The following is a 69,413-nucleotide window of genomic DNA, read 5'->3' as shown; positions in this document are numbered from 1 at the left end:
CCACCTATGAAACAGTCCCAGTGAGGGGAAAAATTGGTCAAAGTGACTAAACCTTACCAGGTGCAGGAGTAGCCTAACCCCAGGTCTGGCTCTTCCTCCTTACAGAGCATGTGCTTCGAGCTGGAAATATAGCCAGCAAATAATCTACTCCAACCAGTGCTCAGATGCAATTTTCACCTTATAGCATAGATATAATGAGAGTGTTTGGTTTTGATTTTTTTCTAGGCATCTCATCTTCAAATCCTTCAGTAGCCCCAGAAGGATACAGCAAGACTGGGCGGACAGCAGATCCTGAGTTTACCCTCAGGGAAAGTATGTTATCACTGCTCTGCAAAATGCCCCAGCCTGTATTAAAGGGACAAAGTCACAAGGCCAGTTTGTTTAGGTCCTGAAAGCAGGGAGATGGGCAGAGATGGCTTTTGCTTGGGTCAGGAAGATATCAGGCATCCCAGAGGTAACGTCTCCCTCCAATGCAAACATACACTTCTGCTGGGCTACTGGTGAGTGAAAAAGTAGATAGAGTCTTCTGAAAGGACCTCTTGGTTAGTCACAGAAAGCATTCATTGATTAGGCCCATAATTGTTACTAACTTCAGCTGGGGACTGCAAAGCAACTCAGCAAAGCATTTTAGCAACACAAAGGCTGGCAAATACTTGAATTGCTCTGCCACTCATGTTTAGGTTCAGTTCAAGTTTGGGGCAGACATACAGGTTCTAACCTACTTAATCAAGAAAAAACAGGTTGTCTGCTTTCTGACTTTGTTCTGTATCTCACAAATTGGTATTCCTTCTCCACATCCAGGTACAGTTTTCTTGGGGTGTTTCTATACAAGAGAGTTAGCCAGTGAGTTTTGTATTTCCCAAGAAGCAGTGTCAACAGTGTGTGACACCCCTGCCTGCAGCACTGTGATCAAAGTGCACCCCAGAAGGCTGCACAAGCAGGTCATATGCCACAAACCCCACAGTGGAAGGAGAGCAACACATGGAGGAAAGAGGTGGACATGGAGGACTTTGCACAGCTGTGGTGCTAAGGCTGGAGGAAAACAGCTCCTTTGCCATTCTCCAGAATCTCAACTTCATTTTTTCCAAGAAAGAAGCAAAGCTGTGAATTTCCCTGTGCAATTAGAAAAATTGGTGGAAGACAAAGCACAAGTAGCTCCCACCATGGGAGAGTCCACATGTCCAAGGCAGGACAGAAAAATGCTTACACCAGGGAGGTGTCTCATCCCCTGCAGCCTCCCCCCAAGCTCAGAACAAACATTAGGCAAATCCATCAAGGAAGGGCCTTGTCACAGCTACATAACCCCTGAGTAGTTTATTGCAGGATAAATATAGCCTTGGCTCTCTGAACCACAGTAACTGGATGATTTTAAGTATAGTTTCTTTGTAAAGGTATTAAGAACTCTTATCGTCATCTCAGGCATTAAATTCAATGAAAGATTTACTCAAGCACAAACAAAATTCTAAGTAGCTTCAAGGAAAATAGGTAACTTAGAAGGTCTGACCTGCACCACAAAAATTAAAGAGTTTGAGGCATATTTATTAGTGGAACATACACTCCCAAAAGAGCGGCCTAATATTTACTGAACTAGTGTCTAAACAGCTTTATCAATACTGGCTGTATTTAATAGGTATCTTTTATGATTAAATTTCCAGGCAAGGATCCATGGATCCTGTCAGAAAACAATTCTGCACAGCAAGTTGACACATATCAGATGTGCTTATTTCCCTGACATTTGAATTTCAAAGGAAATTCATTTTTTATTCTCCTCATTTTGTTTGTTTCCATATTCCCAAGTTGCAAAGCTCAGTGCTTTTTCTGGCATGGCATCCTGAGCCCAGATCAGGGAGAGTGTCCTTCATGCTGTCTAGAAATGAAAACGCAGACAAGCACACCTGCACAATCTGCAAACACTAACTTCTCTCTCAAAAATACAGCAGGAGACAGCAATTGTAAGGAGATTACTTAAACCTGATTGTTCCTCAGGCTTCATAAACACTGTGCCTGAGCATGAGTGGTTTTGCAAGGAAGCCATCTCACTCACAGTTCCTTGCTGTACTGAGGAAGATGCAAGGACACTGAACCCACTAACTGGGCACCAGCATGAGGAATTCATCCCTGCTGAAATGTGGGCCAAGACTCCCTGTGTGCACAAGTTGTCATTCTGCCACCTGAAACAGTGGTTTCCATGAGTGTTTTCCGTGAGTCATTAGTGGTTTTCATGAATCATTGCTTGCAGAGGCAGCTCCAACCCCAGCTTTTGCCACAGGACAATGCACATGGACCCTACATCATTCTACTAACCCCAAACCAACAGCAGCACTCTGGCCAGGCTGAGCTGTTTGTCTTCTGAGGGCAACGTCTTTACATTCCTTCGTAAAATGCCCTAGGATCTGACGTGTGCAATGGGTGGACAGGCCTCCAGCTAGGATTACAAGACCCAAAACTGCACATTCTACATGTATGCTGAAGAGCTCACAGCATTTTTCACTCAAGGTGCTCTTTGCTGAAAGAGTGCTTAAAAAAAAATCACAGTGAGCAGCTGTGTCAATAGCATCTTGGGATCCTGAGTCCCAGTTTCACAAAGTGACATGCTTCGGTGTGTCTAGGCCACTTAGGTGCTTTAAAATTCTCCATCAAGAGATCTTTTTTTACTTCCAGTTCTAGGAAGAAGCAGAAATTACATGAACATGGGGATGCCTGCACCTGGATAACAAGGGATGATGTGAAAGGGATGCAGGAGTCAACAGTACTTGCAAATGAAGTCCTGAGAACCCTGTGCTGAGAGAGTGCCGGCCTCAAAACTCACATTGCCAGGAAAAAATCAACAAGAGTTAACAGGGTTTGCCTAAGACACCAATCACATGGATCAAACAGACATGCATGGGCAATTCTGTAGAGACCTGAGGAAAGGCATCAGCTTGGAATCAAATGTGAAAGATGCATGAAAATTTACAGGACTGGGGAGAGAAGTGGTAACAGCAGCAGATGAACCTCAGTTCAACATTGCCAGAAAGTTAGGAGGGTTGGTTATAAGAGGAAGTTTAGGCATTTACAGAGTCTAACTATCATCTTGAAACTATCTAGTCCCATTTTTAACCTGTTGTGCTGCTAATACTGATGTTCACCAATTGTTGGTTTACAATTTACAGGCATCTGCCTGTAAGTGCTTTGATCCTGATTTCATTTAAACCATGTGAGCCAAGCAGTTGTTCCCTGCAACACATGAGAAATTTTCCTCGCTGCAGGGGACAACATAAGAGAAGGAACAGGCTTCTGGGTCCAAATCCCAAATCCTTAATCATCTCTGAAAACATGACTCACCCAGCAGTAATTGTCCCCATCATCTGGAAGTTTAGAGCACCATTTCAGTGCTTCATGGAGAGCTTTGTGATGAAAAATGCCATAGAAAAATATTTTATGTTTAACGCTTTGGCAGGTGTGACATTCCATCTCATAATGGATAATCAGAGTGATATACAAGATAACATATTACAACTTTATCTTATGAGTCAACCCCATCAGAATTTAAGTGCTTATCTAGCAAATAGGACAGAGCAAAATCAGAAACAACCTAGAAGATTTGTTCTTAATGTTATATTTGATTCCTTTCAAACCCTTTTTAAAAAATATTTTTTAAGAGCTGAAAGAAGTCAGATTAGATATGTAAATTTGGGTGTCTTTTCAAATGGGAGCAGATAAATCCAGAGCTCAAATTTTAAAACCTACACAAACTTAGGGGTCTCTGGAGCTTCAAGCAAAACCATTTGTGCTCCATTCATTGCAAGACAGATGAAGTCCCAAACCCAAATACGCCTGGATCATACAGACTGCTCTCATTCAGACCTTTGCTGACCTTGTGCAATCAGCTCTTTCTCTGACAGAAACTACTTGGCAGCCTTTTTTAACACACATAAATGACCCAATCCTGAAGTTTTATTCTTGTGAACTTGTGAGTATGGCTGATCTCAAGCCTCAGAACTATGTGTTGAGATTTCTTTTTTCCTTCAAAAGGTTTCTTACTCTCAATATTTTGGGGTGGGGTTTTTTTGTTCATTTTGTTTTTGTTGGGGTGCTTTGGCTGGTTTTGGGATTTTTTCCAGAGGTTTTATAAAACTAACATTAAAAAAAAAAGAAGGAAGATATAAATTTGTACACATGAGGCAGTGTATCCACTGAGTATCCACCAAGATTTGAAACGGGGTGGGAATCAGTAATATTTGCAGGTTTTTCTGTGTAGGAAACTGCAGAAGAAACATGGCTCAAAGCAATGTCTGCAACACAGGGGCAGGGATAAATATTGAGAAAGCACAAGAGTGTCTGGTTTGTCTTCTGAAGCTTCTCTGTGTTCTTCAAGGATGTAACCAGGCCCCAGGTAATGAACTGCAACAAAATTTGTTTATTCCCACGATTTTTTATTAAGCCTATGCCTAAAGCTCTACAGTCTAGGATGCACTTCCATTAAAAGAAATTTTAAAAGTGTCTTTCCAAAAGGCTTCCCTCCAAAATGTGTTCCCTGTACACTGCTGAATGCTACACGTAGTCTATAAAGCAGGATATCAAACCCACCTTTTAGTGATGAACAAAAGGAACAGACCCCCTACTTGTTCACAGATTATGTATGTACACAAATGCTCAACAAATTGCCAAGCCCACTACAGACACAGGGTCATGCCTGACACCTGTCAGCTACTAACAAACTTTCAGGGGCTGCAACGGCCTGTTTTTGAGTAAAATCTACCCAGCAAATCTAGAAAATTCACCCTTATTCTCTTGGTCTGAATATGCAGACCAGGCAGCCACCACTTCTAGCACAAACATGTATTTTCTTCATGGTTTCATAGAGTGTAGATACAAAAATGCTGCTAACAAGGATTTTCTTGCTATTTTCTAAGTCCGTGAGAGACTTTTCTCTCTCACAGAAGAGGTAGCAGTTGTGTAAACAACCAAACCACCTGCAGCCTTGAAAAGTCTTGTTTATGGTACAGTAGAAAATATTTTGACAATGGATGTTTTAGGTTGTTAGCCAATCACCCCAAGGGGTGGCTGATCCTTTGTCCAATTAGACTATGAAGAAAAACGTCTATAAAAGAGTTTGTAAAATAATTAAATAAATCAATCTTGCTGCACAATTCCTGCCTGCTGGATCTGCTCCTCCTTCTCCTCCCTATGGCTGCGGGACACGGTGATATACCCTAGGGCCCAGGCCTGCAGTAATATTTGGTGCTGCCCGACGTGATCTGCACTCTCTGACGTGTCCTGCACGCTGTGAGCCAAGCCAAATTTCTCTAGAGGTACGCTGTTCCCCTTCACCCCTGGGACCAGGAGGTCCGACAGGACTGAGAAATGGCGAACAGCGGCTCACAGAACGACACTGTGGTACTGGTCTGGAAAGGTGTGTTTAGTATAATGCACACATCCATTCCTGAAAACTCAGTTCGGGAATTATTAGATTGGGCTACCATAAAAGGGATTTCCATGGACAGAGATACTGCCCCGGACTTTGCCTTATGGCAGGAACTTGGCTGTGCTGTATGGCATGAGCTCCCGTTTGGCGACCCAGCAGTGTTAGAATTATACCAGACCTGGCATTCGTTATTTATTCTGCTGACCGACCTCGACTGTGGCAGCAGAGCTGGCTCACCTATTTTGGTGATGAGTGATGGAGGAGCATCCGAGGGGGACCCCGCTGACTGGGCTTCCGGGGCAAGTGATGGTGAATCCGAAAAAATCCCCCCGGCTCCACAGGCAGAGCCTGCGCCGCCTCACCCTGCACAATCGCAGGACTCTGCAGCCCTCAGGGACCCCGCACCAGCAGAGGCGGGGGTGTTGGGGCAGTGGGAGGGTGCACAGCCTGCCTTACCGCTCAGCTCAGTGGCGGCCACGGCTTATCCAGGGCCCCAAATTAGCGGCTTAGCAACTTGGACCCCCGTGGCGGCTCCTACCCTGTTTGCGTACGCACCAACAGAGCCAAAATCGCCCAGATGTCCCTTCTTAGCCAGCGTAGTGCCGGGTGTGACTGCACTGACACTGGCTGGGTGTGGTCTGCTGCCCTCCTTGGCGCTGGACTGTTCTGCACTGCTGCAGAACCGAGCCATCGACCTTTTAATACAGTATCTGCCTTTGCTAACAGAGTTACCAAACATATCCCGGCAGCTGGAGGAACTGCTCAGCTTGCAAAAGCAGCTGCCGCGGACGCCAGCCCCGCCCATGCCGCCCGCAGGAGACGCGGCTCCAAACCGGGAAGCGGCACAGCCAGCGGCGAACCTGGAAGTAGCGCTGCCGCGGGAAAACCCAGAAGCGGCCGCGGCTGCAGAGCGGCGGGCAGGGGCAGCGGCACCGAACGTGGCTGGGGAGCGAGAAACAGCAGCAGTTTCGGCAGCGGCGCCAAGCACGGCCACGGAGCAAGGGCCAGTGGTGGCGCCGGGCGCGGCTGCAGCGCAGGGGCCAGCGACAGCGCCAAACGCTGCCACGGAGCAAGAGACGAGCGTGGCACCGGGCACGGCTACAGTCCCAGAGACGGCTGCAGCAGCTGCAGTACCAGTTCGGTCAGGACCAGCTGAGATGGCATCCCGAAAAGAGGCTGCTGTCCAAACTGCAGCGCAGCTGGCTGTAGTCTGTGCTGTCTGTTCTGGCTGTAGCAAACCTAGCCGAAGTGCCCCTCTCCATCCACCTCTGTTCGCTCCCAGTGTCTCAGAGTTGCCTTTGCCTGATGATTCCTCGTCAGGCAGTGAGGCAGATGAGGTTCTGGCCCCAGGTCATAAGGCAGCTGTAGCTGGGCGGCGAAGAAAAAGGCTGTGCCGGTCTCACCCCTGGACCTTTCAGGACTGCACGGTAACAGTGTGTCCAACCCACTACAATCGCTTCTTAGAGTCAGTTAAGATGCGAGCATTGGAGGAGGGTGACTGGAGGTTATTGGAAACACTTGGAATGCCAAATAGATTTGAGGATTCTGGGAGTAATCGGGAAGCTGTTACACTCCATCCACAGGCTGTGCCAGAAGTTCAGGATGGTAGTGACTCCCCAAAAGGGAGGATCCAAGCTTTCCCAGTGTATAAGGCTCTCCCAAATTCAGGCGAGCGTGATAAGCATGAGGTGATTGCTTGGAAGGTTGCCCAGGATCTGCAATCCAAGGTGGCACAACATGGGCTAGGTTATGCAGATAATAAGGGTGATAAATACAGATTTGCTAGCTCCATTTGATATTAGACACTTAGGTCAAATTCTATTTCAACCTATACAATTTACAGTTTTTGAGAAAACCTGGAGAAAGCTGGCCAACAAGGCTGCATTAGCGAATATGCAGCTCCCTGATGCTGATCCTAGACGGACAGCAGGAATGGATGCTTTGATGGGGATTGGTCCCTTCTCTGATCCCAGCCTACAGGGTACTTTGTCCTCTAGCGTCCTGCAGCAAGCTCAACAGGTCGGCATGGCTGCCCTGTTGAAAACCATAGAGTTGTCAGCACCTAGAAAGCGATATACTGAAATAGTTCAAGGCAAATTAGAGTCATTCCTCTCTTTTGTAGAGAAAGTCGCTGCTTCTCTCGAGAAGCAGGTTGAGGATGACGGGTTAAGGCAGATGGTGTTAAGGCAGTTAGTGAGAGATAACGCAAACGAGAAGTGCAGAAAAATCATAGATGCCTTACCAGGGGATCCTGACGTAACAGACATAGTCGAAGCCTGCACTAAGGTGGGATCTGGGAACCAGAAAAGATCTGCTTTAGCTGCGTTTCTGCAGCCTGTTCACGCATCTTCTGGTCGTGAACCAAAGCAACCAAAACAGGTGAAAACACGGAAGCGGCCTAAGCCAAGCCAAAAAGAGAACACAGTGATCCTCCAGTGCAAGAGGTGTGGCAGGCCAGGGCATTGCTCGGGCTACTGTAGATCCCAGACTCATGCCAATGGTTGGCCGTTGTTGGGAAACTTCTGCCGGGGTGCAAGGAGGGGGAATTGCTCTCTGATGCAGTCTCTCCCCCAGAGAGTGGCACAGGTACAGGCACAGGCCTACCCAGCCACCCTAGAGACAGCACCCAGGGATCAGACGGCACCCAGGGATCAGACGGGTTTGATGTCCACACCTCAGCCGCAGTTGTCTTAGACTCTAGCGGTATTTGTAAGGTTCCCTTGGATGCATATGGACCCTTAGCCCAGGGATCCAGTGAGATGCTGGTAGGGAAACCTGACATTACCCATCAAGGAAACTTAGTGCACTCAGGAGTTATTGACGCTGACTTTACAGGTCAGATTCATGCTATGGTCTCCACGCAGAAACCCCCTGTCACTACTCCTGAAAAGACCTGCCTTGCTAAATTAGTGCCTTTTAAGTCTTGTGTCCCCAGGATAGAACAACAAACTCATGAAGATAACGGCAGTGGATCTACTGGACTTTCGCAGGCCTTCTGGACTGCAGACATCTCTGACCAAAGGCCACAGATGACATGCACCCTGATCCTGCCGAACGCCCGTCCACCCCGGACTCAGCTTCGAGGTTTGATTGATAAGGGTGCTGATGTAACCAGCATCTCCTTCTCTGCATGGCCTCCCTCATGGCCTTTAGCCCCGGTGGGATCGGCCATCGCAGGATTAGGAGGAAACCACACAGAGCTATTTAAGCAAACGGCCTGTGGTGGTGAAGGATTCAGAGGGGCACACAGCTACGATCAGGCCTTATGTTACTACCACTTCCCTTAACCTTTGGGGACGGGACGTGTTGGCAGCTTGGGGGGTACGGATTGGGACAAATTTTTAGCAGGGGTCACTGTGCATAAGGGTGCACAGTACCCTGCACTGCCTTTGTGGTGGCTGACTAACACACCAATCTTTGAGCCACAGTGGCCCCTACCAAAAGAGAAGTTAGACACCCTTCATCAGCTGGTTCAGGAACAGTTACAACAGGGGCACCTTGAACCTTCTACTAGCCCCTGGAATACTCCTGTTTTTGTAATTAAGAAGAAATCAGGGAAATGGAGATTATTGCAGAACCTCTGGAAAGTTAATGCAGTAATGGAAGGTATGGGGGCATTGCAGCCTGGCATGCCCTCTCCCACCATGATTCCTATGGGGTGGGACATCCTGATCACTGATTTAAAGGATTGTTTTTCCACAATTCCTTTGCATCCTGATGACAAACCAAAATTTGCCTTTACTGTGCCTGCCATTTACAATGCTGAACCTGCTAAGAGATACCAATGGAAGGTCCTCCCTCAAGGGATGAGGAACAGCCCAATTATCTGTCAGTGGTATGTCACCCAAGCTTTATCCAGAGTTCGCAAGCAGTTTCCTGATGCACGCTGCTACCATTACATGGATGATATCCTGGTGGCAGCGTCCACTCGGGACGAGCTGCTGGGAATACAGCCTCAGCTGCTCGCTGCTCTGCATGCCTATGGATTAGAGGTAGCTCCAGAAAAAGTTCAACAGCATCCTCCTTGGAAATATTTAGGAGTGAAAATTTTGGACCAAACTATCCAACGCCAAGAGGTGTGATTCCCCGATTCAATTAAAACCTTGAATGATGCTCAGAAACTGCTGGGTGTCATCAATTGGTTACGATCTTATTTGGGTCTAATAATACATTAAAAGGGGATCCTGATCTCAATTCACCTCGGGAGTTGACTCCGGAAGCGCGGCAAGCGCTGCAGGAGGTCCAACGGGCTGTTTCCGCTCGTCAGGTTTATCGAGTGGATCCCTCCATTGCTATCACTGTTTACATTACTATTCCAGACCTCCGCCCTACAGGTATCATTGGCCAGTGGAATGCACAATGGCCTGATCCTCTGCATATCCTAGAATGGGTCTTTTTGCCTCACCAGCCAAAAAGGACTGTGACCACAGTGTTTGAATTGGTCGCTTCTCTGATCAAATGCCGTCAATGGTGTTTGCAACTGATGGTTGCGGATCCTGCAGTAATTGTCATTCCAGTCTCGAGGGAATACTTTGAGTGGAGCCTTATCCATAGTGCTCCTTTGCAAAGCATGCTGCAAAACTTTTCAGGGCAGATCACTTACCATCTGCCCAGCCATAAATTACTGCAGTTGGCAAAATTGACCATACTTTCCTTGTGGCTGAGAAGTAGTCGAGTGCCGGTGCAAGGACCCACCGTCTTTACGGATGGTTCAGGGAAAACTGGGAAAGCCATCGTTACCCGGAAGGAGGGATTGGACTGGCAGGTGCTGAAGGAGTCAAGCTCTGCTCAGTTAGTGGAATTAAGGGCTGTTACCGTGGCTTTTCAACAATTCTCACAGGAACCTTGGTTACTGACTCTGCTTATGTAGCAGATATCACCCAACACTTAGATTGTTCACTTCTGAAGGAGGTGAACAATGCGGCTCTGTTTTCGTTGTTGAAAACCTTGTGGTCTGCAATTCAGGCTCGAGTCCATCTGTATTACATTCTGCACATTCGAAGCCACACCAATTTACCAGGGTTTCTAACAGAAGGCAATGCCAGGGCTGACATGCTGGCCAACCCTGCGTGGGTAGGGCCTCAGCCTGACAAAATTGCACAAGCCAAGGCATCGCACAGTTTCTTCCATCAAAGTGCATATACCCTGCAGAAGCAGTTTCATTTAACGCCAACCGAGGCGCACGACATTGTCAGCACTTGTGCTGACTATCATGGACTCGCTGCGCCTTTGCCAGCGGGAGTAAACCCCAGAGGGCTAAAAGCCTTGCAGATTTGGCAAACAGATGTCACTCACATCCCTGAATTTGGTCGGCTGAAATATGTGCACGTGTCTATTGACACTTTCTCCTCGGCTATGTGGGCTACTGCTCACACTGGAGAGAAGGGCCGTGATGTCATTGCCCATTGGAAATTGGCTTTCTCAGTCCTGGGCGTGCCAGCTTCTGTGAAAACCAATAATGGTCCTGCCTACGCCTCGGAGAAGACGCGGCAGTTCTTACACCTATGGGGTGTAGACCATACCTTTGGTATCCCACATTCTCCTACTGGCCAAGCCATTGTCAAACGTGCTCATGGTACCTTGAAGCATGTTTTGGACAAACAGAAAAGGGGAATGCGTGGTAAAACCCCACAGAGCCAACTAGCAAAAGCTTTGTATACAATTAATCACCTTACAGTACCACAAAATTCAAATAATCCTGTTATTCTGAATCATTTTCTCTCACTGCAGTCTGCAGGTGAGACACAACCGCCCTGGGAAAAAGTCTGGGTACGGAATTTACTCACTAACCAGTGGGAAGGCCCTCATGAGCTTATCGTTTGGGGTCGTGGGTATGCTTGCATTTCCACAGATGCTGGGATACGGTGGCTACCTGCAAAATGCGTTCACCCTGACCTACGGCACCAGAGGCAGAACAGGCAACCTCCAAATGATGACCAGAACGCCAACCATCCAAATGGCAACCAGAATGTAGATCATCAGCCTAATGACTCTTCTGATGATGACCAAGATGGCAACCATCAGGCAGATGGTCCTTCCACAAGCAGAGACTGGGATGGTCCTTCCACCAGCAGAGACTGAACTTTAAATTTCTTGTTATGGAGTCAGATAGTTAAAGCCTTAAGGACATATTTAGAATTAATAACTGATGCAAATTTCTATTTAGGATTAATAGTAAAGTTGTTATCAAACAAAAAGGGGGAATTGTAGATACAAAAATGCTGCTAGCAAGGATTTTCTTGCTATTTTCTAAGTCTGTGAGAGACTTTTCTCTCTCACAGAAGAGGTAGCAGTTGTGTAAACAACCAAACCACCTGCAGCCCTGAAAAGTCTTGTTTATGGTACAGTAGAAAATATTTTGACAATGGATGTTTTAGGTTTTTAGCCAATCACCCCAAGGGGTGGCTGATCCTTTGTCCAATTAGACTATGAAGAAAAAATCTATAAAAGAGTTTGTAAAATAATTAAATAAATCAATCTTGCTGCACAATTCCTGCCTGCTGGATCTTCTCTCCTCCTCCTCCCTATGGCTGCAGGACACGGTGATATACCCTAGGGCCTAGGCCTGCTATTTTTCTCCTCGAGATGTGCAAAGCATATTACATTTCATTTGTAATTTTTTCCTTCAAGCTATGCATGTGAACAGCTTCTGCAACTCTTTCAATAGCATCTTCAGAACACAATTTCTTGTTAAAAGTATGTTGTAGACAGGAAATCTATTTTAAAGCAAACTATTTACCAACAATTCAAGTCAGACCATTTAGTGTCCAGGACACACCAAATTAGAGAAATTATGATCCTTTTCAGTATCCGAGTGTCCTTTTACTTATGCCAGTACTACACTGGTGTAATCCCTCACCTGTGCACACCCAGTCTCCCACATCCAGAGGCAGCTATTGATGCCCACCACAGGATTTCTCAGACAATTCCCTGTTTAGAAACCCCAAGATCTTGTGCCTTTTACTAAGAAACAGCCAGCAGTGCCAAGGAAACAGAGCAAATGCTATAGAACTCACACCAGGGAAGAGAAAGCAAAGCTAGCCCAGAGCAAACCTCCTTGCCAGCTCAGTGATCACCTCTGGCAGGGGAAGCAGGTCACCCCCAAGGCCTGGGGCATGAGCACTCCCCAGGGTCAGACAGTGCTCACAGGACTCCGTCCTTCAGGCACTGCCAGCACAAGGGCTCCAACTTCCACCTACAGATGAAAAGAGAAAACATAAAGAAAATTATTTTCCATTTTACTTGGTGCCTTCCCAGAACTTTGTCTCCCCTTGCTTACCCCTTATTTTTGAGACAAGCTTGTTCACAAGAGAGCTATCCATAAGGGGCCTTACAGCCCATGGTCCACCTCAGGTCACAAATTTCTGCCTCTGACTTCTTCATTCTGACATCAGACCCCTTTTGGTGCAGGGTTTCCACCAGAAATGCTGGTGGTTCAGGGTCTTGGGTTCTGCTTTTGGGCACATGCTACAGCTAGCAGCAAAGCACAAGGCAGAGAGGCACAGAAAAAGCAAGCAGCATATTTGGAGCTTTTTTCAACCCAAACCAGCTTCAGCTGCTGCATAGCCAGCAACACTGTCATTTTGGTAGTTCAAGTTTCTGGGAATAAGACAAATATTTAATTTTTTTTTTTCAGTTGCAACTGAACAGTACATTTAACCTCAAGAACTGGAAAGTCTTGATCTACTATAAGGAGAGGGTCTAGTAGATCCCATTACCTATTTCCTTTCCAAGCATGATCAATTCCATTTGATTTTGAAATCCAACTGTTCTAACAGTACGTGTTGCTAAAAGGGATGGTCTATGAAAAAAAAAAAATCATTGTGTACAAAACACATTTTCCCTGTCCCAGTCTGGCACCATTTTATGTATCCAAAACATTTTTTTATAAATAATAATAATCTGCAGAGGGGCTCCCTCAGAGCTGAACTTTATTTAGCAAACTCATTTCTCCCGAGCTTTGGAAGACAACAGGGAGACCTCTTGTGAAAGAAGGACGCACTGCAAGCACATACACCACAACACCTTCTTAGCAACTTCCTTGTCTTCTCCCTCTTTCCATACTAATGGGCTCTTTAAGTGAACAACCCCACCACAGCCTTGTGCTCAAATAACAGAAGGAAACAACCTCAGAGGTCCTACCTCTCCCTATCCTGCCTGTTTGTTAGGACACTCCTAGAGGAAGGTCAGTTTAACCCAAGAAGATGAATGAATTTTCATCCATCATGAAAATTTAGATTTATTTCAACAGGCTTGAAATCAGATTTATGTATGTTTTCAAAGTGCGTTGCACCAAGCCCAGTGATGGCCATTTGTGACACAGACTCAAACCCTGGATTCAAGAGGGCAAGTCCTGCACTCAGTATGGGACAGGGACCTGCAGTCAGTCCCTCAGCACTGCCCTGCAGCGCAGTGGAACGGCTGAAATCCATTACCTGGGTGATCAGGTCTCAAAACTTGGGCAAAAATAACCCAGCAGAATTCCTGATATGGCCCAAAGAATCAGGAACCAGAGGTGGATGCAATTGTTTTACTGGACATTGCAAGGGAAATATAAATATCTGAGGCTCCCCAAACACAGTATGGAAATAAAGAAACAAATTTGTTGTCAGACCCTGGCTGCTCATCAGTTAAGAGCAGTGGTGAGCCATTAAAGGATGGCTGCACACAGACAATCCAGTGTTTCATTCTGGTGTCATTTGGTTTTTTTGGTATCACCTGTTACAACAGTAGTGCCAGTGGTCTTTTTTTTTAATGCAGGGGCAGCTGCTTCCTGCAGTAACTTGGAGAGGCCAGTGCTGTTGCAGCACATGTGCCATGACCAAAATGAAAGGTAGTGACCACATACTGGGCTGCCAGCAGGAAGAGAATTGCTCACCAGCACCTCAAAGGCCTTTGCTCTGCCAGTGCCTCACCTTCTCATGAGGATGCTGGAGGCTGTGAGAAGAAGCTGGGTAACTTGAGAAGAACTTGAAGAAGCAAAGTGCTAGAAAAAAAAAAAAAAATCAGTATTTTCCCCCTAGCAGAAGTAAAACATCAGAAAAAAAAAGCTGAGGTAAGGGAGGTTGCTGAGGTCCCAAGTCCTCCTCTGACACTCTGCCTGGCAACAAGCCCCATTTCAGCTGACGCCTGCCTATCCCAGCAGTTTCAGCTGCTAGGGAATGGCTGGTCCAGGACCAGTGTCCAGGCTCCAGCAGCACAGGTCAGCTTTAGTACAGCATAGGAACAAAGCTCCTCAGCTCTGACTCAGAGGAAAGCAAACACCCCACACTGCTCAGTAAGACAGAGAACAAAACAACACATTTTATCTCCATCTCCATCCACCCTCAATCTATTTATCACTCGGGGACATGACTTACAAGACTGTCCCCTGTCCACCTCTGTTTGGATCCTTCTTTGTATCTGATGGTGTTAGATGGCACATCACTGTTAACCTTTCTACTCATCACAGCAATGGGCACGAATCTTGGATTTCATCTCTAAAACATCTCTAAAAAGCTGAATGGGAGGTGAGGGCAAAATAGTGGCCAAAACAGCTCACTCTTCAAATTGTGAAAAACACAGGGTGCCATTTGCTGCCAAAGGGAGACTGCTACAGGCATGGTTTGCAACAGGAAAATATCCAGAAAAAAAAGGGCTGTAGAGTTTTCCAACAGGGAAGTCTTAAAGGATTCTCAGTAGGAGAAGGAGAGAAGACTACCTTTGCAACCACATTCAAGGTGTCAGCCCAGTTCCCACAAGGCAGCCAAGGGATCTAACTGAGTACTGGCACAGGCTGCTGGGATGGCTGGACTGTCCCTGCTGGGACCTCCCCACCAGGACAAACACTGTGTGAGCTCCCCGGGGCAGACCCTTGGGACCAGAACACTAGAAAGCCTTCCCAGGGAAGCAGGCAGAAGGAAGGCATCTTTACATTTTCCCCTGGGGAGATTTAAAACAAAAAGACCAAATTTCCACACCCACTGCCCACGGCAGCTATGGTACACGTAACAAAAGCTATGCTAGCGCAACTGGTCTCCCAGTCCTCTCTTGTGCACAAGTTGAGGCATCATCAGAGCCCCCCTCAGGACCACCGTCTTTGCTGAGGGAGTGTCAAGAAGATTCCCATTTTAAAACTGGTCTCTTTTTTCCCTTTGGGAGACACTGTAAGAAGATGTCTATATTTAAAATGCTTTTTCTGGACTAATTTCAAAATCAGGAGACTTTTGTGCATCCTGGAGAGGAACAGCTGTTGGCGTCAAAGTTCATTTGTAAATTATTCCTGCAGCCAAGCCCAAACCTTTACACAGAGCTCAATCCCGAGTGCACAGCAGCGGCCTGCAGTGCCCCAGGCCCCATTTCTGTGCCAAGAGCACCACCCGGTGGCCTCCCCGGCCATGGCTCGCTCCGTAATAAAAACCGTAATAAAACTGAAACATTTGAAGGAGAAGAAAAACCAGAAGCCTGTAGCCGGGCACAGAGCTGTATGGATAAGCTAGGCATAAACCCTGGTGTGTTTACTGTATGAAACCCAGCCAGGACATGAGCAATCTAAAAAATCCTTACAGGTGTCTTGCAGAAGAGGGAAGAGTCACAGGGTGGGTTTTGCTAGGACCAGGTGGAAGTGCAGGGCTGCAGAGGCTTTAAGGGAGCAAGTCATAGTCCTACTGTGGCTGGAACTTACTTCCTCCTCCTCCAGCACCTCACCTCCCAGGACGGCAGCTCTGCTGCTCTTGGCAGGGCAGGTACCAGCACCCCAAAGGTGCTGCATTGCACAGCAGCTGTCCCTGCTTCTTGCACAGATCCTTGCACCCTCAGCAAGCCAAGGCAGGTCTGGTACTGCTGGCCTGGGCAGCAATGGGCCACCACCTCCCCTTTTCTACCCTCCCTACACTATCAGTTTACCTCTACCCAGTGTGTTTCACTGCAAGTTTTTCGGAAGCCTTGATGATCCTGAGGCCTAAAAGTGAGGATTTAACAAGTGTTCGTGAGTAGTTTTCCATATATTGCTCACAGACTTTGCCTGGAGTTGTGCATTCATCAGGTTCCCTGGGGCACGCTCACCAGAGAAGACCTCCCTGAGCACTGTGGGATTTCTGTGTGCATCCTCCTGCTGCCTGAAGCAGGAATACATTAAATAATTCAGTCCTGGCAAGGAAGACAGCCTTGTGGGAAACAATTTATACAAGTGTTATTGGCTGTTAATGGAAATCTTTGGGAAGGAAAAGAAAATGTACACTTCTATTAAGATGAAAAAGGAATGTGTCCATATAACAAATAATTCCCAGTAGCTATGCCTCGAGGCCCATGTGCAAAGGGTAAGAAAGGTCCATTGCTTTTAGTACTCTGTTCTGAATGTTTTATGTAAGAGCTGAATAGATCAGAGGGAAAATTGAAGAGGGTTGAAGAAAGTCACACTCTGCCTGGCACTAAAGGCCTTATCAAGCAGGCAAGTGAACTCACCAGTTACCTCAAGTATTAACAAATAAAAAGAGCTCACAACAACATGAGCAGGAAGGAGGCAAGGGCCAGACAGAGCTAATTTGGGAGTGAGCAGCCTGCACCAAATTCCTGTGAACTCAGCCCGGCAGCACAGCACCATCTGATGTGCAGATTTGGGTCACCCAAGGCACCTTTAGCTTATAGGTCACAGGAACCATGGCAAAAGCCTCTGTCAGCTAAGACAGTCCTTCACCTCTCTTCCTCCTCTCATTTCTTTTTGCTTTCTTGTCCTTTCCACTTTCATTTTCCTTATGATTTTAGGAAGAGCACTTTCTCTCATCTGCAGACAGACCAGCTGGCAGGTCACACAGCCATAGCTATGACAAATACTACAAATGTGGCATGAATACATCCAGCATACATTTGTCCTGTTTATCTTCTGGATGTCACTTTGCCTAAATACAGTCGCACCATGAGAGGTGTTTTCTTACTAAAATGTCAAAGCTGCTTTAGTAAAGACAGAATTACCAAAAAAGGCTCTTTACTTCAAGAGACACTTCAAGACACCACAGCACTGTAAACCTTTATCTTTTTGGTTAATAGAAAAATCCTCTCAAGTTTTTTATACTGTGAGCAGTATTGTTTCTGGGACAAGTCAGCATCACGGCAAAAAATGAGATAAGTACACATGCATGAAGATGTTGTGTGACAAAAATGTAGTGTTGCTTTCCTAAATTGCAAAGGCCCAATTTTATTGAGAGACACTGAAAATTGAAGCCCACACTAATTAGAAACCTAGAGTAATATTACCTGTGTACATACTTTCCTCCAGATTTACCTGATGTTTGATGAACATCATCTAAATTATCTGTCTTGTGCTTAAAGCTCTTTGGAAACGTATTCAGGTTTTTTTGTTTTAAACCACCCTTCCATTGTTCATAAGAAACGGGGTGAACAGGAAAGGAACATCTGTGTTTAAAACATAGTAACAGCATTGGATTTTACTTTGACATAATGGTTCTTGATGTTACAGTATGAAAAGCAACATTTTTCACAGGTTAATACAGCTTCCTAAGTCATATCCTTTCATATACATTCTTCTTCAAATTTTCATTTTTTCCCCCTGAAATGAATTTCCTATTGCAATCCTTTTCAGCTTAAAACTACAGCCATGTCTCTTTTTCAAAGCTGTTTGCAGATTGTAGAAAGGGATGCAGGCAAGAAGATGGTTTCTCTGCAGCAACTGCAAAAAAATTACCTGCTGTTTACTTTCACTGTGGATTTCCACAAGGATTGCTTTCAGTAGTGAAATTTTGAAGGATGGCATGGGAGGTTTTTTTTTGTTTGTTTCTAAGCTGCTCTTTAGCCTCTACTTATACCTCCCCTACCACCACAAAGAAGGTCTCTGGATGCTGCTCCGCAGAAGGTATTTTAAACACTCTTTGTAGACCTCCTTCTTAAACCTCATGGGGCTCATCTAAGCAAAGTAGCTAAAATATTCATATAAAGTACCACTAAAACTCAGTTCTCAAAAGCATTTCTCCAGCAGCAATGTCCCAAGCTATAAAGGTTTTCTTCTGCTGAAGCCACACAGAAAGGAATGAGCTTAGTGCGAAGCAGGAGGAAAGACCCAATCTGGAAAATGTTTGTAGCTTACAGCTCTGAAATGAGGTGCAGACAGTGAAGGAAGATGAAACATGCACTCAAGCATAGACAGCAGTCCCAGTGTAGGCTTGATCAACATAAGCCATTGTCAATGAGAGAAGGATAGGATCCTTTTCCTTAAGCTTTTAAAGATCACGCTTGCCAGTGGCCAGAAGGAAGGCTACAGGAACCTTACCTTGGAAGAAGATAGAGGAGTGAGTTCCTAAAACACTTTCTAGTCCCTAGAAGAGTCATGGAAAATGTCTGGAGACCACAGCACAACACCTCTTTGAGCCTGGGGGTTTCCCTTCGCAACACCTGTCAGCTCAGGTCTCCCATTTATAGCTTTTTCCCCTTCTCCACACCCCCATGGCAGACAATCTGAGCCTGCAGCACACTTAGACACTAACTACCATTCAACACCACAGTAAGCGTTGGTAGAATCATAGAATGGTTTGGGTCAGAAGGGAGCTCTAAAAATCATCTAGTTTCAAGATGCCAGCCTCCTGCAAGATGCAAAGGGTAGCTGTCATTCTCTAGACAAAGGGCAGATGAGAGAGTCAGAACTCATGCACAGAGTAGCCTTCCTCAGTCCATTGCTGCTCTCCTTGATGCTACTACTCATTGCTACTACTAGGGATTTTCTCTTTGAATTTCTCCTGTTGAAACCAACCCATTTACAAAGACCAACTGTGCAATTCTAGGTTATTCAAACCTCTTTGAAGATACTTTGCTGCAATGAAAAAATAGCTCCTTGTCTCTCCAGCTGCTTTTAAAACTGCCACTGACAGTTGTCCTTGCCTTTCCTTGGTTGAGAATTTCCTCTTGCAATGTTTTTCTGCTCTCCATTAATTCTCTTCCCCAGGCTAACCTTTCTTAAACAGAACTTACTTGAGGGAATCTACCCAATTAGACATTTAAATCAATTAGGCTGATTGACAGGAGGATTAAGTCTAGCATATTCTTGATTGCAGACACAAACACTCAGCTGGAATAAATAACTGCCTCATAAGGACTTGCTGAGGCTTAACTAGCTAATGTTTGTGAAGAACAATGAACACATGAAGTGCTGTACCTGCACTGTTATTCTCTCTGTTCCTAGTAATGGAGGCTTCAAATTTGGACATGGCAAAAACAAGGAGACCAGAAGGGGACCTTGACCCAAGGCCACTGGAGACCATAGCTGCAGGAGAGGACAGTGATGTCTGGCAGGGCTTTGCTACAACTAAATAGTGGTGCTGCTCTGTGCTCATAAAGCCTCTCATTCTTCTGCAGGATGGCAGCAGCCCCTGACCTCCAGACCTCTACATCAGGACTTTTGCTCACACCAGCATCAGACCAGCAACCAGAGCATGAATGAATCCTGGATGCCAGTTGTTCTGCACCATGTTCCCCAGCATTCTTCCCAGGAACGAATTCAGGTTGTTTGTGCTTTTAAAGAAGTGCCATTCACTAAGGCATCAAGGCACTGATGCCTAATAAATACACAAGAGCTAAAGCTCATGGAGGACTTCGAAGCTGCCCAAAAGCAGCACTTGTATTATTACCAGCTAACACACACCTAGGAAAGCTTCACACTAACAGAAAATGTCCACACACCTCAGCAATACAAAGGATCTCTTTTCAAAGAAGCATACGTAAAGTGTCACCCTGAAAACCTAAATTTCTCTGGTTATATGGGGTTAAATACAGATCTGGTTTTGCAAGTTGTATGCTTCACCAAAGAAGACCACACCTGAAAATCAGTAAAATAACTAAGTACAATTACTAATATACCAATGAAAATAACTAGTTTTTTTCAGCCCACACAGGACTGTCTTATTCAAATTGCAAACACGTACACACACTTGAACTGAAAAAATTAAGTTTGGGACTCACAAAATATAGTTTGCACTGGCACAGAAAAAATTCCTCAGAATCCAAACAATTGTAGCCTGCCAGTAATGAGGTTTCCAACTGAAAAACACAGCTGTCTCATCCTTACCCTTCCTCTGTCAGCCCATTTAACTTTGAAAACAAATCGAACAGTCAGTCCTGGTGATTTACCTTGCCAGAATGAAGCTGCTGAATTCTTTGTCTGTTCTCTTCCCAGAATCCCTTGTACAGGATTTGTCCAAAAGTTCATCCAAAGTACCTCCTGATAAAGGTTTTTGGTACAATTCATAGCAGTCCCATCACTGATTCATTAAAACAATGACCTGATGACACTATTTTCACTAGTGCATTTTGAACAATGTGGGGGATTTTTTCTGCTGTGTAGAGAAGCAGTTATGCTGGCAGATAGCCCCAAGAACCAACAAAACAGAGGGCATGCACAGAATTCAGCATTTATACCATTAAAACGTGTGCACACACAGAGAAGCTGCAAGCCTGAAAAGCCTCAAGCAATAGTTATTTCCAACTAAGGGGGAAAGTCTCCGTCACCAGCTCTAATCCATTGAAACACAGGAATGCCCTCAGAAACACCAGTAGATCTTTTAATTCCCTAACGTACATTTTAGAGGATGCGCATGAAGGAATCTTTGCTACTGGCAAGTACAAGGAACTAAGTTTAGTGTCACAGAAATACAATACTAAATGTTTCTGTTTTCCTTAAAACCTGGATTAACGAGCAGCAGAAAATATTCTAAGCAAGGGTGGATTTTCAAGGCAAAAGCAAGAATTGTACCACTCATTCACAGAAAGCGATAATCTAAAACCCATGTTTGTGTCTTTTAAGATTCCCAACATCAAAGCTTAAAAAAATACTAAAAGATGTATTTCATCATAAAAGCAATACAGGTTCATTTTCCATGACCATCACGTTCAGTGGTCTGTTTTGGGAATTAGAGAACCAGTTCATTTTCCTGGTCATTAAGGGATTCATCTGCACATCCTTGTTTCAATTTTCCTCATATATCCTGCTGCCTTTTCCCAAGTGAACTCTGTACCTGTTGCGGACCGCGTGGCTTGTCGGTGCCAGAGCGTGAGGTGCTGCGATCTTCCCAAAAGTGTCTCCAAGGCGAAGCCGCTCGGCAGGACCACGGCACACTCACACACGCGTACACGCGCACAGTAAATGGGCCGACGGCAAAGAGGCAGGAAGAGTCTCCATACAGAGTTCCAAGGGAGCGGTTTGTTGCAGCCACACTCGTGAAGGGTTCCAGGAACAAAGACTGAGAACAATGGAAGGTCCAGGTTTATATATGGGAGCAGAGGGGCCATCAGGGCATGGGGGCCAGTACACAGGTGGGACTAGGGAATGGGAGCCAGTGGGGAAACTCTGAGGGAGTGGTGATGGGGCAAGAGCCAATGGGGGGAACCTGGAGTGGAGAACCTTCTTGGGCAGGGACATATAAGGTAGCAAGGGGTAGGGAGGCCATGGGCCAACCAGGGAAGCAGAACTGGGGTACATTAGCATGGCAAAGCAAAGCGTCCTGAGGGAAGCCTCTTCTGTTCACCCTAACCTAGGAGGATCTCTAATACTAGGGACTGTCCTACCAGTGGACTTTCTTTGTGTCTTGTTCCGTAGGCTCACCGGCCACCACATGTCCCTAAACACCGCTTTTTGAATATTCTGATTTTATAACCTTACCAGTTATTAGCCAATAATTTATGTAAGGCTTCAGTTGTTAGGAAGAGTTTATTACTGTCACATTCTAACATCCAGCTCTAACTTTTGTCCCTTGAACATCAACTATGTGAGTTATGAAAGCATGTAAAAATAAACTTCCACAAAATTCTTCTGTGGATGAATAATTGTTCAAAGTTACTTACATGGTGGAGCAGTTTTTCTTTTATTTCTTTTAAGGGATTCTTCTGTCCTGTCATTAGAAAATTATGATCCAGGTGAGATAATCTAGTGGTTGCTATAGTATCTGCTTGGAATCAGCTATTCCCAGACACACAGAAGTAACTGGGGAACCACCACGGGAATGTTACATACGAGCAAAGGGAAAGACATTTCACTCATAAATTCTGCTAGATTTGTCTAGAGCATTGATTTAGTTAACAAAATAAAACATTTTGAAAGAAAGTTATGTTTTCCTTCAGCTTTTCCTCCTCTTATTTCCCTCCTTTTTCTTTCAGAATCTTTTTTGTTTGTTTCAAATCACAAGGGGCTATTTAATATGGTGTCTCTCCCTCCTTCTTTATTTGAAGACATAATACCTTACCAGGACACATGCTGGCTTTTAGCCAAACAGCCAACAGGATTCCATTTTCAGGAACACAATTTTATGCTTCCATTGGAAACACTGGTCAGTAATACATTTTTCATCCATCACTCACCACATGAACAGTATTTTGGCCAGTATGTTTTCAGGCAAGCTGAAATTAATAAGATTTATTCAACCCATTTAGTTCTACCCTTACATTAGGCACAAAGGTTTCTTCTGAGCTATTAAATAATAAGTTTTTATGCTGTAGCAGTGCAATGTCATTGAAACTCTCAACATTGCAAGCTGTGTAGTTGCAATTTCTTAGGATCACAAAATTGAACTCTTTTTGAAAATCCAGCAATAAGGTTTTCTTGACAACTTACCATAGTGGTTAACAATCACACACTTCCATTTCTAGGAAAATTATCTTCATTTCTGAAATCCTTTATGTTAAACATTCTCTAAAATGTTTTACGCTGCAATTCTTCATGGGAAGTGCCTTCTTACAGCACAGTGGTTGTCACTGAAATTTAGAAAGCTTTATGAAGAGAGCAATGACAATGCAGGAATAACCTTTTATGATTTAATACATTTTTCCAGTGGTTATAAGGAGCACCCCTTTTTCACAACTACACTCCTTATCCAGTCTAGCAATCTCACACAGCTCCTATTGCAGCACCTGCTCAGTCCTACCAAGGTACTTCATGTTCTCACTGCACCAAATATTCTTATTGCTGGAAATGCTGAAACACTCTGGGAATAATTCCTGTATTTCTCTGGTTTTTGAAATGCTTCCAGCTCTTCATTTTGGTTTCTGAATTCAGAAAACAAAATCTATTTCCAATGACAGTTTAAGGTTATTAGCTTTACTTTTTCTGTTTTTCCAGTTGCTCTTTATGAAAACAGTTCTAATCTAAAAAGGAAAAATTCTGCTAAAATATAACGTCTGACTTTCATGATAATCACACAAATTTATTGCACTGCTGGACTCTGCCTTCAACTTTCTGACACAGGAAACACATGTAAATCCCTCCTAACAGCAAAGCATTAAATCAGATTTAATTAGCTGCCTATACAAATTGTTAAAATGAAGTCCAATAAATTTGTGTGATTGTCATAAAAGCCAGTCATTCCGAAGAGTTTACAGTTATTCTTAGAGTAATGAGGAGGCTGTGATGTCTTTAAGGACCAATATACAATAAACTTTTCTCACTGCCAGCCACTTTATCACACATGCTCACATGCAGAGAAGGTAGCTTCTTAAAAAACACCATCAATATCCCAGACACAATTTTATTTCCACTGCTTCAGATTATACTGCAGGCCTGTGGGAAAATACCATTTTAATAACAGAACTTAAATATACACAGGCTACTAAGAAATTGTCTCCTTTGAAAAAGTCATTTTTTGCGAGCAACTCAATTTCAAATAGAATGCCTGTTTCCACAAAGAAAGCAAATCTTTTTCTAAACAAACTTGAATTTTACAGAAAAAGATTTGATGGGAGAAGTTAGTCCTGTGTGCATAAAGCCTCAATGAAGCTAGGTCTGCTTGTCATCATTGCTCTAGCATCATAGCATATATGACTAATGCAGTACAGAGCCAAAAATGGTGGTAAAAATGAATCTCAGCTCCAGTTCTGCAAAGATTTGTATTGGTTTTAATGGGATTATGTTGTGGTGCAAGTGGCTGTAGCCACCATGGCCCCAGAGAGAACAACAGAATCTAAGGTCTGGTGGTCAGGCACTGATGTTTAAGATAACCTCCGTGGTGAGGGCAAGTCCCTGTAATCCTTAGTTTCCTTAATTTGTGTTCAAGTTGATTGGTTACTGTTCTCCCCTCCTAGTTTTATGTATAAGCCTAATGAATATTTATCGCCTTAGTTGACTATGTATTAGTTCTGGAAAGTTCTATGTTATTCGATGCCTTTGTTCCCTGTTGCCCCTCCTACAAGCACTTCCCATTGGCTAACTCCCCATGGACTCCTCCCACCTCACTCTTCCCTACTGGTTATCGCCTCTGTCCCCACCCCAATTCCTTCGAGTATAAAATCCCTGGAGCCTGCTGTGTTTCTTGTTCTTCGTCCCTGGACGCATCACTGTGCTGGAATAAACTCTGACTTGTGTAGCCCATACTGAGGACCCCTCTGTCTCTTTCATCTCCGCCGACGCGCTTGCCACCTACTCTGGAGCTCGCCCCTTGGAGCTGAGGGGCTCGTCCTTGCCTGCTGATAGTCGCTTGCCAAGGGCTGTCTGCAGTGACGCCTGCCTGCCTCCAGGCTTGTCTCAGGCAGCATCTCAGGATTGCATGCAGCAGCAAAGAAAAACACATCTGTAAGTATTCAAAGGACTGCAGCAGCAGAATGGGTTCTGCTACTCATAAATGAAGGTACAGACAATACTTACTGAAGTTGAAAACCTTTAGAAACAAGTATTTCCCAAATAGATACATTGCCAGAAAACAAACAAACAAACAAAAAACCAAAAAACAAACCAACACCAAGCTCAAAATACTTGGCCACACAGTTGTTTCCCAATTCCTTGGAAAGAACTGAAACATAACATTCACTGTATCATTTGCCTTTATTGAAGGTACAGGGGAAGGAATAACAATTTTTTCTGCTGAAGTCTACAATGTACTTTAATTTAGAAAATTACACCTTCAGCCTAGTTACAAATGAACCATGTTGTAGAACAAACAGTGCCAATATACACTGTCAGCCCAGTTAAAGTGCCCATAATTCCTTTCAGGAGAAAGAATGTCAACAGTAAAGTATTACTAGTGGACTTAGAAAAATGCATGCCCAGAAACAAAAAGCATTTCCCTTACATTGCTTAAATTAAAAGAAATCTAGCTGACAGGAGAAATTATAGGAGAAATATTTCAGTGATACTAGTGTCTTTGGGAAGATCAGTTTATAAGCACAGCAAATTTACTATATTTTCAAACAGTCTGAATACCTCCCCAAACCTGGTACTTGCAGAAAAGCAAGCAGTTGACTTCAGTAAGTTCACTTTAACAAGAGGACCAAAACCCAAGAGGCCTAAGCTCAGGGGATAACATCCCACTATCCCTCCATCACCCTACAGCCAAAAATTGCAGTAACAGAGATACAGGAAATCCACCTATAATGCCAGTCAGAAGGGAGGTGGCAGATTTGATGGTGTTTGAGTGCAACTATTCTACACAGCTGCTACACAAACTTAGATTAAGAAGGTCCCTGAATAAAAGAAGTGTCTGTGTCTCAGAGGAAACAGTCTCTGCTGCACTGCCAAGCTTCAATCACAAGTCTCCTGGGCACACATTTTTAAATATTAGGTGACTAAATATAAGAGCAACAACCAAATTCCCACTGTTCATTTTCAGGCAGTTACGCACGGTGCAATGTGAAACGCCAGTCTTTTGCATGGTTTCAAATGCCTAAATACTTCCAAAAATTTTTGCTCGTTCCCATTTCTAAGGCCAGAATTCCCTGAAGAAAAACATATTAATATGTGCAGATTTCACTACACCTTTCAATAATGGGAGTCATCCAACAGGTTAAGAGGCCAATGACAGTAGGCAGATGACAGGTGATAGAAAATATGTAGGTGAAGTCTAGGACCAATGAAATGTAATAGCATATGGGGAAGCTGAAGAAGTTGACCTTGGTGGCAAATGGAAGGGATATACACGGACCACTTTATCTTCAGACAGTGGAAAGCACGCCACTAGAGAGAGTTACTACTTAGTTTGTCAGTCACAGGCAATCACTAAAAGCCTGGATTAAATGTTAGTAAACTCCAAACAAAGAAAGTTTATGATGCACAAAGCTAGTAACACTGGCTTCTAAGGATACTCAAAATGCTTCACAGTACTCTTTGGCTGACCTGGGGGAACAGCACTTCCTTACCAAAACCCCAACTATCCTTTAGTGGCCCCTTTTGTAACTATTGTAGTTGAAAGCCTTGACTGTGATTTTAAGTGTTGACCCTAAAATAACATAACATCATAATATTGAAAGGTTAAAAAAACCAATTCTGTCTATTAGGCACGTGTTTCACTACAAAATGAAATATTGATGACTCATTCTATATGTTTGGATCTTTGTCCTTGCTTCAAGTCTGAGAAATGTTACCGTTAGGGCATGAAAAAATGCAAGTATGCTTAAAAGCTGCAACCAACTAAAGAAGAGCCAAGTCAATGGTTAAAGGTGATGGAGAACCTCTGGTTTCTAAAAGGAGAATATATTTTGAATAGCCAATACCAGATAGTAAAGAAATAACCCTGGAATAACTAGAACTTGATTAGGATCTCCAGTGTGAGTTAGGAATCAACCAACCTTTTATGAGGCATAAAAGGATTCCTACTCAGCTGATTTGCTAAAGCTTGCAGCAAATAAACAGGTTCTTTCCTTCTATTACCTTAGACCCTATTGCCTTAGACCCAGGAAATCCTCTGGAAGTGGAACTTTCCTGTTGAGGTCTGCAATATTAATTAATACTTTGCACTTAGCTCTTGGATGGGGGAGGGGTGTTTCTTGCTGATATTTTCACTCTCTTCATTGTTAGTATTTAAAGAGATGAGGACACTATCACTTGTTTTATTTTCAGTGGAATATAAAGCCATATGAGAGTCTAATTAACAAAGACTTAAGGAAGGGAAAGGAGGGATATTTCCTCTTCCTAAGAAATCAGCAAGAATTTTCTCTGAGGCTGTATTCTCCCCCAGCTTTGAGCTTTCTCAGACTTACTGTAGACAAAGGAACCAATCAGGAAATGCAAACATTAAGGGGAAGATGACTCCAAAACCCAAGGAGAGAGTATACATTAGAAAAATATCAGGAAACAAAGAACAGTAATAATCCTCAATCATGGAGTGTGAACATGGTTCATATATTAGAAACCACCTTAAAGAGCATAAAGATCAGGTCTGCATTGGAACGTCACACAGTGGGCAGACAAAAGCCTGAGAAAAGGCAGTAGAAGATGACAGAGGATTTTCACCATTTTTTGTCTGAGTCCTGCCTAACATTACTTTCAACATCAGCAGGCAATGTTGAAGCTGAGCTCTCCAAAATCATATGGGTTTTCATTGCTACAAGTAACTTAAACTATAAAGTTTGGGGACCTGGCCTCTTGAGGACAGCACAGAGGCAGAGCAAGAACACTGGAAGCAACAAGAGAAAAGAAGGAATAACAAAGTAGGAGACAGAAAGAAAGAAGTAAAAACCCTGAGAAGCACCTGGAAGCTTTTTCAGCCTCCAGCCTGAAGGAGGAGGGCCTAATGCCACAGGTCTGATAGCAACAGTGACAAACCAGAGCCTCAGCACTGCCACAGTAGCATCTGCACTTAGGGGTGCCGTGCAGTGACTACCTGGCACAGTCCACGTTTAGCCTGTCTGGAACACAGAGAACTTGAAAGAAAAACAAAATCATTGAAAAAATAACTACTTTTATAATCATTACAAGCAATTTCTCCATCTTCTGCACTATGAATAAGGCTGCAGACAGGTTCTTAGAGATGAAAAAGGCAACTTGTAACACAATCTCCAAACTTTCAGATTCATTGCTCATTAAATACTTTTAGTCACTTCAGACTTTATTCCTAAACAACTATATTAAAAATAAGATAATTACAAAATATAATATTGCACATCAGAAGCCATTTTTCCACAGTTTCCTATTCAAAATATACTTAAATTAACAGAGGATACATTATTACTAGTACTCAAATACTATGTAATACTTTTATAATATTAGGTTATATTAGTTTCCCTTAACTCAGGGAAGCACTTAAATTCATTTTTGTTTTCAGGAAAAGTCTTCCTGACTCAGAGACGCCAAAGTAGAAGTATGACATATCATATAGATACTACTTGGGCATACAGTAAAGATTTGATTGGTTTGTTTCACCAATTCTTGAACTCCACAGCAAGTCTTATTCCAGTAAGTATTACAAATAAGCTAATTCAATTTAAAGTGCAATTCTCCTTTAAGAGTAAAGGGATCTCTACTTTTATACATAACTCTTGCAGCAGAACAGTCACAAGATGAAACAGAAATATGATGACAGCACCCTACACTTTTTGGTTATTCAGCAAGTTCACACAAAATATTAGCACTCACCAAAAAATAATATTCTGGTTCATATAGTTGTGAAAATGTTCCACTGATTCTGAAATGCTTCTGACATTTCTCATTATGAAATACACAGGCAGAGCAGCAGCTCTCCAAGTGTAAAATACCCTCCTTTATGTCTACAGGCTGTGTATTCAATGCTAACACCACTGATATTCCAACATCAATATTACTTGATAGCACATGGAACTCAAAGAATTATAAAATGGAAAACTCATGTGCTTTTTGAATTTAATTAGTTAACCAAAAATTCTGAGATTCAAAAGCTGTTCGAGGTCATGGCCCCTCTCTGGACTGTATTTTTTCCTCTCAGGATTTCTTTAAAACTGCATCCAATAAAAATATTAAAAACACATGCAATAGAGCATCTGACACTTCCCCTGGGAGACTTTTCCATAGCCAACAAGCTGTTTCTCCCCAAGTGGGATTTTAGCCTAATTTCATCCTGTTGCCTATTCTCATGGAAGCAAGGAGAAAAAGGCTACAAGGAGGACAAGATATGAAAAAAACCGAACCAAGCAAGCAAAACAATTGCTAAACTACACTGAAAAAGTGTAAAAAAGCAATTCAGCTGGGAAGTGTGTTGATGAAAGGGAAATGGTGAAAGCAAGTATTAACTTTGCTCACAGTTTCCCAGCTTTTTCTTCTCCATCAGCATAGAAAAGTCACAGATGCACATGGATGTCTCCAAGGGGTAAAAAACTCAATATGGAAAAATGCATGAGTTATCATTCCATAATTATGACTTTGGGAAAAGAAGCAAAGTGCCCTTAGAATCGCTTAACTTCCTGCTTCCCAGAATAGGAAGAAAACCTCTCTGAAAGTTGTTATTATTAGAATCTTGAAAAGGTATCAGCCATATCTTCCCCCTTTTCAAGACAAATGAACCCATGCTACACAGCACCATCACCGTGTAACATTGTACCATCTATTACCATCTACTATCCTGAGCAAGCAATGAAATATAGGTTGCCAAGGGAGACATCATAAAACATCAGATTTAGTCAATAAGGGTTTGTATTCCCTCACAACTTGATAAATACAGTATCTGGCTGCTTATTTAATATATCCTACAGCTAAAGAATAGATGTACTTTTTATTCTTCCTTCTCTGTGGCCAGAAGGAATTAGTGAAAAGACAGTTTAAAGAATTAGTGCAGGACGTGTATGCAGACAGCTATTTTGAAAACATTACAAACACAAAACTCCTCGAAGATACCATACAAAAATGATGAGAGAAGACTCACCACTAGTGTCAGTCACAGAAGCAAACATTTGTCATCTTAAACAGATGTAAAAGCCCAAATCAGTACTTAAAGAAAAATAATAGACACCCTCCAGGATTTATCTAGTCCCCACTGCTTTCAACAGAGAGGTGGATGTGAATTTGATTTTTGTCCTTCAGAATCTCAGAATCAAAAAAAGAGGCATGGCAATAGCCACCAACAGCTATACATTAAATTCCCAATTAATTTAGAAAAGAAAACATAGATGATTTATTAATCAATAAAAAGAAGACAAAATGGGCTTGAAAGATTTCATGTGTCCCCATCAGCAACTTCCTTTCGGCGCTGGGCCCGGAAATGGCGTTCAATATTTATTGTCACTTCCCTCTGCAAATTCCTGCTGTTAGTTTTCCCAGCTGTTCTGATCCAGGGGTGCTGAAGTACTTGCCGTGCTGTGTAGCGCTTCTGGGGATCCACTATCAACAGCCTGGTGATGAGGTCTTTCGCTGCTATTATGAAAGAAAGCAAAGGAGAGAGGGGTGAAGGACAGTGGTGTGATGATCCTGTGCAACATGCTCTAGGATGACCCTGCTCGAGCAGGGTGTTTGAAACACATGACCCACCATGGTCACTTCCAGCCTTACCCATTCTGTGATGGTGACAGTTATACCCACAAAAAATGTCCTCCTTATTTTTTTCATTAGTTTTACCATGACTTCTGTGACTATCCCCAGGAGCTATTCTAACAACTGGAGTTAGAATTAGTGACAGGAAGTATTAAATCTCTGTGACTGATGTCATTCTCCCCTTCAGAAAGACGAGAAAGTGAGGGTAATTCAATCTCAAAAGCATGCTGAAGGCATCAGGCTAAGTGTTCACATTCACAGGAATGGACACTGGATATCTCATTCCTTTAAGGAGCATAAATGTTGTAAAATGCTGTGGAATGTGTTCTTTAAAAGACTGTACACAGGGTGTAAAAGAATGTTAGGGTTTCTGATTTTAAAGAGTGCACAAAAGACACTGTACTAGCCTGTAAGAAGTACAAAACTACTACGTGCAGACCCCATTGTTGTCAATAGGAAATCCACACTGTGTTCTGCAGGGCAAGGATCTCATTCTCAGTTTTTGAGATTTTTGATAACATCTTTAAAATCTAACATAACCCTTGAGATTATTTTGGCACCTTTTTCTGCAGAGACATATAAACAAGATGAGGAAAATCCTTGCTTTTGCCTAGAAAGGGAGGAATCAAGGACTCCATTAAAGCATTCAGAACTAATATGCAGAAACACAGCCATCGATATTACCAGAGGACTAAATTTACATTTAAAGCACAGATTCACACAAGAGAGACCTGTAAAACACCCCAAGCTGATCAAGCTCATTCCCCTGAAAAAAAAAAAATTTCCAACTTCAGGGGAGAAGACTGCCATTTCTCAGATCTGCTACAAATGCAGAATCTTACCTGCAGAAATATTGTCCCAGTAAGGGGATAGGAACTCGTAGTGACCCAGCTGTATGATCTGAAACAGCTCCTCTTGATCACGGTCCTGACTGCGAAAAGGGGGAAAACCGCAGAGCAGGATGTAAAGGATCACACCAGCTGCCCACATGTCTACTTCAAGTCCATAGCCTAAGGAAGAAGGGACAAATGGTAAGTCTTGTTTTAGAAAGAAAACTCACAGCTGCAAGAGAACTGCTTCTTGGAAATAGAATGAAAAAGAAACACAGGATCTCTGCTCAGAAAGATGAGGTCAGAAGAAGAATAAGTGGCTGGCACACCACGCTTACAAGCTGCCCGTTATTAGCTACAGCTCTCACAGAGTCTGTCTTTTCCACAGCATGTTTCACAAACACCGTCTCACAAGGCCAGTGTCAACTGGAGACTAATTGAGAAAACAGAGCACATATTTCCAAAATAGTCATCCTCAGATTCCCTTCAAGAAAGAGCTAAGACTGCCAAGTTTCCATTGAAATTGGATATAACTAGAGATGTGCAACCCAGCTCCGCAGAACAAAAACCAGAAATAGATTTGCTTGAGTCACCAACAAAACTGACTTCTTTCCAGGTCTGAATCCTTTTGGAGATGAAATCTTCAAAATTCCTTGTAATGAAAAACATGTTTTGGATAGTTACATAAATTTAACATACATGTTCACAATGATTTTGCAGCATCAGGGGCTTTGGAAAGTTGTTTGGATTACAGTAATGAAATGGGGCTGGCTACTCTTAGGTTGCAACAGAACTTTTGGTCATTTTCCCACTTTAGCAATTATTATCTATGATATTTTATGGCTTATCTGCTTAGAAATCAGTGTTAGCACAGACACTAATAGTGAAAATATAACTGATGTCATGCTTGTATTTGTTAGAAACTAAGAGATTTGCTTTCCCAAATTACAGTGCTAGCCAACCTCCTACCCTGAAAAGATGTATCAGTAGGTTGAAACATTCTGGACTATTCCCATTATTAGAAAGTCCAGCATAATTGTAAGATTTATGACAAATTATAAAGATATACACTCACCCTTCTCAGCAAGTATTTCAGGAGCAACATACGTTGGTGTTCCGCAGACAGTAAATATGGGTTTTGTAACCTGCTTTGCAAGGCCGAAATCTGCCAGTTTCAGTGTAGTAGATTTATCTGCGTTGTGCTGAACCTATACCCAAACAAACAAACAAAAAAAATATATATACATATATGTTTAATCCAGATGCATTTTAAAACAGCAAAATATAAAGGAAGCAGAAAATTAAACAGAAGGGAATTCTAATAATAGTACTAATAATGGAAACAGTCTTCAGAACATGGCTCTTTTCCCCCATATACTAAGAGGGTCTATTTAAGAGGATAAGCAATTATGGAAAAAAGAAAACTTTGCTCTACAAACTCTGGCACACTGCAATTTCCAAGAAATTAATAGAAGGAACACAAAAAATAGCCAAGTGTCAATTAAATATTATTATTTCCTCTTGAGAAAATAAACGGTTCTTTTTCCCTAGGAAAGCAAAGAAGAATGCTGTGGACATCTTTATGCTTAAATGTAAAGGGCCCAGGTAAACCACTGATTTTATAGTTGTTTTTTAGCCCCAGACAGCAACCAAATACCACATAATTGCTCAGTCACTCATCCCCCTTCTGCCCAAAGCAGGATGGGAAGGAGTATCCAAAAAACCTTGGGTTGAGATAAGAACAATTTAATAAATGAAACAGAAGTATAATAATAACAATGGTAGGAATGGTAACAACTGTAATGAGAAGGGGGGCGGGGGGAGAGAGAGCAAGAGAAAGAGAGAGGAATAAAACCCAAGTAAAACAAGTGCTGCACAATACAACTGTTCAGCCCAGCCCATCCCCCAGCAGAGACCAGCAACTCCTGGCCAACTCTCCTCAGTTTATTTACTGAGCATAATGTTCCATGCCGTGGAATATACTTTTGGGTCAGCTGCCCTGGCCCTGCTCCCTCCCAGCATTCGGTACACCTGCTACCTGGGAGAGCATGGGGCACTAAGAACTCCTTCACTTAGGGTAAGCAGTGCTCAGCAGCAACCAAAACATCAGTGTGTTATCAATGTTATTCTCATACTAAATCCAAAGTACAGCACTGTACCAGCTACTAGGAAGAAAAAATAACTCTATCCCAGCTAAAACCAAGACACATGAAAAGTGTATCTCCATCATACTGGTCTAACAACAAAAAACAAACCAACAAAAGCTTTACATTCTTTCCAAATTACTCTGCTACTCTACCTGCTGCTCTGAAACTAGATTAGTAGTGGTCACCACACAGCAAGAGCTGAAGAAATAGGTCCATGTATACTGACCTCCTAAATAGGCCTTTTCAGCAGTTCTCATCTCCTACATCCACCTGGCAAGTAGTCAAAACACTTTTTCCAATTCTAATTTTGTATGCACTGGTCTTTAGCATTACTTTATAATGCAGTTAATGAAGGGTTATTTTAAGAAATGAAATATGTTAATGACATAGCCAGTGGGATCGAGCGCACCCTCAGCAAGCTGGCAGACAACACCAGGCTGAATGATGAGTCTGAAGGATGGAATGTCATCCAGAGGTTGAGCCTCATGAGGTTCAACAAGGACAAGTGCAGGTCCTACACCTGAGCTGGGGCAATCCCTGGTATCAGTATAGACTTGGTTATGGATTGAGAGCAGCCCTGCGGAGAGGGATTTGAAGGTGCTGGTGGATGAAAAACTGGGATGAGCTGCCAATGTACAGCTGCAGTCCAGAACGCCAACCATATCCAAAATAATGTGGTCAGCAAAGCAGGGGAGGGGATTTTGCCCCTCTGCTCCACTCTGGTGAGACCCCACCTACAGTGCTGCATCCAGCTCTGGGGTCCCAGCACAGGAAGGAAAAGGACCTGTTGGAGCAAGTCCAGAGGAGGGCCAGGAAAGAGGGATGGAGCACCTCTCCTGTGAGGAAAGGCTGTTGTGGTTGTTAAGCCTCAAAAAAAGAAGGTTCCAGACAGACCTCATTGTGGCCTTTCGATAATTAAAGAAAGATGGGGACAGGCTTTTTAGTAGGGCCTTCAGCAACAGGGCAAGGGACAATAACTTTAAACTGAAGGACAGTAGATTCAGACTAGATACTAGGAAGAAATGTTTTATGGAGGGTAGTGAAACACCAGAACAGGCTGCCCAGAGAGGTGGTAGATACTCAATGCCTGGGAACATTTAAAGTCAGGTTGGACATGGCCCTGAGCACCCTGATCTAGTTGAGATGTCCCTGGTGATTGCAAGGGTTTGAGCTAGATGACCTTTAAAAGGTCCCTTCTAACCCAAACCATTCCATGATTCTATATTCAAAGGCCAAGTCATAAACAATGCAGTAGTATAATTTTAAAAATCAGTATGTTTTATACTAGTGACTGACACTTAAATATTCTTTGAGAGGTAAAAAATGTCATTAATTTCCTTTAAATGAAAACCTGTTTGTCTCTGGTACTATGGGGAATGGATCAGCAGCTAAAATGTCTACAAAAAAGCCAAGGAAACCTGGACTTGGTTTTGAATGGACAAACTGGAATATAATGTGACAGGTATACTCCATGCTTTAACCTCATACTTTGCCATCAGACACCACTTAAGAAAGCCAAAAATTCAGGATTGTCTCTATCACCTGATAACTAAGGACACAGAAGGGATGAAATTTGCTCTTGTACATTACAGTTGACTAGTCCCCATTTTATCATCTTTATAGAAACTGTAAGTACTCATCCAATTTTGATTAAGCCAAATGAGTTTGGACTTTTTGGTAGAACTTTATTTCTTTTTAAGAAAAAAAAAATATGACAATACAAACTAATACAGTATAACTTACTAATCCCTTTTTACCTTCTTTATAAAAAAAATCACAATACAAAACTGGCAGGAGTGACCGATGTCCCAGAACATGGCCATTCAGAAGGATCTCAACAGACTTGAGAGACAAGCAGGACAGAACCTTTTGATATTCAACAAAAACAAGTGCAGGGTCTAGAACCTGGGCAGGAATAACCCAGGCACCAGTGCAGACTGGGGACTGACCTGCTGGAAAGCAGCTCTGCAGAGAAGGAGGCCCCAGGGGACAACAAGTTGTCCATGAACCAGCAGTGGCTTTGTGCACTCTTCTAGTTTTGATTAAGCAAAACATTTTGGGGTGGTTTTTTTGCTGCTCTTCCATGAAAAAGTATTCCTCAGTGTGAAACCAAAAATAAAGTTTACTGCAACCATGAAGTCAAAACTTCTGCAAGAAGAAGCTAAAATGCCACAGCCATTTTCTCTATTATATTAGGCAACTATGTGACAATCTTCTGCCATCATGCACTGTGGACACAAACTGAAGAAAATGGCAAAAAAAATTATAAAGGTAACACTTGCTTTCTAGAACAACATCTATCTATAGAATTTATATTCTAATAGGGGTAATAGTGGTAAGATGTTACAAAAATTCACAATTGAAATGCTCAATTTTATATGCAATATGAAAATATGAGCATGAATTTATTTTCCTATTATATATATATTTTTTTAAATTATATAACAAAAGTATGTCATATGGAATTTCAACTACCCTGCATGCTACTGTGCTAAGACAAACAATACTAAAACGTTCATATACATTTTTAGAAAACAGCAGGGTGGTGGGAAGGGTGGAGAACACACTGGCCGTAATCCCAGTCCCAAAATCTTCAGGAGACTGTTGTACTTTAGTACTTTTTCTTTTCTGATGCCAGACTCCTAATCTCCCATTACAGCACAAGGTGGCAACACTGCACCATCTGTTCTTTCAGGACAAAACCACCGAGCTTTCATTTTACTTAACAACAGAGCAGGTAGGAACAGCAGGCACGGTGGGTATATTTTCACAGCTTTGTGACAATCTCTTCAGAGACAGCATGTAACCTGTCAGCAAGCCTGAAAACCTCAGCCCAGAACTTCTCAGCAGCTTCACTAATGCTTTTGCTCAGAACAACTCAGAGTCAGCCCAGAGCATTCTCTTCATCCCCTTCCTACCCTCCCATCTATCTTTCCATCACCTGGCATCACCTTGAGCACGCAAATATGCTTCACTGTAGAAACAAAAGCTTCACGTTATTTTCAACCGTTCCTTGGGCCAGACTACTTCCTCACAGCAGTATTACAGAAACGTACAACCTGCTCGAGAGAAATCTAACCTCTGACATCTACAGTATGTATTCCATGCAGTGGTGAGAACAAAGCAAAAATAGTGCTGCCTGCCTATAGACTTCATCGAGGTAAGAAAGACCAGTATTCGATACACTTTCTACAGACAGCAAATTTAGGCCATACAAATACTTATGTCCTTCAATTGCAAAGCACGCCAGCATCTGGTGGTCTTGGACTAAAGGTAGTCAACTGCTCACTATCTTCTCAAATACAGATGATTAGAATATTGTCTGAGGATTTCTAGCTATCCCAGCCATACAACCAGAAGATTACAATATAAGACCAAATTCACCTTCAAAGAACGGAAAAAAAATAATCTTTCACTTTCTCTCCTGTCCGTGGATGACTCCCAGTACTTAATGCTCGTTTGATTTCGTATCTACCTTGTTAAATCCATCAGTGTGTTTAGGATGATGATTTACAACATTAGTATTTCTCTGTATGCACATGCATATGGTAGCACAGATTCTTCATGAAAGCCAGTTAGCCCATGTGACATTTTGTACACTAGAAATAGACAGAGCTTAAGAAAAACTACTGCTTACACATTTGAGTTTCAGACATCCCTTGCTGCTAAGTAGAAGAATCTCTGTGAAAAAGCTTACAAAAAATTCCCTGTGTAGGTTTATCATACTGAAAGTTATGACAGGTAAGTGGTTAACCTGGAGTTTGCCTCACATGAACTCCGAAAACTGGCAGTGTTTTGTATATATGTAAATACTGTTGGAAAATGGACAGTGCTTTGTATATACATAAATAGTGTCACAAAGTTCAAGGGCAGAAAAGCTATACTTGAAGTTCTCATATATACATGAAAACTTGAGAGACAGAAAAAGGGGCAGGGGGGTAATCTCAAATGCATAAAAAGCTATAACATTTATGAAGTTGAGTGTTAAACAATTATCACATTAGCATGTGAGGGAAATGTACAAGGTGGTGAGTACACAACCACAAATACAGCCCCCTTCCTTCCCCCTAAAAAGGGGCGACTTTGTCTCTTTTACAGCTATAACCCGGAAAAACACCACCACACTTTGGGCATTAATTTCTCACTCAAAAGTGAAGAAATGCCAGCAGCTGTAGAGTTAATCTGTCCCTTTCCTAAAAACCTTTCGAGCAAATCCTGCTCCACGAGATAGCATGAAAGAAGTGACTGTCTTCATTTGTGAGACCAAACACACCACATTGCCCATCCTTGGCAGCAAAGGTTTTCTTGCTGAACACCTAGTCCTAAATAAGGTGATTCTGTTAGCAGATGGGAGGGAGTCGTAGCAGCTGTCTTCACACCAGCTGTCAAACAGATTTTGTTTTTGTAGCGCAAGTCACCACCCTTCTGCCTCGCAGCTATGCTGCAAGGAGCCTGATCAATGTGGGAAGACACAGTAGTGAAAGAGGGAGGGGAAAAAGCAGAAAAGATTATGGTGGCCTGGTACAGAAGTTCATAACTAGAGGACAGTTCCATAAGAGAAACTGAAGTGCAGTGAACTAATAATTAAACCAGGTTTCCAACTTTCTCCTGTGTCAATAATTTTACAATGTACTAGACATCAAAGCATATTTCTACCTTTTCTTCTGTGGGGACAGAAACTGTTTTCCTTCTTTCCCCAATTGCTTATTTTCATGAAACTTATGGAAGTATTTTTTCCCAGATTGCTGCTTCTCTGTCATCTTTTATGACAATTAGCCAATATGTTTATAAGTCATTAGGAACAGGGTTAGATTCTGACACAAAGCAGGTTTAGAGTAGACATACACATTTCCTTAGTAAAATAGACCAAGGATCCTTTCCCTTCCATTTCCCATTTGCTTGAAGTAGATAAAGAAATTACAAGGTTCACCTAACCAAAAGAAGACCCACAGTAGGACAAACAAGTCAACAGCCTAAAAGTACATACCTGTATTTTGACCTCTGTGTACAAAGTCTAGGTAGAACAATTCAGATTTAAACATCCTCAGTATAACAAGAGGTATCCCACAGAGACATCTCTGCAGGATGCTAGAACTTGAAGCACTGTGCTTCAACTCCCACCAGCTGCAGATGAACCCACAAAATTTGCTTCAATACTGTTTGTTGCTGTTCAGCACTGGCTGATGGTAAGATTAGTGGCAGCTCTCCTTCCTACTTTTCTGCTCCAGCCACTCTAAAGAGACAGAGGCAGCACACTAAAAAGCAAGAAAACCCAGAATCTTGCTCAAATGGCCTGTATTTGTAGGAATACCTATTAGATAGCAGGTGACCTATCCAATACTACCAAGAGCTTATAAACTCATTTGCATGGTTGAAGAGACTTGCTTTTCAAAAGGATGCTTTGTGCCCATGGTATCTAATACAGGTGTGCACAGAAAATCAACAGCAAGGTGAAACTAGAACAGGTAAAATTTTATTTCCCATAGTGCTTAGGTAACACTGTTCTTGTATGACAAAATACCTACAGTCTGGGAGCTGCTCTGTCCTTGAAAAATGTATTCTGACTTTCAGAATGGGCAACATGATAATTTCAGTGCTACGCAACACTGCCACTGCCCAGCATTCTTTGTTTTGCTGTTCTGTGAAATAAATGTGAAAACAACCAGAACAGACCTTTATCTTGCCCTTGTTTGCTTATCTACATCACTGTGATGATTATGTATTATAGAGGGAAATGAAGCATCAGATCTCAGGTGTTTCACATGCACTAGCTTATTTTCAGCAAATGAGAAGGAGGAGGACCTGGATCATAATGGAAAACCAGCTTCCGGAAAAAGCCATGCAGTTTTAAGTGAAGTTTTGTTCAAACTTTGTGCAAATGAACCACAAAGGCAGGGCCTACAAGCCCACTTCTTCCTGCAAACCAGCCAGTTGCATTCACTACATTCACAGTTGCATTCATTCTTTTGTTTACACAGAGATCACATACCAAAGACTTTCACAAAACTAAGCAAGATTCATAGCAGGACCTAGTATAGATGCTATTGCTTAGTTAAAAGGTTTGGGCTAAACCGTTCCAGCCCAGCCTTGTGCAACCTCTGCATTGGCCTCGAGGCTACACTGCTGCTTTTCTCCAGAAATTCAAACTGATCTCTGTGCAAAATTAATTCTCTTAAAAGCACTGAATGGCCCACAGGACTAAATAATCTATTACTTTGTTTAGCTAACCATGATCTTCCACAAAAGCTGATCAAATCCAATTTGTTAGAGACTGGCAAATACTTGCTATTTATCTGTTTTTCAGGAAATTTGGAACCCTAATACAAGAGAGTAACACACACTTAGCTAACACAACTTAGGGAGAGTTGTTTACTGTTACAGTTCTACAATGGGTATCTTGTGGAGTGTCAATACTACAAACATTTCTATGCATATTCACACGTGAGTAACTCTATTGACTTCAGTGCTGCATGCAAAGAATGCAGCCTCAGAAATGTGATGGAAACAAGAATTTGTCTCTTTGGCATGAAGTTATGATCTGAGCTGACTTTAATGCTGTATTCACCAAAACATTTCACTGTCAGATTATTTCAATCAACTGCATAATAATTCTGCTTCTAAGAAAATTAATTGTCACAAGATAGAAATCACTATACTAGAGGACTAGCACAGCAGTCTGCAAGACACGCAAATGCAGTGGACAAAAAGTCCAACAACTAAATAAGATAAATCAGCAATTTTAATAAATTTCAGTCTGCAAGGAAGATGCTTTTTGATTTATCATTGGACACCTAAAAGTCAGATGCTAAGTAACAGGTCTGATTTCTGAAAAATGCAAATGCTCGCTACCCCTGAAAGACTGATAATTTTTACTTGAATACCTTTCTGCAACCACTGCTATCCGCAATGCACAGCAGATCTATGTAAAGCAAACTGCAATTATAATTTCACTTCAAAATTGTATCCATTTTTCCAAACAGTCCTGCCACGGCACATTATTTCTGCATGGGATTTGCTTAAAACAATTCAGAAAACCGTAACTGAAAGGAAAATAAATTAAATTCCTGCACATATGCAAATGTTAGACAATACTTACCAAAAGATTCTCTGGTTTTAGGTCCCTGTGGACAATGTTCTTGCTGTGAATATAAACCAGTGCTTCACACAGGTCAGTGATCATGACAGCAGCATCATGCTCCGTGAACTTCACACTTTCTATGATTGCATCAAATAAGTCTCCTCCTGGGACATACTCTAGGATTAGGTAGATCTCAGCTTCTGTCTCATACACCTCAATTAAGCTTACTATATTGGGATGAGAGAGACTCCGAATAATCAGAATTTCACTTTCCATCATGTCCTCCTTCCCCTTCAGTTTGGATTTATCAACAATTTTCATAGCATAGATCTGATTGGAATCACAATGGCGACATTCCTTCACCACTGCAAAGTTCCCATCCCCAATAGTTCTGCCAATCTCGTAGTGTTTTTCCACATCAGTTCTGCTTTTAATGGCATACCTCCGGCTTGTGCTTTCCAATCCCTGAGCTTTGTGGTCTTCTTTATTCACTCTGCGCTCCCCTGTTTTTTCTCGTCGAGTCATGTCACTCTCTCTACATGTGACATTCCCCTCTCTTCTGACAGCTTCCTCTTTAGACCTTTGTCCCTCTCTGCCCTCCCTGTGTGTTTTAGACATTTTCTCAGCATCCCTCAGAGTGTCTTTCTTTAGCCAACCGCTTTGGCTCATTACACAGCTACTTCCATTATCTTCCTTCACTTCATGAGATAGCTGGAGCCCTTCTACAGCATTCTTCCTGATTTTTACTACTTCCTTCCCATGGTTTTCATGCTTCTCCACATCCCTTTCTTTCTCAATGCTCCTTTTTTGCTTCTCCAGCCCTTCATTAACAATCCTGTGTAGCGGCTGCCACATCCTCCTACTGCCATTATCTTTCCAGCCAACTTCCTCACCCTCCAGACAATTTTCAGAAGATTTTCGGCAGTTCCTGACTTTTGCATTTCTTTCTACATGGTACCTCTGACATGCACCTGCATTCAAGTCTCTGTTCTCAAACGAGGCCTCAGCCTGCCTTTCCCTCTGTAGCTTTTCTCTGGCCTGCCTTTCCTGTTCGCACTTCTCACACCTCAGCACCTCCTCCGAACTGTCTTCTAAGCCTTCCTCAGAACTCCTCTCATGGTTAAGGTATCTTTCACTTTCTCGTGTTTTTCTAGAAGGCTTCACTCCAGGCTCACCACTCCAGCTCTCTCTAGTCCACTTTTTTTTGGTTCTCATTTTTTCCTCTTGCTTTGTCTTGGCTTGACTTTTTCCTTCATGTCCAGCTACCAGTTGGGAAGACAAGCCATCGCTGCAGTTCTTGGTCATTTCTGTCTCATCAAAGCCACTGTCTACTTTTGAGGCCTTGTCATACAGCCGGCTCTTCAGTTTTTGGGACTGCTCCTCATTCTGCTGAATGGCAGCAGTGCAAGCATAAGGATTTTCAGGATAAAGTTCTTGTAATACCACTTCCAGATCCTTCACAGTGAGGGGCTCCCTTCCCATAGCTATGAACGCATCACCTTCCCTGAAGAACTCAGAAACACTTCGGATTTCTCTGCCTCTCAGATTGTACAGCTTTCTCACACGGTCATTCTTCCAACGAGGAAATCCCAGAGCTTCTGAAATGTCAGCCATCAGCTGCTCAAAGGTCTGGACTGATCTCCTGTTGAGAAGCAAGGTTATCCTCCTGAGCGTGCGGCCTCCAGGTTTCACCACTGTAATTATCCTTGGCTTCACAGGACTGTGCTCTGAATGTATCGTGTGAAAACCATTGTGGGGACTGAAAAATGAGGACCTGTGGCTGCTTTCACCCAAACACGGTTTCCCATAGTTTCCACGACCAACAGGAGGACAAGTCCCGTGTAGTTTCCTCTCTTTTACTTTTGAGCCTGCATCGTGTGGTGAATGGTCCAACAAGCCTTGGCGTCCTAAGGCAAACAAAAAGCAGGCATATTAATTATTTTGCATCATCAGACCTTTTGCAGCAATAGTTTTCTACATGTCAGTGCATGTGACTTCAGAGAGTAGGGGTAGGTGACTTCAAGGCTCATAAAGAACTTTTAACTACCACTAAGGAGTATCTCCACATAGTTGCAACTACAAACATTGCCAAGTTTGTGAGAAAATTGAAATTAATTTTGTGACAGGGGAATGTCATTAAAAAAATAATAATATTGAACACAAACAGATCTTTTTTCTAAACCCTCATATCTTTCAGAAATCCTTGAAGAATAGCAGAATTGCATCCAGATTGTTTAGCATTCTCTTATTAATATATCTCCCATAAACTCACTCAATTCTTTTCTGAACCCAATTGCAATTTTGGCCTCTATAAACCCCATGGCAACAAATTCCACAATTACACTGCATGAAGTAAAATAAACTAATTACTTGTGTTTTAAAATTACTACCAGATGGCACTCTGTGTGCAACCTTACATTTTTATAAATAATTATCTCTTCTTCATTTTCCCTGGACCTTCTATAACAAATTAAATAAATTAAATTCTTTTTAAAACACATTACTTTTGCTATAATTTTTACAACAATTTTAAAGGTCATCTAACAGTAATGTAACTTAATTTTTTGTCTTAAAGAAAGGCCTTCTTAGTTTTGTTTGATAATTGCAGTCATGGTTTTCAATACTTTGGTTTGACTTTTTTTTTCTAAAAATTATGTAAAATCGCGCAAGGTTCTGAGTATTCTCTGGAGACATTGACATTTCATCTTAGAACATCATCAAAGAAAATGGCACTATTTGTTACGTGTAATTGTGAAAAGGAAAAACAGAAACATAACATATGGTTATGGACAAACCAAGCTCTAACATAATGTCTATCAACAATAAGCTAAGAACAAAAACGTCCCCTAAAAGTATTGTGAGCTGTTGTACTTGCTAGCATTAAAACCTGCTTACAATGCATTTATTTTCAGCTAAAGAAGTAAACTTTCAGGAGATCACACTATGTTTCCAACTCCATTTAATAGCCTTGCTCTTCAGTTGGGAACAAACCTTCAATATATATGAACTAACAGTACCAATGCAAAAGAAAACAGCCAAAATGGTTACTGAACCATTACAAGGAAATTTCTGTACACCAATGGCTCATCTCCCAGAGAATCATGTCCATTTTCATACATTACTGTGATTGCATAGTTACAGTGCAGTGGGCAAATCCTCAAAAGAAAATCTGCACGTATCAGCATTTCTCTTGGTGTTAGGCTCAAGCCTACTACATTTTGGGTTTCAAGTGCAAGAAAAGCCATTTTCAGTATTTCATGCTATGTATTTTTATTTGCCCTTTCCATCAAGGCATAATAGAGTGAAGAAGAGATATGCCTCCTCACCTAGAACAACAAACAAAAGGGAAAACTGCAGAAGTGCTGCAACACAGCATTCACTTGCCCTGCCTCAAAAAATACCCAATAGGCCAGGGCTTGAGTGTGGAAAGCACATGAGGAGACACTGTTATAGAATCCACTCTGCTGTTGGCTCTGGTTGATGCAGGATGATGGACACTCCTTAGCTGTAATACTCTCACCAGCTAAGCGCTGTGTGCCCCCCGGCATGTCCCTTAACTCTTGGCTTCATTTTCTTCCCCTGCCAAATGAGATAGATGCTTCTTCTCCAAACAAATATTACAAAGAAGCCCAGCTGCCAGCATGCTGATTGAAGACGTAAGCATTATATAAGAGCTACGTGTGACTAATGCTTGGTGGTTGTACAAGTTATTTCTGTCTTCATTCTGCTTTTTAAGGATGATCTCTTGTTATCAAAAGATGACTACATACGTGCTACTGATTTTTCAACAAACATGTGTTTACATTCCACCCAGAATAAAGCTTGCTGTGAATGGAGGCAAAAAAAAAAAAAAAAAAAATCAGCTGTAATAACAGTTCTCTGAAATCTAAATCAGCTTCACAACATCTTAGTTACCAGGAACCGATGAAGCTCTGAATTTAATCAGCATTTCCAGGTTCTTGCGTACCCACTGTCATCAAAGCTTTATCTTGCTTATGGGAATTGTGAGTGACATTTTTACTGCTTATAATCTTGGTACAACATAAAAACAATGGTGCACTAATAATGACTTTTCCCACAGATTATGTTCCTCCCAGTCATGCTGCTATTATACCTTTCTATAAACCACTGATTTTAAGTGCTTGGTTGTACTGTTGATTGTTTCAATTACCCAGGCATCAATTATGGTTCCTTTCTTCACTAAATTGGCTAAGCCTTAAGAAGAAGCCAAGTTTATTTTTTAATTCTGTAACTAATGGAATAAGAGCAGTTTTATGTCATTATAAAGAACAATACAGGAATGTTTTGTTCTTTTTAAACTGACTTGATTCCTAGCCAAAAGCACTTTGACAAAAGCCACAAGTTGATATCTAACAATGTTCAGAATAAGAGTAGAATTGCAATATGCAACATGCATATTTTTCTATGATGAGAAAGAAAATAACTGCTTAAATCAATGCATGAAAGAATCTTCTAATATTTTCCAAGAAAAGGGGAAGTGTCAAATTTTGTCAAAGTGGTGGTCACAACGACTGTATATTACATATGATTAAAAATTCACTTCATTTGCCTGTTACAACTATTTCGGTCATAATTTCTGTTGTTTTCCAGTTATGCTATATTTAACTGATACACAAGAAGCAAGCCTCAATCTGTCAGGAAAGTGCACATGCTTAAAGCAGTAACAAGCATTTCTAGAAAGCCTTCAAAGGTCACAAGCATACCCAAATCCTATAGCTACAATTTATATTGCTTCAAAATCTTGTTTCCATATTTATATACAAGTGGGAGAAGGAGGAAGAGGGAGGTGGTATGAGAAACACACTTCAATGAGTTCAAGTACTGGCAAATTATACATCTGAGAATAAAGTGTGTTTTTTCTTTTGCTGTCCTCCTGAGAGCTAATGATTATTAAATATAAATATTTCTTAGAAATGTTAAGATGGGTTGATGAGTGTGTCTGGTTTTATCTGTATACACATCTATCCACATATGCTGGTGTATTATGGATTATCAATGGTGCAGCATGGCCAAGGAGGATGCTGAGGCTGCCACTGTGGACAGGCAGGGGTGAGGCAACACAGCTGGTCAAGGGCACCCTGCACACCACCTAAACTGTGCACATGGGCACAGGAAAATAAAAACTGGAACCCATGGAGCAATACAGAGATCCACATCATGAAGTCTTGATGGTCTTGTAGGGCAAACGCTCACACCAAGTCCCTAGAGGAGCAGGGAGGATGGAACAAACTGGGATTTGGGGGCTCAAACAGCTAGCAGAAACAAGAAATGCAGCACCTATGACCAAAGCACAGGTGCTCCCTAGGGAGAAAATGTGGTCCCCCGCAGGGAACACAGCTTCTGTGGTTAATTTTTTAAATTTACAAATCGTTTGTGATCATCAGAGTCCAACCCACTGTGGGGCTCAGGAGGGTGGGAAACTATGGGGAGAAATCACAAAAAGTCCTCTAGAAGACCGTTTTTTGGAGTGTTTTGGATCATATTCTGGACATGAAGCAAGATTAAATTAATTCTGAAGACTTAAGCTCTGAAGAAGTTGTGTATACAGAGAATCAACATCTATATCTTAAGGAATTGCCTGGCTACACCAGCTAAAAAAGTAGAGTAACGGGACTTGCCACAGGTAAAAACGTATTGCTGCCATTTGTCTTTCAAAACTTATCCTTTCCCTTGGCCATAAGCTTTTGTTCATTAATTAAAATATTGCCACTCAGCTTGCATTCTTCTTGGCTCTCCTGCTGGAGATCACAGTTTCAGTAATTAACTGAATGGTTTACCATTCTGCTATCAAGTCACAGGTTGAAGGGGAATTAAATTTTTACAAGGAGTTTTACAGCACAATTTAAAACAGGAGGCAGCAGTGAAATAGGATCTAGGTATGGCATTGCTTTCTGGGAATAAAATGGTGTTATTTTAAGCCCTCCAATTTCTTTAGGAGGCTTCACTTACAAAAGCAACCATGAAAACGCCCCAAAACATTAGCAGCAACTAAACTTGCACATGACAAACTGTGTATCTGGGAGTTGTATTGATAGACTGGTCCCAATATAGGACAAACAAAACACTGTTTCAAATGGGCAGAGAAAGGACAGGAGTAAAAATGTCTGTTTTTTCCTTAAGGAAATTCCTGCTGAGGGCACGTAAAACAAAGACCACAGGGGAAAAAAAAGAATAATTTTACTTGTAACAGAAAACGTTTGATTCATTTCACAGTACTAACAAGTATCTTCAAGTACTTGTGTATGAAGAATGCCTCTGGCACAGAACTTGGGAGTAGCCAAGTATGTAGCTTGTGCAGGTTACCAGTGTGCATCAGCAGTTGGCTCCAGGACACAATCCAAGTCCTCTAGAAATGTACCATCTTGATCTCCTCTCCTTGCTGTAAATTATTTAAAGTTGCAACTTCCAGGGCTAATGCACACTGTTAGTGCCCAGGACTGAAGCAGTAGTACGGCAAGTCCCAATTCACTAAATTAGATGCACAGAAACAAAACATGATCACAGGCATCCTTTTACAGCAAGTAAATTTTACATTATCTGCAGCCGCACTGTTGGAAACACTACTGGTGAATTTTCCTCTAAGGAGTCATACCTTCTCTTTCCTCCCCTGCTGCTCATCCTTGCCTCCCCTGCCATGTTTTACATCATTTTAGGGCAGAGATTTTGTTTGAGTCAGGACTGGTGGTTATTTCAGCAACAACAAGAGGCAGACACACTGCATCCATTTTGACCAGATAAAATCCTGAGTAGGAAAAGAAAGTCAAATTTCAGAAGGACTGGATGAAGACAGTGTCAAATGTTGCAGGACAGTTGCTGCTAGTTCCAGCCTGAGCAAGCTCCGAATGCTCACTCAGCTCACTCAGAGGTATGGAATTGAAAATGGAAAAGGAAACCTAGTGAAGAACTGGACTGGGAGGATAAGAGCAAAGAGGAATTGTGACAGACTGCAGAGAATGAAGCAAAGAGTGCCATAGTCAGACACTGTCTGACACACAGCAGTTCCTATGAACTTTTATACTGGCTGATGGCAATTTCCCTGAACTTTACTGACACAGTGGAAGCAGATGGAGACTGTAATAGGGAAGCAGTAAAATATGAGAATAAGAGTGGATCAAGAAGTCAGGTAGAATGCCAAACTTAGACAAAGGGATGGAAGTCAGCAAGAGAACTATCCTCACACGGTCTGCCCCTTTGCAGTTCTCCATAAAGGATATCTACCTGCTTTTGTTGTCACTTGCCCTATTAGCTTATGTTGATTTATATTTTTTTAAATAACAGGAAGAACTACATGCACACAAACAGGTGACTACATTAAGAGAATATTAGCAAGGTCCTCAGTGAGACAGGAGAAAATTAAAGTTATCAACCACATCCTGCATGGCATCAAAAGCAGCGTGGCCAGCAAGGGAAGGGAGGTGATTCTCCCACACCACTCTACTCTCAAGAGACCTGAGGTGCTGCACCCACCTCTGGGGCCCCCAACATATGAAGGATGTGGACCTGTTGGAGCAACTCCAGAGGAGGGCATGAAGGTGATCAAAGGGCTGGAGCACCTCTCCTATGAAGACAGACAGAGTTGAGGATGGTCAGCCTGGAGAAGGCGGCAGCTCTGTGCATACCTTAGAACGGCCTTTCAGAACCTAGGAGAGAGCTGGAGAGGAATTTTACCAGGGCATGGAGTGATAGGACAAGGGGGAATGGCTTTAAACTGAAAGAGGAGAGACTTAGATTAGATTAGATAGGAGGAAGAAATTTTTACTGTGAGGGTGGTGATACAGGTTGGCAGAGAAATTGTGGCTGCCCCATCGCTAGCAGTGTTCAAGATGGGGCTCAGAGGAAGCTGGTGTAGTATAAGGTGTCCCTGCCTGCGGCAGAGGGCTTGGAACTAGATGATCTTCAAGGTCACTTCCAACCCAAATCACTTACTTTGGGAATTCACTTCATCCTTGCATACAAGACAGTTTAGAAACATACAGTTTTTCTAATGCCTACTCCAGGGTACTGTGGATCCTCTTTTACAGGTAAACTGGATTAAGGACTGTGTTGTAGAAAAATATACATAACTAGAAGAGCTGAAAAGTGTGTGAAAAAATATAGGAAGAACAGTTTCTCTGCTTAGGGAAGTGCAGCCCCGAAGAACTGGATTTCGTCTCAACCAATTCCACTGAGTTTCAAAGCAATCAATGTAATCTATGCTTTTCAGAGAGGATCAGAGTCTGGTAGCCAAAACAACATTCTGAGACCGGATCCACAAACCTGCTCAGTGCTCACAGGTGCAAGGGCATATACTGAAAGAGGCACTTCAGACAACAAGATAATACAACACAACACATAGATAATGTTAAATCATCCCAAAATTCAGGACCTGGGCATCTCAAGTTGCTTTCTTCCCCAGATTACAGTACTTTTGACTTTATTTTCTATGCCTTGGCTGCCACTGAATGCACTACAAGCCCTCCCTTTCCAGGTATCAGAGATAGGCTAATCCATATCTGTTACTGTAGAAATAACCATGACAGAAAAGCCCAGACGTTAATAAGCCCGTTTTAACAACAGGGTTCAAAAAACACTCAGCAGGAGGCATGAAATGCCAGGGTAAACAGTAGAGTAGATGCTCATTAGGAAAGCTTTGTCCATCACGTACACTGATGGAGACAGAGCCCCTGGGGATAAAAAGCGCAGCATCTGATAATGTAATAATGTGTATCTCTTAATGCACGGGAACATGGGTTGGGGGAATAGCAGTGCTAATCAATAGTCATAAAAGCTTGACTTTGTAACCTGAATAATATTAGATTTTAAGTACCTGGCCTCATAGAAATACATGTTTTAATACATTGAAGAAAAGCATTGAACAAGCCGTATGTGTTCAGAATATATTTGATGGTAAAGCAGTTATAAAATATACTATGCAATAAAATATTATTGTAAATTATATGGTGCTATAACCATGGTTTCCTAAACCAAATAAAAGAAGCACAGTCTTTTTAGATGAACAAGGTGTATTTTATTCAATTAGACTAACTGAATTTGAAAAAAACCCAACAAACTCATCATGGTATTTGCATGAATTCTTATCTGCATTAGCTACTGGAGCAGAAGGAAAACAAAACCATGTTCAATATCACGAATATCACTTACCAGCTGGATTCTTTCAAAAACAGTTTTAAGACTGTCACAATGAAAAAAAAAGGGGGGGGGAGGGGCATAGAATCAGTTATCAGTTTAATTTCTATAACATCCTTTCTGCTACCCTAATGGACATTTCCAGTCATACTCATGCCAGCACTTCCATGTCTGATATGCACCAGTGTAGTGGAGATCAACTGCTGACCCAGTCTAACCTGATTTGTAGAAAATGAAAATCATTCAGCAGTTCAGAGAGTGTTCTAAGTTCACTGAAGAAAAACTAATTTGGGCTCACATACAGAAAGAAAAAAAAAAGTCAGAATAATATCTCTATCTCATAAATATACAGTTTTAGCCCTAAAAGATCACATAAAATTAGTATGATGGGATTCCAAGTTCTTTACCTTTCACAATTTCACATCAAGCATGCTTAAATTCGCATGCAATATTATTTTTCCTTTAACTGTCAGCCCTGCAAACTCAGCTGTGTGTCAAGTTGGGTTCCTTCTGTCCCATACATCACCAACAGAATTAAAGTTTCTCCCGGCCAAATGTGTCTGGTCCCATTAGGTGAGTTTCCAAAGTGTCAGCTGCGAGGAAGGAAAATGTCCTTAGTGGCTACACCTGGACTGCAGGACTACGGGAGACATGCACCTCTGGACCCACTCCCTGGCTTCATGAGGGCAGGCAAGACGACTTCAAAACTCTGCATCGTACACCTTATCTTCAGCACTTCTGCTTTTTATTTTGAGAACAAACATACACTGTGTCATGCAAACTGCAAACTAGAGTTCCCCAAACCTTTCAGTCTCATAAGTATCTGTTCTCATTCTTCCCCAGTCTCTCACACTAGCAGGAAAGAAGTGACTCTACTCTCTTCCCCCTGGCCCTTTATCTCACTCCCTTTTCACTGCCCGCTCTGAGACACAGACCTTGGAATTAATGGGAGATCCTAGAGGACAAAGAGCACCAGAGCAGCTAAAATCAGGCTGATGTTACAGCAAAGGAGTTCCTAAGATGTGAAGGACTACCTAGAATGACAGACTGAAGGGAAAACTTTGCAGCTGGCTGGACTTCAGCAGAGGGAGGGAGCCTGAGGGATGCCCACATTGGAAATCCCTCTCTGTGGCTAGGGGAGCTCTGGACTTTTCCATTCTGAGGATGGATGGTGCCTCTGTGAAACCCTAAGCCCCAGTGTGAGTGTTATCCCACAGCAAAATGCTTGTAGGAGGCTCAGCATGCCACAGCATGTGACCGTATTTACTGTATGAGAATCACGATGGATAAGTGACATTTAGCAGCCACCTTTCCTTCTTTCTCCACAAAGAAGATAAACTTAGAGTTTTCTCTACTTCTTCCCCCCCTCACCATGCCCCCCTTCTCCACTAGATGTTCAGAGCCCCTTTGCAGTCTGTACTGGTGCTCTCCTGTCCAGCTCCTCCAAGAAGGGACCAGCAGGGTCTGGATTGCTGCAGGGCAGCCTGGGTTGCCCTCTGTGTTACACTCCCCTTTCCAACCTGGCAACAGTGGCTGGGCAAAAATTACCTTCCCAGCTGCTTATCTTCTTCCCCTACAGGCTCACAACCACGCCACTGTACCGCTGCAGGTTTTCTAAATCAAGCCATTTGTAATTAAAAAATAAAATATTTACAGCAAACACAGATGGTTACTGCCATGTGTTAGTGTTAAACTGAGCTGAATCACACCCAGAGCAGCAGATGAAGGTAAAGATTTCATGGAGTCTGGTAATGACTCACAAGTACCATCATTTTTACTTTTTTTTGGAGCAGAACCCCACTTTCATTATCTCCTTTCTGACATTTTAAGGGTAGCAAATTAAAAAGCGAGCATAAAGGAAGTCTTACAGAGAAGTATACAGATGCATAATCTGTAAAGAACTATGTGAAATGTAAGACTGCACGTGAAATGAATCAGTGCCTTTGGAGGTGTGAGGCTTGGTTTAAGTTGCATAAAACCAAAAAAAGAATATTATGAAACTGCTCATTTATTTAATTTCTTTCAAAGATGACAGGCTGTGTATTTTATTGGGAGCAGCCATGGCTGCTTTCTGTAGTTTGACTGCTTTAGGGTCTGCCCCAGTAACCAGGGAAGTCAGCTCTGCAGTCCAGGAACTTCCATCAGGGATCTTTCAGGAAAGGGACAGAACTGACAGAGGGAAACAAAAACATCTTACACAACTGTGGCATTTGCCAGAATCCATCTGGCAAAGCTCTCCATGTGTTTCTCCAGGCTCACTGTACAGGGAGTTTCACTTTCACGTTGATGCTCTTGACTCCTGAAGTACCTTATATTTCAAATTAATTATTCATGTTTCATTACAAAGTAAGCTTTCAACAGCTTTTTAGCCCTGTTAGCCAACAATGCCCCAAAGGAGCAGGATTCTGTTTCTTCTTGTGGGAGACTTTATTTGCATTGCTTCCTAAATCTCAACTTGATGACTAATCAGTTGCAACTGAGCAAACCCAGTGAAAATAAAAGAGCCTGCAGAGGTGTCACCGAGAGTTTAATTAAGCTTCCAGATCTTTTATTACCAATAACCTCGTTGCATAACTGAAGGAAAGACCCAGCCAGAGTCTGATTCTCCATCTGGTTTGCAAAAGGGGAAATCACACAGAAGTTTTCTTTGTAAATATAGCACATTTAAGAGATGCTAACTCACATACAAAAGTAGAATTCCCAACCCCACTATTACAGAACCACTTTCTCAGAGAGACTCGTCTATTAAAGACAACATTGCAAAATAAATTGTTTCACAGGACTTAGAAAAGAAAATGGGTTTCTCAGGAAAAACTGTAAGCCAGTGCTAATTAGACTCAAAAGCATGATGACAAACAGAAAGATCATGATTTGCACATCACCAGACATTTCTCAGCATTTCCATCAACTACATTATTTGGGGTGATGAGAAGACTAAAACCTGGAGAATACGTGCAGGCTAGCACTACTGATGGAGTGGGAGATGGTGTTTTCAGAATGTCTACTGAGAGCTTCCTCCACGAATATATGGTATCATTGTTTTGCATTCTTACAATAATTAGACTGAGTAAACAGTGCCAGCAACAGAGAGGAGATGGTAAACACGGCTGACTTTCTTTTGCAGTGAAAGCTAACTACTGCTAGGTAAGATGGACAATGTGCAAGCATTACCAAAACTCCAAATTTATATTAGAATCAACCAAGGCAGTAGCTCCCCCTCTTTTTCATTGTTTCCAGAATCTAGTGAACACTCCAAAAGGACACACCCTATACCCTGAAATTGAGAAAAACATAGAAAACAGTATACTGTTAAGAAGAGAAATGTCATATTCACCTCTTCAACTACCACATTTTCAGCTCTGATCCAAGTTGCACTGGAGCTAATTAAAAGATCCCCATTAGCTTCAGTGAAATCTGGATCAGATTTGAAGCTGCTAAAATCACCATAATGTTCTGATTCTAATTACATTTACAAGAAAGATTCTAATTATATTTACAAGAAAATCTATACAACACTAATTTCTAATGTTGTTAAATGTCAAGGAATCATCAAGTTAAATGGAATGAGAAAATCAGTGACAGAAACCAACTCAATGTGCCCTAGAGCTGTTGGAAGAGAAGGAAGAACCATGAACTTCCCTTATTTTTACAAAACTATAGATGTTTCTGCAGAAAACAAGCGAAGCTAGGTAATCTTAGAAATGGGGAAATGAATCCCACACAACTTCCCTTAGTCACCACACGCTGTAAGTCCAGCCGATGCCAAAATTCTGACGTTTTGCGGAACATGACCAGAAAAAGCAGCAGTGAAAACAGATACAAAGCAAGTAGTGACACTACCCGATAAAGATACATTCTAAAGTCAGGCTAGTAGCCGTGCCCAAGGTAATTAACTTGAGTATAAGACAAACCAATATAGACAAGGTAACTTAAGCACAGATCAAATTCAGAGGCATGAGCAGCTGCCTCTAACTTGAATTAAACCAAGTTATCTTATCTTTGCTGACAGTTTAAGTCCAATTAGCCAATTCAGGTTAATAAACCACAGACGGAGATTTGTCAGAAGCTAACTCTCAGCTGATGTGTCTGAACATCCTACAAAAATTCTAATGGAAAAGGTCATGCTATTTCAGAAGATCCACACCCATTATACTACAAGAAAGGGACTAACTCAGCAGGATCAGTTTTATCTGGAGAGCTGAAGGGTGGTTTCCTGAGATATAAAATGCAGTCACCTCTTGAGAAGAGCATGAGTTGCTATAATAACTGCACTTCTACTACATAAAGCAGCTGTAATATGTTTTGTAAGCTTCATTTCACTTGCTAACTGTTTTGGGAGTCTGCTGAGTTCTCAACATTTCAAAGTGTCAAAACTGCATTTAGATCATATAAAAAACCACAAGAAGCATCAAGAGAAAAAAGGGGGGCTAAAGTAAAAGGAAACAAGGAGGTGGGAAGACAAACTTGCATGCAAACCTGTATATATGCACATTTTCATGGCTCTGTAAAGTTAGTATCAAAGGCATGCATAACAAATTATCAGGTTTGAGGCTAAACTGGTTATACCCCCACACAGGATAGGTTTCAATCTAAATGCTCAGAGGAAGCTAGGAACTTTTCATGCTGTTGCAAGGGGTTGGTTGGGTTCTTGGTTTTGGGCTTGTTCTTTTTTTAAAAAGGAAACCTTTTAGAACTCAGTGTAGCAGAAGTTTCAGTTTATGGGGTTGTTCCCAAACACTGCGTCTCACAACCTGAAAACTACTCCGCTAGCTCAAACCAGTGGCCCGTCCAGTCCTGCGGACATTGCATACTGAATGTACCCTGAGGAAGGCAGAAAATAACACTGCACAGTGAAAAGTTATGGAGTAGTTCTCCTATAAATATCTGTTCAGTTATTAAATAGGAACAAACACAAGTGATATAACTACAGAAGCCAGGGGATGCAAGGGTACAGCCAGCACTCTTCCCGAGAGAGGTCTGGCTACCACAAGTCACAGCATCCCCATCTGACACAGGAGCCCTCCCCACCCTTTGAGCCCCTGCCTGTAACCCGTGTAGCTTCAGCCCTGGTGATTTCCCAGCTGAGAGAAGATTCACCAGCCTCAAGTGTGTTTTAACACACAGTTGTGCAATGGTTTAAAACCGTTATACTGCATGCTATTTACTGGGTTTTGCAGAGCATCAGTGTGCCCTAGGCAGCCCACAAGCATTCGTTCCAAGTGAAGTACACTCATGCTGACTATTAAGAGTGCAAGTTACTTCAAATCTTCAATTTTTATGGCAGTACAGATGACACCGTGCGTGCCTTTTGGAGCGGCAAACGCTGACTTCACACTCAGACTTCAAAGCTTGCCCCGGTACTCGCACAGCTGCCGCGGTGGTGCCTCAGCCTCGGAAAGGGGCACAGACGGCGCGACCCGCACCCACCAGCACGGACTGACTCTCCATCCTGTAGCAGCCCCTCGTTCTGCTTCCCAAAGCAACACACCTCCCAACGAATCCACTTCACTAGTCTCCACTACCGTACAAAACGGGAGGGGGCGAAGGGGCTTCTCTTTAATCCAACACACGGGCAATTAAAGGAATACCGTGAAATAACCACCCCAACTCCGGACCTTCGGGCACCTCCCTCTCCTCCCAAAGCCCTCGCCTCAATCCCACGGCCGAGACGCATCGCACCTTCCCCCGTCAGTCTCCAGCCCCCATTTCCAGCCCAAACGCCACCGAAAGCTTTCCCCCGCTCCCCGCGGACACGCAAGGACCCGGGCACCAACTTTCGCCGCGGCCGCCGCCGGAGCCGCCCCACGTCCCCGTCAGCCGGGGCGCCGCCAGCTCGCCCCCTCCTCCCAAAACGAGCCCCCCAGCTGGCGACCCGTCGGAGCAAGGTCCTGGTGGCGCGGCGCGTGGGCTTCCCGCGGGGAAGGGGCCGGGGAAGGGGCCGAGGGAAGGGACACTCACCCTGGCAGTGGCAGCAGGCGCCCGCCGCGGGGTGGAGCGGGGGCGGCGCGGCGGCCGGCATGGTGCGGGGGCTCGGCTCGGCTCGGCTGGGGCTAGGGGTGCCCGCACAGCACCGCACGGTCCCTCTGCGCCGCCTCCCGCCTGCGAGGGCAGACAGGGAGAGGGAGGGAGGGGACCCGGCGGGGAGGCGGCGCCGCGCACCGGCCACACCGGCGGTCACACCCCCGTACCCCTCCCGGGGCTGCCCCTCCGGCGGCACCGCCCCGCCGCCGCCGCCTCAGCGCCCGCCCGCCCCCGGACCGCTCCCCGCCCGCCTCCCCCTTTCCCCAGCGCTCAGCTCGGCCCCAGCCACCGGGATGTCCTCGTTTGCCCCCCAGCCGGGCGCCCGCCCGCCGGGCGCGGGTGTTTGTTCCGTGGCCGGGGGGCTCCATGCGTCCCCGGGGGTGTCCCTGGGTGGCGGGATGTGGGGCGCTGCTCCCCGTCCGCTCATGGGTGAAAACGCTTTTATTGTCGCCCTGTCGATGCCAAGTAGACTTGGTAAATCATTCAAAGAATCACAGCAAATGCTGAGTTGGAAGGGACCCTCAAGGATCGTCGGTCGAGTCCAACAGCGGCCCTGCACAGCACCATCCCCAAGAGTCACACCATGTGCCTGAGAGCATTGTCCAAAGACTTCTTGAACTCTGTCAGGCTTGGTGCTGTGACCGCTTCCCTGGGGAGCCTGTTCCAGTGCCCAACCACCCTCTGGGGGAAGAACCTTTTCCTGATACCCAACCTAAACCTGCCCTGATGCAACTTCAATTTAGCTTGGATTAAAAAAGACAAGCACTAAGTGATGTATATAAAGTGCACGCTGGTTGCATGAACAACTGGTTGCCCAACATCTATGTAAAATATGAGAAGGGACTTTATTTCATCCAGACTGCCCAGGGGATGCTACATGGCCGGCATACCTGAAAAATATGAGAGGGGAGTGATGAGACACAAAGCTGATTTAAGTGTTGTATAAATAGAGATTGGACTGCTTACCATGCTACAAAAGGAGATGCAACATGTACATACCTTCATGGAGGAATACCACAAACTAAAAGGCCCTTCAGTCTTGTAGTTGAAATGGGTAAGAGAGTCGGTGTCTGGAAGCTGAAGGTGGGTAAATTCAAATTAGAAGTGTTATCGATGGGAGTGAATAATCATTGGCACAAATTGTGGAGGGAAGCTGTATTTTACTCTTTGGAACTCTCCTAATAGCACAAGATGACTCTGTGGAAAATAATATATAAATACTGTATAAATAACTGATAAATACAGCATCCCAATAAAGAAGTTGGACTTACATGCAAAATAGTGGCTAGAGATATCGAGGTCAGACTAAAAGATGTAGTGTTACATCATTCTGGCCTCAAACTGTGTGAACAGGACGAAGCAGAACATGCTAAACATATACTCTGATCTTTGTCATTTACTGAAAGTATTGTCAAGCTGCCCTGTTTAATAGCTTGTCTTCTATGATTTTACTTCCAGGGTATTCCATCATTTTGGGGGCAACAGAGTCTGACACAAACACCTTTGTAAAAGTAGATCTTGAACAAGATTTTCCCTGAAATGTATTTCACTGTGCTTATAAAGAAATAGGTATAAAGCTCAAATATCTTTATTCACTCTTTGATATGGTGAACTTATATTTTGCTAGACTATGTGGTGAGTGAAATTATGTAAAATAAAAGCATAGACAAAAACTTTATTGTAAACTAGTTAACACTCAGGTTGTCAAAACCCTGCAACACGTTATAATACCAAATTGCTATCTAAAAATGTAGCATAATTTCACCATCTTTTGAAATCTTCATGTTTGTTTAAAATCTAAGAAACATTCAAATTCCATATTTCTTTTCTTTTTTTTTTTTTTTTTTTTTGCCTTATGGCTTCATCTAGAGCTTATTAATCCTGCAGCCATCATTATCTGTTTGCCCTGTGTATCAGAGTTAGTTTCCAGTAACAGATCTTCAGGGTTAGAACTGCCTAAAGGAGCATAGCTAAAGTGTTGCTTTTCAGTCATTTTCACACATGTGGTTTGTTTTGTACAACAGGTCACCTCTTCTGACACACTCAATGCCCATGTGAAATCTTTGCTTCAGTAAAGGCAATGGCAGATGTCTTCTGCTATTCCACATCTTTCACCTGGTTCTTTAAACAATGTTACAACTAATTTCTGCAGTTGTTGGTATTTCAGTTATTAAACCTGTCTTAAGAAATCAGGGACTGTGTTCAGTTCCTGTCTCTGGGACTCCTCTACCAGGTCATTCCACTTTTCTGTGTGTGACCTTTTCAATGTAAAATGTCAATAACAACATCAGTTAAAGGGATTTGCTGTTGATAGATGCAAAATCCTTAGAACAGCTAAGTGTCACTTAATTATATTACTCCCTGCAGTTGGCTTCCAAAATAAGAATGTAACATCGCCCAAAAATCAACACTAGATCAGTAATACTCTCATTTCTTATTGTAATATGAAAAACAGATGAGGAATGAATACAGACTTCTGAAGACACCTCATTCCTCCTTGCCTCTGGAAAATTGTCACCTCTGCCTTCATCAGTCAGTGAAGTGGTTTTTCCTTTAATCCACTTTTTAACCAGCCAATGACCTCAAACACTCCATTCCTCTACTAAACCATCTGCTGCTTCCTTGCCATTTCTTAATAAGGATAAACAAGAACCACGAGATTGCCTTCCCAGTGATACCTTTTTAACCTGTAAGAAAGCTGAATTTCACAGACTGAAATGAATCAGCAGAAAGTTGTCAAATACAGGTCTCTGTGTGTTGCACACCCAGCTCATACACAGTATCTACATATGGCTACGACTGACAACAGATTCGTTGATACACCCTTGGAAATGGATATTCAGTCTCTTTTAGTAAGAAATCCTACTTCCTTTTTGCCTTGTCCTAAAATCAGCAATTTCCTTCTGCCTTAGAAACCACCTCTTCTTTCTCTCCCATTTCTCCTCCCTTGAGACCCAGGATTCTGCTGGCACCTGTTCTGTTTCAAGGGCTGTACTTAAATTAAAGGAGATACGTAAAACAAAAATTCCTACTGATCTTCTTGGGGAATTATTCTCTCTAGATGACCATGCTCAGCAATTGTATTTTGTTTCTTGTCGTATTTTTAAGAATATATCATTAAAAATAAATCCACATTTTTTCGTGGTGCACCTATTAAGTTACATCCCAGATAGGATCATCCCTTCTGCTATCACAACACATTGCTTTGAAAATGGTAAATCACCTATAACACCATTCCAAGTGAGGAAGAAGTAGCAAGAGCTACTATATATATTTTCCTCTGTTTTGCATAATTTAAAAGAAATTGCAATTGCTTTTTGACAAGAAAAAAGCATATACTTTAAACTTAATCAGTTTATTCACAAAGTCTGATGAGAGCTGTCTTCCTAATGTCCAGAAATCTAATCTAGAATATTGAATAAATCGGCATAGAAATAGCAGCTTCATAATGTGGTTTCAATAACAAAAATGTTAGTCTGTCATTTTTATGTGAAAGTCATTCATACACAGTGGTTTTGCTAATAGTCCTTGAGGTGGCAAATTAGGCTTGAAATCTCAAAGCCCAGCGCTATAATGTAATTTTTCTGTAGTTTATAAAGAAAAGTGTGTGTATCATTTTCAGATGAATATGAATATCCCATGTGGCTGGGATATTCCAAACACCAGGAGCCAACGGTTGCTTGGGGCACATTAAACTTTGTCACATCATGTGCTGTAAAGTAGCTTCCACTGACACAGAGGCTGAAATGCAGACGTGTGACAGGCACCCTGACACTGCTGCTTCTGGCAGAACTATCAGGGATGATTTCCTATTTGCAAAAATACCTAGATTGTAAATAAGACAGCAGTTAATATAGCTCCCTTTAAAGAAAAAAAGAAACCCAGTGCATTTAATATAAAAAATAAAAGCAAATAAAACCCTGACCTTTTCAGAGAAATAAAAATAAGACTGAGTTCTCTCTAAACTACCTTTCTACCTCATCTTCTATGGCTTGAGTATATGAAATACAAGGGGCAAAAGATGAAGGAATTAATCTGAATGAAGGTGATGGTAGCTAACAGTCTGCTGCTTTTAGAGCTCCATTAATATTAGGTCTGAAATATTAGCTCCAGGCTAATATTTCAGACCTCTTCAATAAGAAATCAAAAAGCCATCAGTAAAATACCAAAAATGACAGGCATTATTCAAATCACAAAAAACAAATGCCAAGCTATATGTGAACAATGCAGGGTTTACCCTCCACCCTCAAAAATAAATTTTAAAAAATCAAAGAGTTTACATCCATGCTACTCCTTAGATGTATGCTAAAGGTCATGAAGGAAAGAGTTCCCAATAGAAACCAAATTCTAATACCAGACTGGAATCAAGTCTGATCTATGACATCACTCTTCACTGCCAGAACAGTGATATTATGGGCATTTACATAACAACAACACTGAACAAATTTACAAGATCAAATTTTAAAAGTCAGGATCCAAAGCTTCCTCAGCCACAGTCAGCAGGCCAGCAGATATCCAAAGCAAAAACCAGACTTTGGCAACTTATTACCTAACCAAGAAAGAAGATAATGAACATAATTGTCTACTTCTTTCCAGAAATAACTTTTTGTTTAAAGGGCATATTTAGAAAAGAGCACTGTATTCTTACCAAAGTAAGTTCTGTTATCTTCCTCTAACATGCTGCATTATTTCAGCTTCTAAGTCATGAAAATACTTAATCAGTGTCAAATTCAGATAATTAGAAACTACAGTGGAAAAGGGCATTGATAATAGGTGTTTTATAAATGGCAGTGTTTTGATGATGTGGGATAATTCTCCATTACTTGTTTTAGAAAGTGTTACTGTATTAAAGAGACACTCAGTTGTATCAAATGAGTAGAAATGTGACTACCTGACATCCCCTGACATGCCAGATTTCAGCTTTACCTGTGCTAAACAATACATACAGAATTATGACTTTTGCCTTCTAGGAAGACTCACAGAATGGCATGCTTATCATTAGGACACTTCTCAAAGGAGACATTTTATATTTTATTTATATTTATTATATTTATATTTTGCATTTAATAATGTCTTTCATTCAAGTATAGCAAAGATCATCAATATTCAGTGAAATCTTTCACAATGATATAAGGCATGTAGGAACTTCATTAATAGATGACCTGATCAAAATCTAGAGCTGGAGAAAAACAGTAAAGGTACATAAACTATATGTAAGTACCTCAAATGAATATTAAAAGTAAGAAATTTGAAACACAGAGACACTCAATGAGGGTCACCTAGCAAGCCACAGAAATAGAATCCAAATCCAAACTGCCTGACTTTGTGTGCCTCAATATTTGCCATTGTTATTACAATATTTGATGCTGGATGTATTTTTTTGAAAGCACCCTAGGAATTCATACACCTAGGTATGCTCTTGGATTTTTAGGAGCCATATCCCCTGGTTGACAGTATAGCTTTGAAAATACACTCTCTCCTTGCTTAGAAGTTACTCTCCCTTCCTTGCTTTGAAGTTTTGAGCATGGTTCCTGCTGTGAATACTTCTATTTGCTACATATCAGCTTATTTTGTGCCTCATGTAAAGAGAAGAGGAACCTTAGCTTCTCGGAGACACTGGTTTTCACTGCCACTGATGGCTCAGGCAACAGAAAATTTAGCTGCAAACAGTGTGAGACAGTGTTTGTACAGATACATTTCTAAATGACACAATTCTTAGTGTTTGGAAGCAGGGAGCTTATACTTACTAATCACATCTATATTGTTACTGTAGAAATGGAACACTACCAGAAAAATAAAGATGGATGGGGAAAACAGACCAGTAAACCAGAAATAGCAGTATCAGTCTGACATCATCTTTTCCCCCAAGGTCATTTAATCTAACACTGGTCAGTACTGATGAACAGGCCAGAGTTGTGAGTGACACCAGAGCAAAGTGGCTGCTACTGGGAAGGCAAGAGAGGGATCACTGATTTTCTGGGCACCTCTTCAGGTAATCTGAGGGGCAATAGATGTTTCTCTATGTTAAGCAGCTGGGCTTAATGAGTGAATTCAAATCCTCAGTTCTGCACTGAATGAAAAGGCCAGAACGTGTTTCTGTTTTCAGGAGTGGGTGAACAGGAATCAAACTGACCAGCCTCTGCTGCATCTTTGGGAAATGTGGCCACAAGCTGTCGTGTTCATACGTGCGAAAAGGAGGGACCAAGATGCTGCAGTCAGTCTTCTGTGTAATGTAGCTGTAGATCTTCCTTGAATTCTTTTTCACCTCCCTTTTGAAATAAGGACTTTTCATGCCAACAATGCCTATGGTTTTTCCAAACAACCGGTTGGAAAAGCAAAAATTGGAAAACTGCAGATTTTATCTGAGAAACCTCCCAAATAATACAAAATGTGGACTTTAGCATTGTCATAAAAAAAATCCCATCTTCTATGCTTTCATTAAGAATACTTGAAAAAATGTCTTTTGTGCAAGCACCAGTCTGATTAATAATACTTATGATTCTTAGGAAAAATGGATAAAGAATCTGTATTTTCCTTATCACTCTTGAATACATTCCACTGTAATTAAAATTCAGACAGCAAACAGGGCACTATCACCTCTACTTTCTGCTTACTTGCAGCATCACTTTTCTATTTCTTATCCAGGACAGAACTTGTTTCTTGCCCATGCTTTTGCAGAGTCAGCCACAGCAGCATTCCTGATGGCCTTCTCCAACTCAGCATAAGAAGCACACGTGACATAGAAGGAACTTGGGTGCACAGGAATTAGGCATTTTGAAACTTCTCCCCAAGGAGAATTCATGGGGAAAGCCTACACAGGTGGTGATCTCATGGACAGAGAGACCTCAGTGGGACTCCTAGGCAATCACATCAGGCAGGTCAAACCATCTGGAATGATAGGACCAGCCTGCTCTTACTGAGAGCTGAAGAGAGCCAGATCTCTCTCTATATGGAAATATAAAGCCCCTGCAAAAGGACTTTGTACTCAATAGGGAGGAGAGCATATAACATACCTTCACTTTTATCACACTAACTCCCAAAAGACTGCCTTGCAATCGCAGTTATTCAATCCATTATTGTCATAGTACAGTAATATTAAGAGGTGACAATGTAAAGTGGCACCTGGAATTATATTAATGCATTGCAACACACAGTTCTGACAGTCTGATGAGCTGGGTCCAAAATACACTTCAATTAATTGATGATTGTCACTTAAAATAGGAAGGAATACAAGGTTAAGCCACATGGAATAAGAATGTTTCTAATGGATTACAGCACGCACAAGAAGTTATCAAGAAGTTAATATATTTTTATTTGTATGATTCATAACCCCTTTCACATCCACAGGAACATGCTTTTAGCTATTTAGTTCAGAAGAATAGGGAAATGAAGACCATTTGTGATCCAAGGCAGTAACAAAAAAAGAAGCATTCTACAAAATAGAAAAGTATATTAAAGAATAGAATGTGTCGGGGGAAAAAACTGTGTCATTTTCACAAGGCCAAGAGACTTTCACAAGGCCTGTGCATGGTAAATGCATGGAGTGTTCACACATTTACGCTAATGACAAGGTAAACACAAATGTATTTATTAGGAATGTAATTCTCATAAGAAATCACAGCCGAATGACAAATCATGAGTGTCTGAAAAGCACGCAATGAAGCAGAATCCTTGAAAACAAATTACTTCCCCCCCCCCCCCCCCCCCTTTTTCTCCCCTTGTCTCAATAAAGATTTTAACAACCTTGCATTGAAGTGAATGAATACTGGTCAGCTGTACCCAGAGTATTTCAAGTGTTTTGAAGAGTTGTCTATATTTACCAAGTTTTTATAATGTTTCCTTAAAACTTTTGAGTTTTGTAAAACCGTATTAGAAACGCAACACTTTAGTTGGGACCTTGAGATGCAGCCAGGGAATCCAGGGAAGAGATTCCCATTGGGCAGCAGGACACTGAGCTCTATTCTCAGGACACACAGCACAGATCTGCTCTGGAGCCTGGCACAAGTCACCTCATTTCATGGCGTCTGCCTTTCCTCTTCCTAATTAGCTGTGATATTTTGGAGGAAATAGAGGGAAACTGAGAACAGGACTGTCTCCTACAGCACTGTAGATCCAAAAAATTGTACCTTCAGGCTCCACTTTCAGCTAGGACTTCTTGGTATTACTGAGGTGTAAATAATAATATCACATTGCAAAGCACCCTCTAATATTTAGAGGAAGACTGTGTGTAAAAACAGTCACCAGCTGCTCCTTCTCTGCATGCTTAGGACAACTGGTGCCACTGGTGCCATAACTTTTGGGAGCCCCAGTTAGAATGAGCTATTTATTCTGGACTTTGATGAACGAGATATCAAATCAGCAAGAGAACCAAAACAGGAGAAGCTGTCCTGGCTACTTTTTATATTTCCTTAATCTCACAATCTAACAAGTATTTTTTGAAGCCTCAGCTACAGTTATATGAGAAATTGCATTACCATAAAAAAATGCTCAGCCCTCCTGATTGAGAAAGAGTACCTTGACAATACCAGCATTACAGGTTGAAGAAGCAGCAGACAAATATGCAATACTGGCATTAACTGTTTCAGGCCTGAATTCCCAAGAAAAAAAGAATTTTGAGACTGTGATTTTCTCTTCAATTTCTCATTTGTCTATTTCCCTTTCCTTGCCCAATAATTTTGACAGCACTGACTAATTTCTACCAAAATTGACAAGAGAGTAGACATTTGAAATTTAACTGTCTTGTATACATTTTCTGAAAACTTGAATCTGGCTAGCACATAGCAAGCCAAATTATTTTCCCTCACGGGAGCAAAGCAACCAGGATGTAGCTGCTCTTCACATATGCAACTGCTGACAACCAACTGGCAGTAGAACATGTGTAATCATCCATGGGCAGCCTCACATTAGCCTGGGCCCTGTTTTTCTGGGATAGCATCGACAGCTGCTGCATCAACAGCACATAGTGGAGGGCTGACATAATTCAAATTGGAGGAAAGCATGAAGGAAGAGATAAGACTGGAGGCAAAGGACAATTCATAGGAAAGCAGGATTGATTAGTCCCCCTGCTCACAGAAAACTCACTTAAATCTCACTGATTTTCTGATAGGGACCACAGACACACTGTCAATCTTAGGATAACATAGTAAAATCAGCACATGGCATTAATTTTGACTCCTCAGAAAAGCATCTTAAAAGCCTTGTCACCTTTTTTTGATAGCACTTTCTTTGCTTCCTAGGCCAATATGATGTAATCCATTATTTATAAGCTTTTGAGCTTTTTATACATTAATTTCATTGCTTTCCTGATTTAGCCTTTAAAACTAGAGTGCAAGAGATGCACATAACTGGACAAGGTGAAAATTAATGAGAAAGTGTGTGGTTTTCCACTGGCCCTAATGAACCCCAGAGAAAGCAGTTCTGAAAGTGCTTCTATATAGCTGCCAGTGTATTCATACCTAAGTCAAGGAGAAAGATGCAAAAGGCAAGAACAGGCAGTTAAGTGCTTTATTAGGATTTTTTATGGATATGGTGCTTTAGCACACAGCCACATGGCAGAAAGATAATTTTTTTCTGGTTTTGTCCCTCTCCTCATGGTGTGGTAAAAGAAAGGGGAGAAAAATTTGAGGGGCATCCCAAACTATGTTTACTCAGACAAGAGGACTCTGCTTAGTATAGCCTTTCCTCTGCCACGTGTCCTTCAGACACATAATGAGCTCACACATCAAATGGTGCGGGCACAATCCATCATTCCATCTCCCACATCAGTCAGATCAGAGCTGCCCCTATCTCAGAGACATTTTGTTGGAACAGAACTTGGCATAAGATGTTCTGTTAAAGTTTTCTGTCCCTCCTTCCCTGACACAAATCTGTGGTTCCAGCTCATTCTCTACTGCTCTACCCAATGCTGTTTTTAATGTCTTGCTTTGATGGGAGATTCAAACTGGAAGTTAATGTAGGTGCGCCATTGCAGAAATGACCTGTTACAGCGTTAAATTAGCCATTTTGCAAGAGATGAAAACCATCTTTCTATCAGACCTCCACTCAAATTTCATTCCTAAACAGCTATGCCAAGATTTTAAACTGCTTTGAACTCAAAGACCTGAGACTAGACCAATTTTCCTCCTGCTGAAAGGGATGAAATTTTTCTGTACGAGCAGAATAATGAGGAATAGTGCATTGACATGAATGCTTTTTCAGTCTTCTCAGGCAGAAGACATGGATGAAGTATCAACTGTACAGACAATGATATTTATTGTTATGGTTACAGATGGCTACAACCTTTAATTTATACTTTTCTTGTTTTCCAGCGTTCCTGACACTCTCTGTCTAAACCAAGGAAAATTAGACTTGACATTTTAATGGTGAAAAGGTGAGAGTAGAAACACCGGTTGCAATTTCCATCTGAGAAAATTCAGTCTCTCTACAGCCATCTTAGATCCATTGCAGATGGACTTCACAAAAGTCCATGGGGCACCTCACTTCAAACAAAGACACCACAATGCAGTGAACACCTGTTGTCTGCAACACTTCATCTAGTTAAGCAGTAGTTTGTCTAAAAAAACATGAAAAGTCCCCAAAAACTGAAGTTCACTTCTAAATTATCCCCTGCAAACATGTTTGCTTTTCCCTCCCTTAAATGATCCATAAATCTCTCTCAAGGAAAGAAGCAAAAGTGAAGACGGTCAAAGTAAGCAATCACTTTCTAATCCCTCTATGTTTATTAGAAACAGGCCTGCAGTGTTGTACTTGTTCTCAGCCTGGGAGCCTGGGGACAATATTCTGCTACCCAGGCAACTTCTTCACATCACCAGCAAAGCCCTGTGGATAGTTTGTGCCAGCTAAGCTGAATGAGAAATCCTACATCTCACCAGCTATGTCTTTTATTTACTTAACAAGATACAAATACAGCATCTGTCTTACAGTTTTCATAGAGAAAGGAGTGAAGTTTACAATGAAAACTTGATCAGAGTTGTTAGCCAGGCTTTATCCTCCCATGCCTGAGCTGAAGATCACCATAAGACTGTGAAACACACTCCAAGGATGCATTTCCCTTACAAGAAGCTGGTGCTGAAGTGTGGCATACATGAGACATTTGTGTGAAACTGCAGATAGAGACCAATATTCCATCTTTGTATCGGAGTAATTGGAATTATCTACTGAGTTTTCCATCAAATATGAATAAAAGAGAGAGTCAGCCAAGATGTAAAAACTCATGGTCTGTCTGCTTAAACCAAGGAGATGAGAAGCTTTTATGGATAACTTTGCTCATTTCAGGAACAAACGTAGAGACTCTGCTCTTTAAAGGGAAAATGGGTACTCCATGTATAAATTTCACCTACTTCAAGTAACTGGCTGAGAATATCTGGAGTTTCAGGTATCTTTAAATACAGAGTATATTAAATACATAGATCATACATGTGCCAATGCACACATTGGTCATACATCAATACTGTCCAGTGTGTGACAAACTCCCAAGAATCGGAGATGAGGAACTGAATTCAGTCTGTGCAGAACCATTTTTAATATTATGTTTTGAAAAGACTGCAGACTGGCTATTCCCCTGCCCTTTCTACTGGAAGATTTAAGGAAGCTACACCCATTATTTCACTCTACTCAGTGCTTCATGTCCTGTGGTGTGAACTGTGCTTGAAAATCAAGATTGTAACAAAAAATTACCTCTCCAGTGAGCTGATAAGGGAAAGAGCAGCACCATGTCAACAAATTCTTGCTTTACATTTTAAATTTGGGTGTGTTTAAAGCAGTAATGGGAAAATTAAGGTTTCAATCAAATTTCTGTGTTACAGTAATACAAGCAACTATATTACAAGGGCATAGAAATTTTCTGGAGGCAATATTATCAGCTTATTAGTTTTGAATGTTCAGCTAGCACTCCAAAGGAGGACAATTTAGAGAGAATCATGCTGTGGTAAATACTGAAAGTTTTCAATAAGAATTCTTTCAGAATAGAGTCTGTCTGAGCCTGGTATATTTTATGGCCACTTTTCCAAGAGAGAATTTAAAGGAAAGCTGAGTCTCTGTTAAAACGTCTGTGAGTGGGTGCTGTTAGTAACTCCAGTAGGTTGGGGATGATTGCACATGACTTACAGCTTTGTTTATTCACTGCATATTAGATGACATGGCATAAATCCAAAGGGAAACAATTAGTACTCATGTGCTGAGAAACAAAGTGGAGCTGGTTCTTTTACTTCTAAACTCTCAGAGGAGTGACCAAGGACTAGATTTAAGAGCTGAAAGTCATAGAAATGAGACTTAAGTTCACCAAACCAAAATCACATTCTTAAGCATCTCCCCTTCCCCTCAGCCACATCTAAGTTCTCTGAGCACCTTTGTTTTATCCAGAAGCTGTTTAGTGCAGAATTTAGTGAAGAGAGGTAATCAGGCTTCACCACCCCAGCACTGGGCAGCGAGATCTTGGTCCCTGGACCCCCTGACTTTCTCACCCAGTAAGTCTCTTAATGACTGTTTACATGAAAGGACCAGGTTTTAGAGGGAACCTTGCCTCCAGTTTGGCTTTGTGTTATGGTCTCAGAGTGGGAGATATTGATGGTCTGAATATTCCGGGTAACAAAAGGCTCTCTGTGCTACCATTTTGTGTACAAATGCTCCCACTATTTCACTGTTGCCTTCAGGATGGAGCTCTAGGAGGTACCTCAGGGAGATGGATCCCATATAGACACCAGGGCACCTCAGGCAGACATTGATTCTTCTCCCCATTATTTCCACATGCCTAGCTTGAAGCAGCTGTACATTTTAGCTGATCTCATAAAACAAGTGTAATGGCTGCACTGGATCACATCCTGAAGAGTTTTATTCTCTACATGAACTGTATATATTTCTGAACAGAAGATTTTGGATTTCATTGTGGAGCCAAGCAACAGGCATTTGAGTGCCTAACACATTCACTGAACACATCTGCCTTAATGTGCTTTCACTAAACAGAAAAGAAAGATGTACATTTGAGATCTGCACATCATTTGAGGTCATCTATTAATTGTTCATTACTCAACTGATACCAAAAAGAAAACCAAAAAAAAAAAAAAAAAACCAACCTCACAAATGCAGCTATCATCAAATGCACAGAAATCCTACAAGAGCTCAAAGAGAAAGGTAACATATGGGTAAGGCTGGAAAAGCTAATTTTAACATGATTTAGTTCAGCAAAGAACACATCCTGATTCAAAATGTGGTTTTATTCTTATCTCACATTGGTTATACTTAGTTATTTTTCTGAAGATTGATTCTCACTTTTAGCAATTATTAAGGCATGCTGTTTTGCAAGTAAGTGAGGCTTTTATACTAAATTTGGTACCTTTTCTTTGGTAACCAGAAGAATGTATATTAGGTAACTTAATTGTTAGACTGTATTCTATTAGAAAAAGGCAGATAATGCTTTTTGTTTCTAAGGGGATTCCCTTCTATTCATGATTTGAGTTAAGCTAATTTGGATGGAAATATCAATTATATATAATAGGCAAAAACTTGATTACTTTAAGCAAATAAATATAATTACATGGAATATTATGATTAATAACAACACATTTATTGAATTATATTTTGAAGTTAAAACTATTTGAATAAGGACTTCTTT

At 42.0% G+C, this 69,413-nt stretch overlaps 1 protein-coding gene across 1 annotated transcript; it reads right to left on the bottom strand.

Annotated features, from left to right (window-relative positions):
* Nucleotides 1-25,283: 25,283 nt before the first annotated feature.
* On the bottom strand, nt 25,284-55,865 carry DCLK3 (doublecortin like kinase 3). The gene is made up of 5 exons (XM_082276640.1): nt 55,742-55,865; nt 40,655-42,543; nt 32,487-32,619; nt 31,424-31,591; nt 25,284-30,464 (listed from the first exon to the last, which is right to left on the bottom strand). Exons 1-5 carry the CDS (start codon nt 55,800-55,802, stop codon nt 30,268-30,270), a joined length of 2,448 nt encoding a protein of 815 aa, XP_082132766.1. The 5' UTR covers nt 55,803-55,865; the 3' UTR covers nt 25,284-30,267.
* Between the last annotated feature and the right edge of the window lie 13,548 nt (nt 55,866-69,413).

The sequence above is a fragment of the Coloeus monedula genome (assembly GCF_965178545.1).
Source record: "Coloeus monedula genome assembly, chromosome: 1".
Classification (NCBI taxonomy): Eukaryota; Metazoa; Chordata; class Aves; order Passeriformes; family Corvidae; genus Coloeus; species Coloeus monedula.
The sequence above is the reverse complement of the archived record's forward strand: the minus strand, read 5'-3'. Positions and strand labels throughout refer to the sequence as shown.

Bases quoted from the DNA above. Each gene is read 5' to 3' on its own strand.
- DCLK3 (XM_082276640.1), bottom strand. From the start codon at position 55,802: ATGCCGGCCGCCGCGCCGCCCCCGCTCCACCCCGCGGCGGGCGCCTGC. The intron at 42,544-55,741 runs GTGAGTGTCCCT...TGTTTGCCTTAG, and splicing joins CGCCTGCTGCCACTGCCAGG to GACGCCAAGGCTTGTTGGAC. The intron at 30,465-31,423 runs GTAAGATTCTGC...CTTTCATAATAG, and splicing joins CTGGGACAATATTTCTGCAG to CAGCGAAAGACCTCATCACC.